Genomic DNA, 70,854 nt, shown 5'->3' on the forward strand with positions numbered 1-70,854 from the left:
GACTAGCCTATCGTTGCCTGTATTATGTTGGTAAAGGAGAATAGTAATGGAGAAAGAATCGAGAATGAGCTGTCCTTGCATTCATATTGTAACAACTGAGGCAACAAGGTTCAAATCAGTAAATTTATTGGGTATATATATACAGTCCATGGGTACAACCAAGGGGGATGCAAGGGGAACACAGAATCAAACGCACCGATGTTAGAATTTTTTTTGTTTGCAGTTTAAACTGTTAAGCTAAGCCTGTACCTACAAAAACATAGGCAAATAAATGCATGATGTCGATTGTCTTTTCAGTGACATTTCCCCTCTTTCTTCGAAGGGTGCATGCAACCTTAATCCCACTCCCTATAGCACACCTGGACATAAATTAGGCCTATCGATCAAAATGAGAAGCTTGGAATGTTCTGGCGATTTTTTTTTTTTCTATGTGCAGATCACCATCTTGCTCCCTTTGATGAACATATAGGCTAGCAATTATCCATTCGAGCAGTGGCAAAAAAATGCTGTCAGCATGCAGTAGCTTGTTAAGTGTGTGGTGGCCTCGTGTGCCTGGGTTTTATTTTTAACTTGAATAATGACTAATTGAAATTACAGTTGAAATTCAAACCCTCATTGTATATTTGATTATTTTTTCCACAAAATGCTTCAATATTTGTATTTTATTTTTCTCTGGGAAGTACTGTCTTAGGTAAAGGTATTCAAATCTGTTTTTTGATCACTGTTTCAACCTTGAAAATCAAATGAACAGAAGGTACACGGACCAAAAACAGTTATAACTGTTAATTCTTTTTGTAATTTCATCTAGCAAACTTGTAAAATTCAGTTGACTCATCTTAAATATTTAATGATCTGTATCACTGCAAGAATCCCAAAGTTCACTGGAAGAATCATCAAGAATCATTTCCTTAAATTACTTCAACTTATAAAAATAGTAAAGCAATTTCTAGTAAGTTTTATGAGTTAAAAGAAGTTCGGTGTGATATTGACCTAAAGTGTGTTGAAACATGATACCCAGTGTGATCTTTTTTCTCATAGCTCATCTCTGCTTGTCCCCTGCACTCAGAAAGCTGGTGCTAGTTAGCCGATGCTACTAACAGTTTTTCGATGAGGGTGCCTCGGGCATCGGCCTAGCCATGCAAATAAATCACTGTTTTTCACCATTTACGAGGCTCAAAGTAGCTCCATACTTCATTGGTAGACTTCCGAGGGCCTTGACATTTAAAACGAGACATTGAGAACTTTGAAAAAGCACTGGTAGTTTATTTACGAGACTATTTATACAGAGAGTACCTTTAGGAAGTTTACAGTTTGCCGCCATCTTGAATTTAGTCACGATAAGTCGAGCGACGAGTACGAATGAAGAGGTATGATAAGGGATCAGATTCCAAAAATAATTCTGTGGAAATTCCAGTAGGCCATATCCCCATATACGATATATATCGATATTTTATATAGAATAAGCAAAGTGTTTCCTTATTACTTAACGGCATGTACTTCACAACTTGCAGCAGTGCAGTTTTCTCCTTTCCTGCTCAGGAAAGCATGTAAATAACGGAATTTTTAACTTTTGTAAAACTTTGTATATATATCGCCCAGCCCTACACTATAGTACCTCCAGGCGACCCTCTATAAGGATAGACTGATGTGATTGGTTCAACCAAACTTGGGAGAACACTGAGGCCCTATGGTTCGTTTCCATTTGCTACCTCTAGGGTACGTCTAGATTTCTAGGCTACCCCTATTGTAAATAGTATAATATGTATAATAACCTACAGCCCCTCGTGACTAATTGCTTAAATACATGATGAAAGAATACTGTAGAAATTAATAGAACAGTAAGCAAACACTTACTAAGTTTTCCATTGACTTTTCCGCGATCCAAGACTCTTTTCCCATCAGGAATTTGTCCATGCTTCCCAAAAGGAACAGCATTGGCACACTCCTGGTAAGAAAAATTCTTTAAAAAGAAGATGGAAAAGACGTAGGCAGTCCTTCTTGGCGTCTTGGTGGATGGCTCCTGTTGGCCCACTCTGGACTTTGGGATGTCCCTGTTGGATCCACTCTTTTTGAGTTCTTTAACACTGTCGATGAAGACGTGTACCGCTTCAACATCTGTAGACAGAAAGACAGAGATAGACAGAAAGACAACTGTTTTAAAGGGACACCAGGCAAGCCTGATGCTTTTCTCTACTTAAACTCCCCCATTTCGGTCTCTTCCGTCCAAGCTTCTTTCTCTGGCTCTGCCATTATACACAGCTTTGCAACAATCTCTTCGATAGCCTGCCTCTGTGCTGTAAACTGAGTCATTTAACCAATGGGATATTCTTCCTACAGGCAGTAGGGGCGGGCGAGAGAGCCTTCAGGAAGATGATTTAACCATAACACAAAATTAACACAAAAACGTTGCCTGGTGTCCCTTTAATGCTTTTAACATTTTAAACTAGTTTAGAGATAGGGATCTATTTATGAATTACAATTCATTATTTATGTATGCACTATTATTGTTTACTTCTTTTATTTATTAGAAATACATCATTTTTACAGGGTTCATACTCTTAAGTCAAGTATAAATTTCCATGACCTATAACAGAGGTCGTTAATGAGATCAGATCAGATGAGATTTCAAAGCTGCGGTAAATGTTTCGTAGGTTAGGATAACAGCATTTACTTCAGTAGCTTCAGGAACCATCATCTCGCTACTCAACCAGTGAAATCTGTGCATTATTAGCCTGACAGGGAAAACGAGCGAGGAGAGGAGATGGGACGAGAACCAATCAGATGGATATGTAAGTTAGCGATAAGTTATTTTCAAATCATGGATTGCTCAAAAAGGAGAAAGCTAGACCCCATTTACACCAGCATGTGTATTTTTATAAACGAGACATTTCCCTACGTTTGAGCCTTTAATTTAGACGCAAACGGAGAATTCACCCCGTGAAACGGTTATCCAAAAAAACTCCGGCCAAAGTAATTTTTTTGGAAAACTTTGTTTATGCGTTTGGTTGTAAACTGTGGTAAACGGAGTTTTGGGCAGCCAACGTCACAGTATGCGACAGAAGTACACCAAATGTGCGACCAATGTTTACATTTACATGTTCTCACATGCAACTTTTCAGGGTTCTGATTGGTTAATGTGAGCTTGAGCTTATCGTTAGACTGCCACTGTGGTTTGGCGTGCTCATGACAGCATGTATGTACACGGGTTCGTGTAAACACATTTAAAAAAAAAAAAAACGGTCTCGTGTAAATGCAGTTTTATTTGCAAACGTAGATTGCAAGATATTCGTTTAGGAAAATACCCTGCTTCGTGTAAACGTAGTCCTAGACAGCGAGAACAGAGCTTTATATAACGATAGGGTAGCCTCGTGAGACCCTCCTGATCTCGCGAGCTTTCAAGGTTTCACTCGCAGATCAGTCTGGCAACTTTTCGTTAAAGAGAATTTGGAGCAGTTCACCAAACGAACGTCCAATCAGTGTTGGCTTTGAGGCGGGTTGAGGTGTGACGCAACGAACAACATGATGAGCATAGCTATCGCGCAAGTTTTATTCAAATTAGAAAGTATTCCTGGGTAAGCTGTGAAGCTATGAGTCTCAGCCATGCAGCTGGGAGGAATGAACGACACAGACATCCTCCACGGCCGATTCCAGTTCATAATGGAGGAATATACTTTCTTCAGAAGTGTAGGGCCTACCGTGAAAACTTGATGGGAATTGTCGTTGATTAGGTTCATGTCACATACAAATGGTAAGTTAAAACATCTTGACGTTAGTTACGTTACCTAACTTAATTGTATGTTAAACGAAGGCATTAGAAGAACACTTTGTTCATCTAATTGGTTGATTTGACCCATCGATAACAACCAAAGGTGGTGATAGACAGATGGTTTATCCAATCAGCTAACCAGTATTTCCGCCCCTTCCCAAAAGAGCAAATCCATCTGGCGGAGTCAGGTTAACGATAGGGGGCAATACCACGCAAAACTGTCACGCCCATAACGCCAACTAAAAACCATGGCATTATGTTGCCGTTATGGGTGTGACAGTTTTGCGCAGAATTGCCCTGGACCGACTCATACATATTCTGAGACAGGCAATTTTTAAAAATTTAAAGCCCCGCTACTAGACAAAGCATATATTTTGAGCAAGCATAGGAGACCACAGAATATTTACGATTTAAGAGGGCAATATGATTGATCCACCACAATCTTAACAGTGAACACATCCATTCACTGCCCAACAACGTGATGTTCCTAAAAGGTTTCCAGGATTTTGGGTCAACATAAAACAAATAATAATATTAAACTTGCTGATTGATGGGTTCAAGGAACCAGCTGTGGAATACCCATCCTTGTCTCAGCTCAAATCTTATTTTAAGTTCACGTTAAGATCTTAAAATAACCAAGGCTACTCAGTTTATATACAGTGGGGAGAATACACATTTGAACCATATCTCAGAGGTGGAAAAAGTACTAAAATATCATACTCAAGTAAAAGTACCAATACTTGGACGAAATATTACTCAAGTACAAGTAAAATTACCCATCTGAAAAATTACTCAAGTAAAAGTAATAAGTAGCTAATTTAAAATGTATTTTAAGTAAAAGTTACTTAGTTACATTTTTTTAAAAAAAAAGAAAAATTGTTGAACGGGCAGGGGGATCTCTCCCATGTAGTGAAAATAGGACAAGGGGTCATAAATCCAAAACTATTTAGTTTTTTAATTAAAAGAAAAATCTATACAAATGTATACACATGTAATGACAACATAACACATGTCACACATGACATTTAAGACCCAGACCATCCCATAAAACCTTTTCAAACAATCAATTGAAAGTGCCATAAATTGTTGGTTCTGGGGACATCCTTCTTTTCTTCTAAACATAAACAACAGTTATTAATAAACAAATCAAGGCCCAATCAAGTATTTGACTCCAGAAATTACCAAAATAAAAATCTCCCATTTAGTGAAAATAGGACAAGGGGGTCATACTGGAAATCCAAACCTATTTTGTTTTTACTTAAAGAAAAATGTATACAAATACAATAACAACATAAAACATGTCACACATGACATTTAAGACCTTAGAAAGGTATAATGTGCAATTTTAGTTCAGACCATCCCATAAAACTTTTTCAAACAATCAATTGAAAGTAAAAGTGCAATAAATTGTTGGTTCTGAGGGCCATCCTTCTTTCTTCAAACATTAACAACAGTTATTAATAAGCACTATACAAATGCAATAACAACATAAAACAGGCCACACATGACATTTAAGACCCTTATAAATGTATAATGTGCCATTTTGTGCAGAACATCCCATAAAATGTTTTCAAACATCAATTGAAAGTGGAATTGCCATGAATTGTTCATTCTGAGGGCCATCCTTCTTTAACATAAACAGTTATAATGCAAATCAAGGCTAAATCACGTGTTTTGACTCCATAAATGACCAAAATAGAACTAAAATCTCAATGTCAGGGACATTTTAGAAAATAAAAGCAGAATAGCTAACACTCTGATGGCAGGCTGGTTTAATGTCTAAAAGATAAAAACGTCAAATAAACTTCTAACTAAAAAATAGAAATGACACTCCCCCCATTGTATATATGTCCACCTTAAAGGAGAAATCCAGTGAGTTTTCACATAGATCTGTTTCTCGGGTCACCAGAACTACCGCCGGGAAAAAAAAAAAACCTGAAAACAATTGGTTTTACCTAGCACGAAGTTGTTACAGCCAGCAGCTAACACAACCAGGCATCTACAGTGCTACACTCTGGGGGCATGTTCATGAGCCTCCCATCATGTTCATACACCCAGAGTGTAAGGGCTGTAGCTGCCAGGCTGCGTCAGCTGCTGGCCATGAAAGCAACTCAAGCTAGGTAAAACTGGTTGTTTTCGCATCAGCAGCAGTACTTCGTGACCTCGAAAACGGAAATCTATGTGAAAACTCGGCCGGATTTCTCCTTTAAGAGGGTTAGTCTACAAACTTCTTGTTAAGTTTGAGCAGCAGTTGATTTTCAAAGTTTGTTGTGCTCATCCTTGCTCGCTTTGCAGTGAACAGTAACCCCGCACAACTGAAAAAGCAGCTCACAGGCCGCTGAGGCAGGAAGGCCCGTGTTGAGTTTCAGAGAGAGTTTTCTTATATTTGAAAATGAGTTCAGCAGATCCATATTGTCTGAGGCACAGGCTAGGTACCCCTCTAACTCCCCTGTACCTTCTGACTTTTTTGGACTTCATTGAGGAGAAGAAATCATCTTCATCTGATGATTGTTGTCCAACTTGCTCCCCCCCCAGCCACTGCCATCTGGTCAAGGTGTTGTCTGACATAGTCCAGACCTTTTGAGTGACAAACAACAATATTCAGGACAATTAAGCTTTGATTAGTCTACCGAGAGTGCATCATAATGCAGAGAGTACCACAAATAGCAAAATAATTACAATTTGAGATGTAAGACAGTATAGCACATATCCCATTGTATTGAATAAAAACAAAGTGGAACCACCTGCAATAAACAATTAAATATCACAGTATGATATTATATCATCATATCATACCTGTTTCAATTATATCAGGCCCTCTGTCCAGGTGGTTTTGAACTTTGGTAAAAGTATTGCTGCAGCAATCAGCCCGGGTCCTCCATCATCTCACCAAAACGCTTTTGGACACCATCCTGAATGGCTCTGATGAGTGGTAGACACAACTTGGAGGATGTCTCTTGCCTTCTGAGTTTTGCTTGCAGTTGAAAGATCACTGGAAGAAGCCACCCTAAGTGTGTGTTGGTCTCCGACTGAAGAATGTTTAAGGCCTTTACCAAAGGTTTTCATCACTGAGCAATACTTTCGGTTAGGAAAGCAATTTCTGCTTGACTCAACCTGTATAACAGATCAAGAACATACAATTGGTTGCATATAAAGCAGGAAAAGTTTGAAATGTGTAGCCAGATATGGAAATCTAATTGAACAATTCCATACAACTGAAAAAATACGGAAATATACAAGGTAGCTTCATGCACCGTTTTCAGCTGTCATTAATTTGTCATTTATTATAAACATTTCATACTGATGAAATGCTAATTAAAACTTACATTTTCAATTTGAATTCTTCACAAACATTCCTGATTGCCTCCTCCCTTTCTCTTGTATGATCCGTGATGATTCTCTCCACGGCCATGAATTGAATTCCACCGTGTTTGATTTTGGCCGAATGAGCTGGAGCTGGCAATTATCTTCCACAACTTCTGCTGCCATGTATGAACGACCCGTCTTGTTCCACATGGCTTGGCATTTCCCAAAGGCTGCACGTGATAGCCTCTTGTATGTATCGTTCTTCTTTTCTGCCATGTCATCATCTGTTGTGGCAACTAAGTTTAACAAGTGGCATGCACACCTTTGGTGTGTGGGAAGCTGGTACTCTAAACCATTGTCTTTCTCCAGGATGCTGCAGGTGTCTAGGTAGTTGACATGGGCCTCCTCAGAAGAATCTTGGTCGGATTCTTCATCCTCAGACTGGCTCTGCTCACCAAACACACTAAATGCTTTAATGAAGTTCGAGCCACTATCTGTGGTGGTTCTTACCACTTTCCCCCTTATTCGATATTGACAGTGTATTTCATCAAGTGCACCTGCAACGACATCAAAGGTGTGGGACCCTTTTTAGTCTCTTGCATGCCAGTGCAGCGGATCTCCCTCTAAGGTTCCCTCATCTATCCAATGAGCTGTTACCCCAATGAAACTTTGCTGGTGCGCTGTCCAACAATCTGTGGTGGTGGCAACATAGCTGACTTCACTAAGTTCCAATATCATATTTTTCCTCATTTGATTAGCAGATCCCTCTATTCTAGTCCGGACTGTGGGTCTGGAAATGACCTTGATGTGGGGATTGAGTGCCACTACTAGCTCTTTAAAAGCAGGTTGTTCAACTAAAGAAAATGCATGAAGACCCATAAAATTAACTTAATAATGAGCTTGTCGATCTTTCCCTGTGTCACACGGCGGTTTGCCTCCCACTGACATTGCATCTGATATTTTCGCTATTTTGCTTGGTATTGGTGCTTGTGGATTTGGGGTTTGATGGCCCCTCTTTGCATGATTAAAAGCCGCCATCTTAGATGGATGTTTCCTCTGTGAAGAAAGAAAAAGGCTTTCAATGTAGTGTTCATTACAACAGACCAAAATTAAAACATTGATAGATAAAAGTTTTCTATTTCTATAGTCATTACATTTTATCTATGACATTTCATAAAGAACACTACTTGCTAACAGAGATTCCTGAACAAATGAAAATAACCGTTAAAACAGTTTAAAGCATTAACTCTCGCCAAAATGCAACCTAGGGTCTTTATGTGAATGTACCCAAGTCAAACATTAGATAAAAGCATCAAGGACGGAAGCGCCACTTTTAAGATTGACCATAGTCGTTTTCAAGTCAAATGGCCTTTTGAATGGTAGTGCTATTTTTAAAACACTAAGAAAGCTCAACACAACATGAAACTTTACTTTCGAAGCATCACCAGGGTCTCTAAACATGAGCGGAATCATTGAGAACATTCTCTGTGTACAGAGTTTACTAAAAGAAAGGTTTACACATCTCACGCAGTTGTTTTTCCTCAGCGCCATCTTGCCAAAACCTTTTTTTTAGATATTCTCTGGTGCCCAAAATGCGTTGCATTATGGCTGCCGAGTGGAAGGATTTGCCTAAAAGAACATTGACTACATTCTGCTCTTAGAAACTGTAAGTGCCAAAAGTGACTAGAATGCTAACCTGACAATTATCAATGTCACAGCAGGCAAAAGTGCCTCATACTACAATTCTCTAAAAAATATTTCGTGGGCCCCAGCCTATTTGTTCAACCGAGGGCTCATGTTCACAGCTCAGACTAGCAACCTACAGACTACCTTCTACACACCCGTATGAGCTAATTAGAAGTATGTGAATTAATTTACCAAATATACTTAACTCAAAATGTAATCAAGTAAAATTTAAATTACCGATTTTAATGCCTTAATTAAATGTATTTTGTTAACCTCTGCCATATCTTAATGCCTTAAAAAAAAAAACTAGTAAAAATCCAACCTTTAAGGACACCAATTTCCTTAGTGAATGAAGAATGTATCGTAAATAAATAAATAAATGTTCTTCCTGAAATTACAGGGGCAATAAGTATTTGACCCCTATGTTAAATTCCCATTTGAACTCAATGAGCATCAAACCAGCTAATAGGCTAACTGAAAAACACGCCATGCCAATCTGTAGGTATGGTGAAAGGTATGTGATGTGGGGCTATTTTAATTCCAAAGGCCGAGGGAACTTTATCAGGATGCATAGTATCCTGGATCCATGAAATAAGTGGCCTTTAAAAATAAACAAATCTGCTTCCCTCTATGAGAATTTAACATAGGGGTCAAATATGGCATACTGCATGGTATTTCCATAACCGCAAGACGCGCTTCACGATGACTGCAATGAGTTGTTAACAGACAAGACGCAATCTATCTGAATCTATCAGCAATCTAGCATTAATCTATCTGAAATAGCACATATTTGAAGTAGGCCTATTATTCATGGCTACATAGCTTAAACTGTAGGCTATGTTTAAACTGTATTTCGAGTTTAATGTTGGCATCTCGACTTTAAAGTCGACACGTCGAGATAAATGCCAGACAACTGATGTCCTAATGCCTGGCCCAGTACTGATAAAGGTATTTATGGTCATAATAAGTTAGTTTAAATGTTGACTGGTAGTTATTCATGGATGCAGGTGCCGACTTGCCTATTTCTCGATCCCTCCACCACAGCAACACTAGCTACTTCATAGTAGGCCTGGCAAACTCGATTCCTTTTAAGGATCCAGGTTATTCTGAGTCACTCACTAAACTGATCCGGGTTGTATGAGTCACTTGAGTCAGTATTGCTAAATCGCAAGGAAATTCAGTCCTACTTCAAGCAGTGCAGTGAGGTGCTTCATTTTTAAGTGCCTTCTCATGTTGGATGTGACTATGCAAAAAAGTCTATCTCTCCTCTTCCCTTAAGTGAAGCATTGAACAGTTCAGTGGCCCTGGGGACAAATGACTTCCTCAGTCTGTCTGTTGTGCAAGGTAGTAAGCGAAGTCTCCAGCTGATCAGGCTCTTCTGCTTAACAATAGTGCTGTGGAGTGGGTGACACTCATTGTCCAAGATGTTGATCAGTTTGTTCAGGGTCCTTTTGTCAGATATTGAAGTGATGCACTCCAGTTCAGCTCCCACTACAGAGCCAGCTGTCCTTACCAGCCTGTCAATTCGCCCCGCATCCTTCTTCTTTGTGCTTCCTCCCCAGCATACCACTGCATAGAAGAGGACGCTGGCAACAACAGACTGGTAGAACATCCTAAAGAGCTTGCTGCACACATTGAAGGACTGCAGCCTCCTCAGGAAGTACAGCCTGCTCTGCCCTTTCTTGTAGAATGCATCAGTGTTGGCTGACCAGTCCAGTTTATTGTCCAGGTGGAGACCCAGATATTTGTAGGTGCTTACCACCTCCACATTGACCCCAATGGGGACTGGTAGCAGAGTGGGCTTTGACCTGCGGAAATCCACCACCATCTCCTTGGTCTTTGAAGATGATTGAGTTTGCACCATTGCACAAAGTCCTCCACCAGGAAACTTCTGCATGTGGCATGACTCGGTGTTGTAGCAGAAGTCAGATGTGTACAGGGTGAACAGGACTGGAGAGAGCAGTTCCCTGTGGCGCTCCGGTGCTGCTGATCAGTGTCAGAGAGACAGTTCTTCAGTCTGACGAACTGTGGTCGCTCGGTCAGGTAATCTGTAATCCAGGTTACCAGGTCAGCGTCCACACCCATCTGCAAGAGCTTGTCTCCCAGTCTGAGGGGTTGGATGGTGTTAAAAGCACTTGAGAAATCAAAGAACATGATTCTCACAGCACTTTTCCCCTTGTCTAGGTGAGAATGTGTCCTGCGTAGAAGATAAGTGATGGCATCGTCCACGTCCACTTTCTCCTGGTATGCAAACTGTAATGGGTTTAGTGCATGGTGTACCTGGGGTCTGAGCATACATAAGACCAGTCACTCCATTGTCTTCATCACATGTGATGTTAGAGCGACAGGCCTGTAGTCATTAAGCTCACTTGGGTGTGGCTTCTTAGGTTGGGGGTGAGACATGATGTCTTCCACAGTGTTGGAACTTGTCCGAGACGGAGACTCAAGTTGAAGATGTGCTTCAGTGGCTCCCCCAGTTTCCTAGGACGAAGTTTCCTCAGTTAATCTCTTACCTGATCTGCCGTGATAATGGGGGGGTTGCATCTGGGGTTTGTGTGTCTGATGGCTGTTGACTGAAGTCGTTGTCACCTCTGTTCGTGGTCGCCATGTGGGGGAGGGGTGCAATATGATAGTGAGGGTGTGATAGCCTGTGATGGTGTGGGGGCTGGGGGATGACCTCCTCCTTGATGTTCTAACCCTGTATAAAACTCCAGCCGAAAAATCATCTGTGTATCTTGATGGAGGACATCAGCTGTCATGTATGAATGGTTGAAAATCAGCTTAACACTAAAGGTAAGTATATACATAAGCTATATGTAATTGATAGTGATATGGATAGCCATGATAATGTCATCTGATGGTACATAGGTAGTCTCACGGAACCTGTGTGAGGAAATGATCCAGTAATTTTCAGTAAAGTTTTGTGGTAATTTTCAGTAAAGTTTTTCATTGGATACTAATTTCAAAATCTCATGTGTTACAGGGTAAGAGGTGACCAGGGTGTTGAAAATGTCTGAATTGCACAGATGACATTCGCTGTGAGAGGCACAGGACATGGAAGCTTTTATAAGTGGAAAAAGTGTGCACAACCACAATTTTTTTAAACAAAAAAAAATCTAAAAACTGACAGGTGTGCACAATGTTATTTTTTAAAACGGAGAGGGTGAAATGTCCGTTTATGGAAATAGCCAGTCACGTGTAAATGTGGCCTCAATCTATATACTGATAATCCTATCTTCTATTGGTTTTTAGGGAATCCAAATTGACGATATTGATGGGGCTCTCTCATGATAACTCTGCCAACTCAGGTGTTACCGTGCCAGAAATGGAATGTCCATTGAAGACCGAGGACATTGAAACTCTACACCTTGCCATTGATCCCATTTCTCATTCAAATAGTTTTGGAAGAGACATTTATTTGACCAGACTCACATATGCTTTGCATCTACTTCACAGTCATTGACAGTCATGTCTGTGCCAATCAGAGGACTAAAAAGCTTTTAATAATTCATGATGATTCATGATTGCACCAGTGTTTCCCACAGATTAGAAGGCAATTTGTGGTGGTCGCCCTGTGTCTGACGGGGGGTGGGGGGTGACAATGGTGTTTCTAAATAATTCCTTCATTAATAATTGGTCACACAGAACTTTATTTTTAGATTAATATTTAATATAATATTCACACCTTCACAAAATCCACACGCCCAACACAAAATCCACACCTTTAACACCATATACAAAATTCATAACCCATTCAAATTTCTTTTACCTCTACTATACTCTATACTAAATTTTGTATTTAAGCCTACTTGCTGCAAAGTCTGCAACTTTTGTCAGAGCCAGGGCTCCGAAACGGTTCAAGGAACGAAAACCGAAAACGAACGGAATTTTACGAGGAGCGGAAACGGAAACGAAAACAAAATGGTCTTCAACTGTTCCGGAACAGAAACGTTATTCTGAAATCCACAAAACCGGTTAATAACGTTTTTTTTCGTTCTCTATATAACAGCCTAATAATTTGATTTCTGTAGTTTGAAAAAAAAAAAACGAATAAATGGACCTTTGGTCCAAATGTGTATATTTTGTCTTGCTGTTGTAATGTAACCTATCCGTCTGCCACCGGATCTTAGGCCAGCTTCAGAGCGTAGGCTACTGAAACTCATTTGAAATTGTTTGTAGCCTATGCGTAATAGCCTATTTTGCCTGTCCACGCCTTGTCGTTTTAAAGTCGGATTTGAAATGTAAAGTTTAATTATAGCCTATTCTATGTAGAAGAGTTAAACGGGAAATTTGAGATAGGCCTTGTCAGCAACAGACAGGTTCGTTTATAAACAGGGTTGGAATTATAGCGCAAGCCTTTGAAGATCTCCATATGGATAAAACTTAGGCTACAACCAGGTAAGGAGTTTAGCACGTATCCAGAAATATTTTTGATAAGAAATTATTTATAGGCATAGGTTAGGCCTACAGTAAGTCTGTAGGCTATGGGATGGATAGCCCATCTGAATGTTTTTGGATGCCACCTGTGATTTATTATTTTTGGGCATAGCTACGGTATAGGCTAAATCAAGGGGAAATAATGAGTACGTCTATTCTAAGGTAAAGTCCACAAAAATAGACTTGATAGGCCCTCCAAACACTGCCGGAACTTTAAGAACGAACGATATTTTGCGTTCCGAACCGGTTCAGGACCGATATGTTGGTGGCAGAACGCATGCAAGAACTAAAACGTTAAACATAGGCCTACCTGAACCGTTCGGAACGGAACGTTTGAAAAATAATTTTGTTTTCAAGCCCTGGTCAGAGCACCTGATTTTGCGCGGCTTGCTAAAAGATTCTTATGCCCTATCATAAGGGAAGGCCTCAGGACACGGTCCATTGATGGAGATCCTCAGGCAGGCTGCCAGGTGTTCTCCTTGAAGTTTGTTCCTGAGGTCTGTTTTCACTAGCCTGGATGCCAGCCAAACTTAGCCCCGCCCACATTTTGGGTTGGGAAGTTTGGTTATGATGGTGGACAGGTGAGCAACAGTGCCTCGTCTACACGTCATCTGAGCAGCTTAGGTTGATCTTGTTTGTAACAAAAACGCAGTGGCTAGAAGCTAGACAGATGGCTTCTAAGACCCCATATGGAAAAATGCATATTATTTCCATGAGGTTATACATGTTTGTAGCATCTGTGTGAACGGAATTATTTTTTTAAAACTAAGGAGGGGAAATATCAGTTTTTCCTAATAGCCCCTGCTAGGTAGGCTATTTCGTTGTCTTAGATTTCGCTATCGGGTGTTGTATAAGATATAGACAGCACCAGAAAACAATGCATTTGTGGAGGAGGATGGTTCTTGTGTTCTTCCTACAGCTCACGGTAAGCTATTTCTTTGCTCTGATTGGTAAGGTCTATCCAATTGAGTGCAGTCGGCTGCGGATGTAGTGGCTATGCCTCCATTCGAGGCGGTCATGCCCCCCATCCCCAACAACCTGCAGGAGGTGGCCATGGAGGGGGAATGGGCAGAGATGTGGGGTGGCGAGGACTTCCTCTCTAAGCACATTCATGGCTTTCTGGTGTTCACCACGGAGGACAACTTGAACAAACTTTCCCAGTGTCGCCAGGTTAGAACCCATCCCCCGTGAGACTTTTTGTCAGTCCAATGAAATAGCCTAATCATTTACCAAAATATTTTGATTTATATTATGTTTTGGATGGAATCTTTAAAACGTGCCCTAGGCCGTATTACCAATTTGTTACAATCCATGGCCTTTACAAAGGGAGGACCATCCCCTTCGTTATGAATATCGGTTAAGCACACTTATCACTTGGATAGAAGAAATACTCTTTTCTGATTGGCTGGCGGGTTGGCTTTTAATTCTGAACAATGGGACACCTATGAAGTAGATCTGGAAAAAAAGTTTAATCGCTGTTCCATATCAATGCATGAATGGTAACTATAGTAACAACGATAGTAGGACGAGGGTTGAGCCTGGAGGCAGGCTTCGCAACAATGGAATCAACTGTAAACAAGCTAACTGTCCATGCTACTAGTGAGCTTCTTTTAAAACGGAACCGCGTGTTTCCTTTGCTTTACAGTGGCAACCGGGTGCCTTCGAGGTGTGTCCAGTAATACAGAAGTAATGGGACTCGGGCAGAGGCTGATAGTGGAAATAATTCCGTGGAAATGCATGGATTCCAGTTGCAGCTACTGGAAGCAACTCAAATCCATGCATTTCCACGGAATTATTTTTGGAATCTGATCCCTTGTCATACCTGTTAATTCGTACTCGTCGCTCGACTTATCGTGACTAAATTCAAGATGGCGGCGAACGGTAAACTTCCTCAAGGTACTGTCTGTAAAAATTGTCTTGTAAATAAACTACCAGTGCTTTTTCAAAGTTCTCAATGTCTCGTTTTAAATGTCAAGGCCCTCGGAAGTCTACCAATGAAGTATGGAACTACTTTGAGCCTCGTAAATGGTGTAAAACAGTGATTTATTTGCATGGCTAGGCCGATGCCCAAGGCACCCCCATCGAAAAACTGTTGGTAGCATCGGCTAACTAGCGCCAGCTTTCTGAGTGCAGGGGACAAGCCGAGATGAGCTATGAGACATACGTTCACACTCGGTATCATGTTTCAACACACTTTAGGTCAATATCACACCGGAATTCTCCTTTAATACAGACTTTTGTACATTTGCAGGCAATAAGTTCATAGCAGGCTTTAGATGCTTCAGCAAGTGAGGTCCAGTATGGTTCAAAACTGCCATCCTCTCTTTTGACCCACCTCCATTTAGATGGACAAGGCAAATGAGGAAAAGGCAGTAATACTTGGCCCCAAATATGATAAAGCACATATGTTAGGCAGCTGTGGCTTGCAGAGGATTTTACCTCTCTGAGTAATGACAAGTTGCTTCTCTCCATAGCCAAATGACTTAACCAAGATGTTTGAAAGGTATTGAAAAAGATCTGTTTTAGTTTGATCCACCCTTAGAAAGCTCTGCCAGTTTGCTGGCAGAGCTGCTTCAGCACATACACGCCTGCGGATCCATTTACCACACTTTGCTGTTGCAGTGCCTTTGACGGAGTCGGCAAAGTACCTGTCCCATACAAAGTCAACACGAGTTGATTTTGATGACACAAGAAAATATAAGGAAGGAACACTTGATGACTTCGCAGAGAGTCTGGCCTAGATCCATTGGGAAACGTTTATTTCCTGGTTGGTGGACGCTTGTCTTAAGTTTGAAATCATTGGAGTTCAATCACTAACGTTTAGTAATGACGTATGTTAACCATGGGGGACACAACGATAACGATAGGCTTGCAACTTAAATGTAAGCGCCCTCAGGAACACCCTCAGGCTGCAAAACATTAGCGTTACAGCTGGAATAATGATTATAAACTTATGCTAAAGCTAACACGATGTTTAAAGCCATAAACAACCGTAAATTGGGACCAATTTACCAAAGGTAACTTTAGCCTTTATAGGGCTATATAAAGTTGTACAAATGAATAGGTCGTTATTAGGATATTGTATGTGGATGTTGAACTATATAGGCTACTTTTTAGGTGACCAATGCACAAACGAAACCAGGAAACGGGCAAATATTATCAATGCTATGAATGTTTCAGTCGTGCACAGTGGTCTGTAGATGTGTGCATAGCATTCATTCATTCCGGCAGGCGCCCCTGTGGACATGCATGCGCCCTTAAAACAGCATCTGAATAACTCGCCACTGACTTTAGACTACGTTTTTCCTGGTCTGTGGTGGAATTGTTTTCTGAATATGCAAAATAGCACCAGGGAACGTTTGTGGCGGAGCACGCCTCCTCTTCTTGCTGAACCGCTAGTTAATTTCCTAATTTAAAGACGTGCGTCTGTAATCATCTGTGGAGGGAAAATTCCGCTGTGCGTCCAATGCAAAATAGGAATTATACAAGCGCCAGTGTACAAAGTCAATTGCGCTACGTGCAAGATGGAGCCCTAAGTGTGATTTTCTAATAAATGGTGGTAAATATTTCATGAGTAAACGTACCACCGGTGTAAGAAGTACTGATGCTCTTTTGCGAGACTGGATATGAAGTCCAAGATGTAAATCTGACGTAGTTTAACTCTTGGGATAAACAAGGAACCAGTGTGAATGTCTGCATACCGGCAGAAGAATCCAACACACCTACTCACCAAAACACACAAAATAGTCTCAATAAGGACACAACAGCAGTATTAAGTCTGGCTAAGTTATTGTACAATTGTTTTATTGAACTTTTTGTAGTCCCACGTAGTGTATTTTCCCTGTACCCAGAAGTTCACCACAGCACACTTGAGATCAAACACTTTTCTTGGGAGATTCCTCTGACAGGACTCTGAAATATGCCTGTATGGTCTAACCCCCATTTAAACCAGTAAATAAGGACAATTACGGACATAAAACCCCCAAAGTTCGCCCCCGCATCCCAGCATGCCCTGCGTGGGAGTTCGCAACCAGCATAGTCCAGCGCGCTGACGTTACATAGCTCCCACAACAAGACATTGCCGTCCTCGGCAATCATCACGCGTTAGCCTCATGCGTCGGCGGGAGTAGTCTGCCACTCAGTCAAGTCAGACAGTTCCGCCAACACACCGGGGAACCACAGCTGCTAGTGGTCCAATGCGGGCGTGCTAGCAACCACGTGGCTGTCGCCGCTCATCCCCAGCTCCCTCTCAGCAGCCGCCCTCAGACTGCACGTATCACCATTCATATCATCATTTTCGCCATAAAACCCCCAAAGTTCGCCCCCGCATCCCAGCATGCCCTGCGTGGGAGTTCGCAACCAGCATAGTCCAGTGCACCGACGTTACATTACAATGAGCCACTCACTTTGTCGTTGAGCCATGCTCCAGGTTCAAGAGTCTCAAGGTCCACTTTGTGTACAGTAATTCCACCAACAGTGATGCTTTCACTTACTGATATTTCCAGGGATTCAGTGGGCACAAGGAAATGAAGTGATGGCAAGGGATTGGCAGGGGATTCGTCAGAACGAGGTTCTTTAGCTAGAATTACACAAGACGCAGGATGTAAACAGGAAGTACAAAGACATAAATGACTAGGATGCAGAGTAAAACCAGAAAGAAATATAAAGACAATCACAAGACCCTACACCCATGTCTACTTTTCACTCAATGGTGGGCTTGTAACCAAAAGGTTGCTGGTTCGAACCCCGACCAGTAGAAATAGCTGAAGTGCCCTTGAACAAGGCACCTAACCCCTCCCTGCTCCCCGAGCGCCGCTGTAGCAAGACAGCTCACTGCTCTGGGTTAGTGTGTGCTTCACCTCACTGTGCTCTGTGTCTCCACTAATGGGATAAAAGCAGACCAAATTCCTTGTATATGCCAGTATACTTGGCCTAGAAACCTGATTTACATTTTACATGATTTACAATGCATGCAGTTTTGGTTGTATAGATTTTCAGGTTTAGTTTTTAACCTTAATGAACGATATTTAGAAGCGTAAAAGTACGCTAATCAAATGAGAGACAACCTTGCAGCATCTTTCCATTCCTTTGAGAAAATGAACGGAGTGGTCATATGATCCACACTATTAACTATTGACAGGGCTGTAGTACTCGAGTCTGGACTCGAGACCGTTTTTCTATGGTCTCAGACTCGCTAGTATTTGGACTTGGTCTTGTCTCGACCAAAAGCCAAATATGGCTTTTGGTCTCGACCGAGTCCAGGTGTCTTTAGGGCCATCAAAATTAACGTGTTAATCGCCGCGATTCATTTTTAAATACATAATGCGTTACAAAATATTAACACAATAGTGTTTACCTTTGTGGGGGGCTGATGTCACGTAACGGAAGCCGCAAAACCTAAAACCGCAAGCCTGAGAGTTTATTTTACTGTCTGTGGAGTTAGCTGAAGATGAAGAGGAACCAACATTTAGCCAATAAATAGTAGCTTTACTGCAAACTGCTCTTCACTCTTGTTAGATAACGTTTACAATGTCAAAATGCACCAACAGCAACAGTTACATAAAGATGATACTTTTCGGGTCCTCTCCATTAAGATCCAACTTGAACGCATGCTACTCCATTTAATTGAGAGCGCGTCTGAGCGCACACGAGAGGGAGAGGAAACGATTGGCAGGCTCCAGCTGGCTTGTCGTTGTTGATGATAATTGATATATCCTTTTTAATATAAGAAACTTAGAAAAGGAAGGCAACAAAGACGAGGTTAGAGGAGATTGCGGATTTATCCGATTTCCACTACTGACCAGTTATAAACTGAGAGCCAGGGCACTTTGACATGTAGGCTGCACTCACTGTGATTTGAAAAATGGACAAAAATATGAAGAGTTGTCTTTGCCTTTGTGTAATGGAACTGGTGAGTCTTGAAGACTTCAATAATTTGTTTACATGAAGCACATATTATGCCGATTGAAACACATTCCACTCAGCTAGGACCCATATCATCATTGCATGTAACATGCTGTTGTTGCTGTTGCTTTGACACTGTAAAGGTTGGGAAGAATAAAAAGCAGTGAAGTAACGCTACCTTATTATACGGCTCTTCACAATGCAAGTAGAATGCTCCATTGACTTGAATGGGATTTCCGAAAGTTCTAGCGGTCATTATTTCTTGGGAAAGGACCTGAAAACAAGAATGACCGCTGTCAATGGCAACGGAGTTTGCGCTTGGAACTTCATTCAAAAGTGAAAGCAGACGGTTGATCAGCTGTGTTCTAAAGAATGTTTGATTCAAGTTCAGCGTGTGTTCTTAACTATTTGTTTCTCAGCAAAAGCCACGACGAAACGGTAACAAATAAGTGTAAAGAGACATATCATGGAGTTTATTTTTTCGTTTTGGCAAGTAGCCGTATAATAAGCGTGAAGCTTATCATTCATTATGGGAAAATAAGTCCCTTCAGGGCGAAACAAGACCCCTCTGCTGGCGCGTCGGGGTCCGGTTCGCCCTTTCGGGACTTATTTTCCCCATAATGACCGGCGTTCTATACATTATCCCTTACTTACGCACAGTGCGTGATGCACGTGGTGGTAGCGGCGGCACTGTTCTGAGCTCTAAGCACAATACTGTCGGCACATCTCTTCACTGTTGCACCAATGCCATCAGTCAGGGGCACCCTTGCCATGTGATGTAGGAAAGAAGTTCCAGGTTGCATTTTTGAATCACATCTGGGGAGGGATAGCACAGAGGAGAAAGTTTTTAGTTTTTATACTGTTTGCTTGGACCGTCGGACCAAAAGTGTACAGTGTCAATGTTTGGGAAATCTATGTATATCTGTCAGGATTTGATCCATATAGGTCCAAATGGCTGCAGAATCATGGCACTTGGACTCTGAGACTGCAGAATCCTACTTTTTCATGCTTGGTGTAGAACATGCCTGTATGAAGTGTGATCTGTGGGAGGTTTTGCCCATAGTGACAGGATTGTACTTCTGTGCTGTATTTACACTTCCAGGCCTCAGAAGTCAACATGCTATCAATACAGTTATAGACTCTGTAGGATAAGAATGTGGAGAATCGACACGTTGGGGTGAAGATTCTGTATTTGGATGCAGCAACCAACAACCATCCAAGTACAGCTGTGGCATTTTTTCTGCAGGCTACCTGGCTACATGGTGTTCCATTGAAAGCATGCCCATGTTCCCACAGCCCTATGTCCCCTAACCCACCCACCCACACCTCAGGCCTAACCCTAGCCCTAATTAGGATTCCGCTGGTAACCAAATGTGGAAAAAATCCAAAAGGTATTTCCACAGTTCTTGCACCAATACATTGTTACAGTTATCATGTTTCCTTCATAATCTGTTTAGAAAAATTTTAATTTTCCCTGGAATTAGCATAAATAAAAATGGACAGCCTGCAATGTATTTTTTTACCGCACAAACCAGATTTATGTGGGTTATCGTGATTTGCTTCATTCTGGGGAGGCCAATATTCCAGAAATGCATCTTCTCCTTCCATGATTTCTACCTCCAGCCCAGCTTTAAGCTGTGTGTCTGCTTTGTACTCCTTTGTACCTTCAGCACACCCCTTGAGGCCTCATGTATGGGGCAAGCGTCTTTCAGGACCTCTAACCATGATCAACCAAACAAAATGAAGTGGAAGTCTTGGAATTCTTAGACCTGGTTGACCATGGGTAGAGGTCCCATAAGTCATGTGACTTGGCTTTGTTGCTGTACAGCATTTAAAGCTGAAAGTAGAGGTGCCATTTCTGGAACAACATCATTATGGTTGATCATGGGTAGCTATTCCAATGGCCATGTGCCCCAACCATGAAGTCAAAGACAGTGTGCTTAAAACTGGTAAGGTATTTAAGTCTGGGTCCTTGACTTCCACAATATCTACTTCCATTTCCAGAATATCTACTTGGCGCTTACCAAAACATCTGCGCCTCGGCCCACAGAAGTTCTGGAGACTGATAGTTGATATTCTGGAAGGGGAATGCCAGCTTCTATGTTTTCAACTTGTAATCCTATCTTAACTCATTGAGTGCCAAAAACGTAATATTATGTTTTTCCTTCCCATGCGTTGAGTGCCAAAAACGTAATATTACGTTTGTAGCTTTTTTTTAAATTACGAAACTAGACACTCTAACACACCTTATATGTGATTTTGGGAACTCTGTGATGAATGGAAATGAAATATATGACGATCGAAAACTCATGAAAACGCACAATCTGGACATTTTATCATAACTCGGTTGCCGCTTTGGGTCGAATCAGTGACGCATGCACGTCAGGCACGTGGGTCTATCACTAGGTGGCAGTCTCGCCAGGTCTCGCTGATCACTTCCCGGAAAGTTTACACAAGTAAGTAACAGGCAACACTTCATATTTCATGAAAGACGTTATATCTCCATTTCTAGAAAAAAACAGCGATTTTGATGAAAACTAGTCACTGTTTAGCTTGGGATTTCTCAGGAACAGAGGCGTGTAGAAATACACGGTTTGCACCCACCGAGAGCTTAAAGTCTCACCTTTTAAACGAGCCATTGTATGTGTTCATAGCTATAACAGAATATGCTGTGGCTGTACAAAAATCATCAACAATGGTGTAGATTGCTGGCACTCTAGAACAAAGCTCCCGAAAACAGCTTTGAGTTAAGCTCTATATTTATGTTGGCTTTATTATAGAGAGTATGTGGTTTTTAGAGAGGGACTACATATGATGTATTGACAAAAAGATGGCCAAGAAACTTAGACTGTTTTTAGTGTCAGGCTGACACATACTGATGACTTGCGCTAGCCTAGCACCTGCGAACTCTGCAACTAGAAGGACTTATGAAACGTGTTGAAAACGGTCTCCAATGATAAATATCACACTTGCTAACTTGGAAAAATCCTGAACCACCCCTTTAATGTCCCCCTGTGATGCCCCTGTGTGGAGGATCCACTTTTCTACATGGCCTCTGATTTGTTTGTAATTTTGTTGTTGTTTTTTTGTACTTTGGGCAGGTCCCACCATTGATGAACTGAATGTATCAAGTAGGTGTTCTAGAAAGACAAATACATGTGAAATATTGCTAACTAAAACTCAATGAAATACTAAGCTTAGGTAGGTATCTTAACTCACCTAAATTGGAGCCTGCTTTAGGGAATAAAATAGGCACAGTGGTGTGTCCTAGGACGTTTCAAGTCGTCCAGGTCCTTTCTCATCTGCTTTACTTCAGCCTTTGTCTCTGAGCTCCCGCCTCAGGTCCTCAACAGTGTTTTCAGGGATGCCCTCTGGTGTCAATGCTCTTGAGGTGGAGGGCTCCTCATGCAGCCTTGTACTACGGAGTTGTCGTTCAATTGCTTTTTTTCCGCACTCTTCATCATTTGTTTCAGGGTGTCACCCTACAAATGTTAGAGAAGAAAGGAAGAGTTTTATGAACAAATTAAATCAATAGGAGAAAATACGGAAATAACCTAGACCCATTTTCAAGTGCACGGATTAGTTACAAACCTGGGCAAATTGACTGAAAGTAACAAACCTCCTCATAGTGTGGATGTTTTCTCCTAGTAAAATACAGTTCTAAGGACTTCTATTATTAGTTAAATTATCCAGGTTTGTCATGAAACCATGTACTTCACAATACCTGCACTTTATGAATCTGAATGAGATGTTTATCCAGTCGTGAACATTCATCCGTGGTGCATTTAACCACTGGGCAGCGCAGCTTGCCGGTGTACCGCCCTGACTTGTGCCCTATAATTAATTTCCTTTTTTCCTTATTCTCAATCCTGTGAGTGTAACACACATGTCGTGACACATCGACCACTTTGTCAGGGCACAGAGGACACTGTCTCTTCATCTGAGTTTTGAATACATACCAGGTAAATCAGAAAAAAACACTGAACTCAAAGAAGAAACTGCAGAACCACCACATTAATAATATCTTCTTATTGGCAATAGTGAGTAAATGACAGAAATTCTACATACATTTCCAGAAAACAAACCACTTCTCATTAAAATGTACTTCCGCCTGTTTAGGTAGGAGACCCAGATTATCCATGTTGATTTCAAAATAAGATCCACTTACCTTTGCCATGGTTATCTTCCAAAAGAGCAACTGATTGTAGTAACATAGTATGTACCTTTTAGGATGGTCCACCTAATTAGAACTGGCCAATAATGGTTACAAAATTACTACATCCATATTTTACACTCAACCTTCCAAACTGATGACTAATGACAGATTCTACATACACTTCCAGAAAACAAACCACTTCCCATTAAAATGTACTTCCTCTCGTTCAGATAGGAGACCCAGATTATCCACATTGATATCAAAATCAGATCCACTCACCTTTGCCATGGTTATCTTCCAAAAGAGCAACTAGTTGTAGTAACTTGGTATTTATAGGTACTTTTTAGGACGACCCACCTAATTAGAACTAGCCAATAATGGATACAAAATTAGTACATTCATATTTTACACTCACCCTTCTAAACTGATGACTAATGACAGAAATTCTACATACACTTCCAGAAAACTAACCACTTCTCATTAAAATGTACTTTCTCCTGTTCAGGTAGGAGACCCAGATTATCTACGTTTAGTTAAAATAAATGTTAAAATAAAACAACCCCTACCAAGACTATCAATCTAAAGGGTTGACGAGCTGTGTGCGCCTGGAAAGACAATACAAGATGCTTTCTGAATAGCACAGCGAAGACGGCTCTGGTCATCCCATACCCTCCCCCCACTTCCTGTAGCCTTCCATTATGACTTGTTGCCGTTTTGGGACATTAAGCTTTTTCACGTTAAGCCCCCCTCCCCCACCCCCTTCTTTCACAAGCAGTGGGGGAGCGTGGGGCACAAAATAACACTTTTTGGTAGACAAAGGAGGGTTCTCCGCGCTTGTGTCGTTTGGCGACAATCCGGTGCAATCAGGACAGGCCAGACAGAGAGAAGGAGAGACGCCGGTGCAGCTCAGATGTCTTCTTCATTTTCTTTATTCTTTAGTAAAAGGTGCAGAACATTATTAAACTTTGATTAACGTTTCGATGTGTCGATGTTTTTGGCTAACGAACATCGAAACGTTAGTCAAAGTTTAATAATGTTCTGCACCTTTTCAGGTGTAGTGCCTTAACAGAAATACATTTAAATAACATTTGAACATCTCTTGTAAGATTTACTTGTCCCACTCAGTAAATTAAATACACAAATTAATTGTGTAATTTTCTCTGTCTTTATTGAGTTACCTCCAAAATTAATATTACAGTGTAAACATTACTATTTTTCAAGGAATATACACTGCTCAAAATAAATAAGGGAACACTTTTTCATAGGTGTATAGCATCAAGGTTATCAAACTTGTAAGCTATTGGTCTGGCCAGTTACATAACAGAGGGGGTTGTGAATCAGTTTCACCTGCTTTTGTGTCAAAGTTAACAACAGGTGCACTAGAGGGGCAACAATGAGACAACCCCCAAAACAGGAATGGTTTTACAGGTGGTGGCAACTGATCATTTTTCCATCTTTATCCTTCTTGAGTGATTTTTTATAAGTTTCACAGTTGGGTAGGGTCAGTGTCACTACTGGTAGCATAAACCAGTACCTGGAGCCTACAAAGGTTGCACAGGTAGTCCAACTCCTCCAGAATGGCACACCAATACGTTCCATTGCCAGGACTTCTGTGTCTCCCAGCGCAGTCTCAAAAGGAGATTCCTGGGGACAGGCAGTTGCTTTAAGAGAGCTGGGCAGTGTGGTAGAAGATCCTTTACCCAGCAGCAGGACCAGTATCTGCTCCTTTGTGCAAGGAGGAACAGTAGGAGCCCTGCCAGAGCCCTACAAAATGACCTCCAGCAGGCCGCTGGTGTGAATGTCTCTGACCACACTGTCAGAAACAGACTTCATGAGGGTGGCCTGAGGGCCCGATGGCCTCTAGAGGGACCTGTGCTCACTGCCCAGCACTGTGGAGCTCAATTGCCATTTGCCATAGAATACAAAATTGGCAGGTCCGACATTGGTGCCCTGTGCTTTTCACAGATCAGAGCAGGTTCACCCTGAGCACATGTGACAGACGTGAAAGGGTCTGGAGACGTCGTGGAGAACGTTATGCTGCCTGCAACATCATTCAGCATGACCGATTTGGTGGTGAGTCAGTGATGGTCTGGGGAGGCATATCCTTGGAGGGACGCACAGACCTCTATGGGCAAAACAACGGCACCCTCACTGCTCTTAGGTATCGGGATGAATCTTCAGACACATTGTCTGACCCTGTACTGGTGCAGAGGCCCCTGGGTTTCCTCTGGTGCACAACAATGGCCGGCCACATGTGGCTAGAGTGGGCAGGCAGTTCCTGGAGGATGAAGGAATTGATACCATTCACTGTCCCCCACACTCCCCTGACTTAAATCCAGTAGAACACCTCTTGGACATTGTGTTTTGGTCCATCCAACACCGGCAGGTTGCACCACAGACTGTCAAGGAGCTCAATGATGGCCGTGTCCACATCTGGGAGCAGACCCCCAGGACACCATCCGCCGTCTCATTGTCAAGCATGTGGGGTCCATATGAACTACTGAGTACCATTTTGAGTTGCTGCAATGAAATTTAGGCAAAATGGACTAGCTTGTCGCATCATTTTTTCACTTTTTTCATTGATTTTTGTGGGGGTCTTTGAATTCGGCCCTCTGTAGGTTGATCATTTTCATTACCAAAAAAAATAATGTGCCATCCTTTACCCAGTACACATTACCCAATCCATATCAGAATAGATATCCAGCATGAGTTTTGTCCCATTGAGATCTGAATAGCTTTCAGTAATTCAGTCTCACGTTTTATCAAAACAAGTAACTATTCTTCTGTGGCCAGAAGCATCCCACCTTTGCAGGACTCTTTTGGGATCCACTTCCATGTTTCTGAGGACATTTATGAGAGCAAGACCAGACAGCCTCTGTCAGTGCAGATTAGCTAGCCACTGGATATATCAGCATTTCATATAGTTTTGAATCTCATTGGTAGCCCTATTGCATCTCATATTGTAGGCTCATCTTCTGCTGGCTTAATTTCAAACGATAATTTAGTTTGTTGCCGCCTTTTCATTTTCGGTCATTAGAATGAAAATCACAGGCAGAAATGAACATGGCGTCAACTTTATTTTGAGCAATGGATTTGTGGGTATTGAAGTTTATGTGAGATGTGCGAGACACTGCGTTGTGTTCTTTAATTGGTTTAGGAAGCACTCCGCTATAGCCGACTACTTTCGTTTTGAGATGGCAGTGGTATCTGCAAGTATGTGTCACGTGACAGTCCGTAGATGCAATTATAATTGTCTCGTCTGCTATTTTCACATCAAAATGAAACGAAACTTTAAGAAAGAAATACCGAGGACATGACCTCAGTGTCCTCAATGGTAGCTATGGCCATGCCCAGACGCTCACCTCGTAAGCCCCACTCCAATACGATCCGATATGCCACCAATCTACAAAGGCTGGGGGTGGAAATAAGAAAGCAAGAGCAGTCAAGGGTCAGCGATATTTAGCAATTTGGCCAATTCACACAACTTCATTTGAGGCACTGAAGAAAATAAGTAGTGGTCTACTTACTTGGCAGATAATTGGCCGTTGGGTCCCTCTGGAACAGGTCTTTTCTTCCAGTTGGTTTTAGGCATGTGAAAAAATGAGTATATTTATTAGTACCAGAAAGTCATCCATTGCTGTAAGACCAGCGTGCCTTGGACTTCTCCAGTCCTTGGCAAACTCCACCTCCGACTCCCGACAACACAAACACTCCTCTGTAGCCACGGGCTGACATTGTCCACAGCTACACCACCAGTCCCCTGCACATCTGTTTGGTGTGTCTAGGACCTCCACAATCTCCGCAGCCTCTTCTGCAGCTCTTCAATTTTCCTCCATGACTTGTAGCTCCTCGTCCATGTATTCAGGCTTGATTAGGTACGGGCGACATTCGAAATTGAGCCACTCGGCGTTCGATGCTAACTTCAAACTCTGCCATGTTGTGGTTCTCTTCTGCTGTTTTTCGCTTCTTGCTCCTTCTTCTTCACTACTTTACCGGTAGTCACTTCCGGCAATAGATGTGCTCTGTGCGGGATCTCGCGCGATCACCTGGTGTTGCTGAAATTGTTTTTTGGTATATCCAACGTTTTTAATTATTTTTTCCAAATATTTACAACTTAGTGTTAACTAATAATTGTTGCAAACTGGTACTACTAACAAAATATTAATTCATTCCTGGAACTTGGCGTCGTTCGACAGAAACCAACATATATATCAGACATACTTAAATTTTACATCCACCTCAGACCACAGAAAAGCCAGGTATTATGCATACCTTCTACTCGCACCAAACAGGGTGAAGCTGCCTTCAGCTACAGTACCATGCAGTCCAGACTGCTCCAACCATTGCCAATTTTAAAACCCAACTGAAGACCACCCTCTTCTCTATGGCTTTTTCCTGTTTTTAATTTATTTGTATTGTTTTTACTTATTCTACCACTGTGATATATTTTATACTTGTGATATGTTTCATATCTGTTGCTAGCTATATAAAGCACATTGTGTCTACCTGGAGTATGAAATGCACTATATAAATAAATTGCCTTACCTTGCCTATGAGGCCTTTCCATGGTACAAATGTGGACCCACATTTTGTGGCGGCTTTGTTGGAAAGACCGTGCCTGCGTGCGAGCGTCAGTATGAACATGTCACCTTGAGTTGGATGCAGCAGCGGAGTGAGAGGGAGAGAACAGTTATGTGTAAAATGTGCGTCATTGCTACAAACTGAATCATTCTGTGTAATTCCTATTTGTTTAGATTCCTTTGAACTTTGTGTGTCAGATATGTTTTGAGTATCGTCATGTAATTTGCTTAGATACATGTTTAGAGCTTGTTAATAGAATAGTCTTTTCAGGGATACCTTCACTTTGTAACCCCTTATAGTTTGTGATTAATGTAAACCTGTTGCCTGTATATCTGCCCTATGTTAGCATTTGGATGTGATATTATGTTTTTTTTTTTATTAGACATGTTTCCTACGACTTATAGAATGTAGAGGATGTGGTGTGTTTGTAATTCGATTAATGGCCACATTCGTGGAAAATTCCAGAGCCCTTGTGCTCAGTCTAATGTTAATTCAGCCAGCCACTAGGTAGCTCTGTTGTATTGCATGTCACTGGTAAATACTTTTATGCCTTTAGAAATAGTCAGCATAGTACAGAAATCTCAGTTTTCTAAATTGATGCAAATGTTTATGTAAATTGATAATGAGACGTTCATAGAGATGTTATTTCTTGTATTGCCATTTCAGACCACATACAAATCCAAAAACATACAGTGCATGCGGAAAGTATTCACAGAGCTTCACTTTTTCCACATTTTGTTATGTTTCAGACTAAGTTGATGTTGAGCAGCCTGTCTATGTCAGATCTCCACAACTGGCTGTTAGGCTCTTTTGTTTGGCACAAAGAGGAAAGATAAGAGTCCAGTCCCCAGTGGTGCTCCTGTGCTGCTTATCAACTGCTCAGACATGTATGCACATACACACACACACGCAGACACACACACTCGAGGCCGTAGACAAACTGAGTCTAGGAAGGTGGCTAACTGAGGACTGAGATGTACCAATATCCTCCAGGACTGATATTGTCAATGGCAAGGAGCTGTACACAAAAAGGATCTAACTGTGGGGTCAAAGGTCGTTCAGGCTTCAGGAGAATTGATCCAGAATGGACAGTGCGTCCACTTACAAATCAAATCCACAACAACAGCTGAGGAGCTCAAGTCCACTAGAACGCCCTCAAACTGAGCACTGAGGGCTAACATGCCTAGCCTGGAGGACCAGACCCAATCTGAAAGATTAAGGGTTTGGCCACAAACAACGTAATGGTCCAATTTCGAGGGGTGGCAACAAGCATGCAATTGGAAAATCTCACTGCACACAATTGGATAACACTATACGATCAATGTTAACTGACTGATCTGGACTTCAATGCAATTGGATAACACTACGTCTGTCATCTGTTTAGATCGCCTCAGGCCCGCCTATATCAGATACACAGATATGATTGGTTCCCCGTGATGCAAGGGGCGAAAAGTTTCGTGCATCATTACTCGTTGCCAGGGTCTCTTGCTGAGCAAATGCTTCCACGAGAACTCTGGATTCCCAGGGTATGACATGCCACATCCAGCAACTGAATCCCAGCACTGAATAATCAACCAGAAGAATGGGTGCCATCTAGTGGCGGTCACCAAGAACTGCAGAAGGTTTGAAAAGCTGCAGTAGATAGAGAATGAAAAAAGGTTACTTTTTTCACATATTATAATACATTTTTTCACACTTATAATACAATATGATTTTTTTCCCCTGTGCCTATTCATTTTTTTGTTAACCAGGTGCTTTTATCTAAGTCATATTGGAAACGGTGCAGTTATACATTATAAAATGACCTTGGGGTTACCTGCCCTATGCCTCCCCCATACTGTATTTCATTTCACTATATATATATATATATATATATATATATATATATATATATATAAAATACTGCAATTATTGGATATCAGGCTAACAATCCTTGTTGTACCAAAAGAAATGGGACAAGAGACTTCATTTGAGACTGGCCAATCAGATTCCCCTGAAAAGAACCAAGCCCCACCCTCTGCCTGCCCCACTTCTCTGAATGAGGAAGTTCCCTGAGAGACACGGAGCAACTGCAGGTCGTTTTCACAGGAGTGATACAGCTTTTTGTTTGGACAGAAGTCATTGCAGAGTGAGATGTAAACTCTTATGGTTAACATACGTGTTGGAGGTGGATAACCTACGCCAGGAAATTGTACACACAGGTCATTTAGACTAAACCACACTTTATTCCACCCTGTAAAAGTGAAAGTAAAAACTAACCAGACGAGTTAAGATTTTCACGGGAGAAAATGGCTTCAAAGTTTGAAGAGGAGCTTTGCTGTCCTGTGTGCTGTGACATCTTCAAGGATCCCGTCTTTTTGTCCTGCGCTCACAGTGTGTGTAAAGCCTGTCTGCAGCAGTTCTGGGAGAGCAAAGGATCCAGAGAATGTCCCTACTGCAGGAGAAAGTGCTCAAAAGCACACTATCCTTCTAACATGGCGTTGAGGAACCTGTGTGAGGTTTACTTACAGGAGAGAAGTCAAACTTCAGTAGGGACTGAGGTGCTCTGCAGTCTGCACAGTGAGAAACTCAAGCTCTTCTGTCTGGACGATAACCAGCCTGTGTGTGTGGTGTGTCGAGACTCAAGAAAACACACCAACCACAAGTTCCAACCTTTAGATGAGGCAGCATCTGACCTTAAGGTGAGTTATATTCTTGACACTTTGCAATTATGTGTATTAAAGAGAAAAACAATTGCAAACAAACACCTACAAAGTCAAAGTGCAAAGTCCTCCCACTGTCTATCTATACTAGAGTAATTGTAATGTTCATCACTCACCACCAGGTGGAGTCTTTACACTGTACTCTGCTGCATTGTTACACAATGAAGGTACTGATGGTCATGAAACACACACGCACACTCCAGGGGCGGAGCTTGAGGGGGTGCGGGAGGTGCGGCACGCCCCCGGCCCGGGACCCGCAGGGTAAGGTGGGACAAGGCCGGAGGAGCTAAGATCATGCAAACGGTTTCTTTTCAAATCATTTTCATCAGACTGGGACGTATTAGGCTTATAGGTTGCCCCAGTCAGGACGAGTTATGACTCAGGTTGCTGAAAAGTTTTGAAATTTACTTTGATGATTTAGTAGGTGTAAAATAAGGAATAAAATGTTCTGCTGTTCGGCTTTATTTTAACTCTCATATTGAACTTTACGACGTGCAAATTTACAAAATTGGATCAACGATATTGTCTCCTACAATGAGAGAACACTTACACTTAGGGCCTACATGATTTTGGTTTCGATTTTCTAATTGGAGTAAGTCTTTGTGACAACACGTCATGATACATTTGATAATGTTTGATCGTTGTTTTGGGTTGAAGCATCTTTTACGTAGCCTAATGAATGCGCTCTAGAAAGTGAAAGTAGCCTAACCTAGGCCTATGCACTCTGTGTCTGAGCTGTCTGTGCACGTCCACAATTGGTTACGTTCCTCAAATGGAGAACACATCAATCTCATGGTATTTTTTGCCCTAAAATGCATGAAACATGCAAGTTCAAAATCCCGCCGGTACGTTCCATCTCCGTTTCATATTTGCCTATAGGCTACTAGCCTACAATAAATGAATTGAAGGAACTCAACTGACAACAGGTATATCTACTGATTCGGTCATTGAGACTACAGAATACAGACTACAGAATACAGTACAACAAACTTTCTGTCTTTCTGAAGTTTATTTTTGTATTCCGGGGTACAGTAGCCTAATTGCCTAATGTCTTGACAATAGTTTTTCTTAACGGCTTGCTGTTTAAACTGACTGCGGCGCTCTGAACTTTCCGGCCAGGTTTATGACGTAAACCGCTACATCTCGGCTCTGGCATTGCCTAAACTCATCGTGTGGGAAATCAGATTATCTGTCAATATTGGGCTTTGAAAGTAAGGGATATTTGCTCAGTAATAGTAGGCCTAGGCTACATTTTGTAACATTTATAGAGAAACCGAGGGGAAGTTAAATTAGAAATCGTTGGAAATTGAAAACACATACAAAAAAAGATTCGGGGCTTTTAAAAAGAGATTCGGGGCTTGAGCCCCCGAAGCCACCCCCTCGCTCCACCAATGCAACCACCCAGCAGTAACTTCTGCATTCAGTGAGATTTGCACCGCCCTAATTTTATTTTTGATCTTCCCGTTACCGTTGCAACCTCTGAGCGCTCATTCTCCAAGTTAAAGACCATTAAAAACCACTTGAGGAGCACAGTGGGACAGGAGAGACTGAGTGGACTTGCCATGTTGTCCATAGAGAATGAGAGAGCAAAGAAACTGGACATAGGCCTACACAGAGCATCGTGGACGAGTTCGCGGAGCGCAAGGCACGTCGTATGCCCTTCAAATAGTGCTGCGTATTATTGTTGTTTTATTATTAGGGGTCATGTAGCCTAATGTTTTTGTTGTTCTCTTGGTTACACTTCATGTACGTTCGATGGACTTCAAAATTACATAGTTGCTCTCCGTGGCGCTGACGCTTGTAAGACCCGCTGTTGCTGGCATGTGTAGCCTATGTTGTAAAATTATGTTATGATGAGTTTAATAAAGGGCCCGGTCATGTGCCCCGCCCCGGCCTGGCTCTGACTTGTTCCGCCACTGGCACACTCACACACACTCTCACAATCACACACACTCCCGCTCTCTCTCTCTCTCACACACACACTGTTTTTTTGTTAACTTCAGGAGCAGCTGAGGATTAAACTAGAATCCTTACAGAAGAAGCTGAAGGTCTTTGAAGAAGCAAAACACTCCTGTGATGAAACAGAGAAACACGTGAAGGTGACGTCCTCCTGAATGTGTATAGCAGCAGCATGAGAGTGTTGTTGACCATCACTGACTGGTGTTGAACTGTAGTGGACTAGAGTGAAATGAATGGAGGGGGTAACACTGACTGGTGTTGAACTGTAATGGAATGGAGTGATATGAATGGAGAAGGTAACAGTTGGCAGGACACTCCAGGACAAACACAATGGCACCGCTCTCAGCCAATCAGCTCGTTACTAAAGGAGCACAGAGAGGAGGGGCATATTTGATTGGCTGTGCAAATTAAATATACATTTCCTTTAATTAGAATGACAGACTGCACCTTTATGATGGTTTATTATGTGTGTTATTCCAGACTCAGGCCCAGCACACAGAGAAGCAGATCAAGGAGGAGTTTGAGAAGCTTCACCAGTTTCTACGAGATGAAGAGGCAGCCAGGATGGCTGCACTGAGAGAGGAAGAGGAGCAGAAGAGTCAGATGATGAAGGAGAAGATTGAGAAGATGAGCAGAGAGATCTCATCTCTTTCAGACACAATCAGAGCCATAGAGGAGAAGATAAATGCTGATGACATCACATTCTTGCAGGTAAGAAGAGTTTTGCCTTTGATGATAAATATCTGATATTCATGTATGATTACTGATCATAGCTAATTGTGCCTTTGGGTAATTACTTGGCACTGGTGTTCATGTATGAATCTACAGTATGGACCTAATCTGTTTGTTACTCTACAGAGCTACAAGAGCACAGTGGAAAGGTGAGTGATCTGCCTCCTGTCTCTCTCTTCTCTGTGGTTCTGAACCCAAACCCACAGCAGCACTGACTCCTGAATGTTATTCCAGAGCCCAGTGCACACTGCAGGATCCAGAGAGGGTTTCAGGAGCTCTGATCAATGTGGCCAAGCACCTGGACAACCTGAAGGTCAATGTGGCCAAGCACCTGGGTAACCTGAAGAAAATAATCGGTCAGTACTATAATACAGTACATACACACACACACACACACAGTATAAGTACTCTTTTGATCCCTTGAGGGAAATTTGGTCTCTGCATTTATCCCAATCCGTGAATTAGTGAAACACACTCAGCATCCGGCGCAGTGAGCTGCCTGCTCAGCGATGCTCGGGGAGCAGTGAGGGGTTAGGTGCCTTGCTCAAGGGCACTTCAACCCCCCAACACACACACACACACACACACACACACAAAAATACACACACACAAACATACACACACTAGGGTTAACCATTTTACAGTTTTAATAGCCTACCTCTAAACATTAAATAACAGTTTTAATAGCCTACCTCTAATTCAGATGTCTGGTGGAAGCCTGAAAATATTGTAAACAAAGTATAGTTGGCTAGCTTATCATAGTCTACTGATTGAACTGTTCAGTTTCCCCATGTGTGTTTAAGTTTCAAGGTAATACTTGTTCTTCTCGGTACAGGCCCTTTTGGCATTACCTGCAAACTAGTCACCTTTCGGCGAAAATCGCCGTTTTTGAATCAAAATATGTCATTCACGTAAATCGTGTAGATCGAAAGTTTTTTTTTTTCGGGGGGGTCAACTTTCCATAGTCTGGAGTGTGAGATTTCATGCGAGATTTATAGGCAAGTGATTGGCCTCTGTGCTATTTTTGAAGACCTACCTATCAGTTGTTTCTGAGGGCGGGCTTTATCTCTCTCACTTTCTGTTACGCATAGCCTGCCTGCTATGGCCTGCAGCAGCGATATGACCAAGGAAAAAAAGAAAATGTTAGCTAACAAACACGGGCCACATGCTACACTCTCTCTGACTATAAACTCAAAGTAAAACATCATATTATTAGGATACTTTTCTCTTGCCCTCGGTGGGTTAAATGAAAGACTTGCTGAGGTGAGGTTAAGTGTTTATTGACAAGTGTTGCAAAGTCTTTCGGAAATATGTCACCTTTTTTAGCCCTTTTGAGTTTGCAGGTATGTTTTGGGAAACATTGCTATTGAGATGATCAGTCAACTTCATGCAAGAGTTTTAAACAAATATGTGCAGCATGCTAATGATGCTAAGCGGATTTAAAGGAACACGCCACCCAATGTCAGTAGTAATATATGTTCTTACCTTAACTTTCACGAGTTGAGTCATACCTCTCCCGTGTCGGTACGTGCACTCAAATGTAGATACATACATATACCACATTCATTAAAGGATAATTCCGGTATTTAGCACTTTGAGTTAGCCCGGTTGAAACCAGACCCTTCTCAGTCGTAACTGAGAGTAGGTCGGGGAAGGTTCGTTCACAGCCCATTTCCAAAAGGCGTTCCCAAATGGACGCCGATTAAAATGCCTCGGACGCAATAGGAGAGGCCAAAAATCAATCAGAGCAACGAAAGAGACAGAGTGACGGAAACACACAATTTGCAACACTGTCTGGTTGTAGGGAGAAGCAGGAAGAAGTAACCACTTTTTAATTAAACGTAGGCTAATTTACAAAGACATCGTGCCACACTGAAAGCTAATATTTTGTCACTAGCAATTTACATCTGCCCTCTGTCAAACACAATTGCATTTTCAGCTCTGAACAAAACTGTTCGCGTTCAAACAAGCATTTTGTTTAATTCGTCCTTTCTGGCTGACCGGGACATATAAAGCAGGAATGGGGCCGAGAGAAACGTTCAAAGCAATTATGCCGGAATTGTTTCAAGGCAAACACTGAAGTGTAGCATTCGAGCCTATGTGTTTTCTGTCGGCTACGTGTCCAGCTACTGTAGGCCTATAAATGAACAGAATATCAAACCGTTTTCAGTAGCCTACCAGTGTTGCAGATATCACATAGGTATCCCTTCCATGTTTGTACAATGTTGCATATTGTAACATAAGGAAGCAGTTAAGAAACTTCCTGTCTTAAACCAACGTTATAGCAGCTTCAAACAAGCAGCAGCAGCCATCGTTGATGGTTTTTTTTTTTTTTTTTTTTTAAACCCCGGCTTCTTCAACAGGGTGCGCTATCGTCATCGTGTAAAGCCCGCCTCAAGGGTTCTGATTGGTGCCTAGAGCTAGGAAAATTGGAAATGGGCTAGAATGGGTTCTTGGCCAGACGGACTTTCAGAGCGAATCTCGAATTTCCCAGGCTAACTTTGAGTCCCTTTTCTGGTTTGTTTTGGATGAACTAGGGTGGTGGACACAGACATTTTGACGATGGGTCCTGTCCTGTCTCAGACTCAAAAAGTCCGAGACAGGAGCCATCGTCAAAATTTCTTCATCCAAAACAAACCTGAAAAGGGACTCAAAGTGCTAAATACCGGAATTATCCTTTAAAACATATATTATATTTTTATTCTATTCTATATCTGGTTTAGATTTCATTTCATTGTGACATTCTGAGTCTTCTGCACATGTTCATGTGTGTTCCTTTATCTGCAGCTCCTGTGACTCTGGATCCCAACACTGCACACCCAGATCTCATCCTGTCGGAGGATCTGACCAGTGTGAGAGTAGTTAAAAATAACCCACAGAGATTTGACAAGTATGCCAGTGTCCTGGGCTCTGAGGGCTTTAACTCAGGGACTCACTGCTGGGATGTGGAGGTTGGGGAGAGCCCATTGTGGTGTATGGGTGTGATGACAGAGTCTGCCCGGAGGAAGGGAGACTTTGGCTCCAGGAGTGGACTGTGGTGTATGGCATGTAATGATGACGCATATATAGCATGTGCTCCACCTCATCCCCCAACTCCCCTCACAGTGAAGCAGAAACTCCAGAGGATCAGAGTGCAGCTGGACTGGGACAGAGGAAAGGTGTCATTCTCTGACCCTGATAATAACACACACCTACACACTCTCAAACACACTTTCACTGAGAGAGTGTTTCCATACTTCTTCACTAACTCCTCTCTAAGGATTTTATCAGTGAGTCCCCAGTAACAGCAGAGCAGCACTGATGGAGCTGATGGTGTCTCTGACTGGACTCTCATAAGGCCAGTAGGTGTAGTTGTGAAGGTGTGCTGAATGTAACACACTTAAACCAGAAGATCATTACGTAATACACTGAGTATACTAATGATGACCGTGGGTCAGATTTGAACCTTGAATGTGGTACGGATGCATTTGACAGAACAGAGTAATGCTCTACCCTGATTGGATGCTGAAAGTAGAAGAGGGTGGGGCAGAGCAAGATTGGAGCTGTACTTTGGCTCATGTAACTTTAATGTAAATTTAAAGTAATTAAATTGATTGATTACTGAAGGTGAGAGAATGCATTCTATGTAAGCCACTTATTTCAAAACGTGTGGCAACAGACACAGATTGTGTACTCTGGTGATATAGTGTGATATTGACACAAACAATAAAATGTCTGCATGACTGATAACCACTTTGAATTTCACCTTTTTTGAACAATGCAGTTTGATGACAGTTTACAGATGACTTAACAACAAAAGTGGATCAGAAGTATCTGTCTCTCTATTGCTGTGTCAAACACACCGATTCATACACACTCCAGTGCAATCACTATCTTTAGGGTCAGTGAACACCTCTCTCTCTCTATCTTTCTCTCCCTCTCCCTGTCTTTATACAGACTGAAAGGATAACATAGGAACAAAGGCCTCTCTCTTAAAAATTCTACTGATCAAAGTACAGTCCAGGGAGTGTGTGTGTGTGTGTGTGTGTGTGTGTGTGTGTGTCACTTGCTCACAGTGAGCAAATACTTGGCAGGAACCAACAGCAGCCACTCAGGCAGTGCTTCAGGAAGTGGTGTCTCACTTTGATGACCTCATCTAAATTCAGAGGGTGCTGGAGGAAAGGGAGATGGAACAGAAGAGAGGAGGAGAGAATAAGGGAGTGAATGGATGGATGAGGAAAGAGAAAAAAGAAAATGAGAGTTTGGGAGGGAGGAGGAATGCAGGAAAGAGTGCTTGTAGGAAAAGAGGAACGAGGGAGAGAGGACACAGGGACAATAAAAAAGGAGTAGAACTGGTGGATGTGAGGACACAGGGACGATATAAAGGAGTAGAGCTGGTGGATGTGAGGACACAGGGACGATATAAAGGAGTAGAACTGGTGGATGTGAGGACACAGGGACGATATAAAGGAGCAGAGCTGGTGGATGTGAGGACACAGGGACGATATAAAGGAGTAGAGCTGGTGGATGAGAGGACACAGGGATGATATAAAAGGAGCAGATGAATCACACATGGAATAATCCAGATATATCGAAACGCCCCCTATTACCACCAGTCCCGTGTTTCCGTCCTCATCCGTGTATGTGTCACTTAATATCCATTTCTATACAAACCAAGACACCGGACTCCTAAAGAAACGCAAGCTAAAACGTATCTAAATTAGCTATGTACCAAAAATGACATTTTACCGTGACTCGAAGAGCTGTAAACAGTGTTGTATGGCTGCGTGTACAAATCCGCTTGGAGCTCCAGTGGAATTTTGATTTGCGACGAGAATTCTCGGTCTAACCGCTCATGTGCCGTGTCAAAGGGTGGAAGTAGACGACACAACAGTAGGGTGGCCATCCGTCTGGATTTCGTCCGGACAGTCCAGTTTTTGAGCTTTCTGTCCGGACAGAGAGTGTGTGTCCTCCTTTTTGGACATTTGTCCGGATTTTTGTCATGAGTGGCCATCTGTCCGCATTTCAAGGCGTCATTTCAAGGCCTCTGTAAGCTACTCATCTCTAGCCTGGCGGGCCATCCTATATCATTGAAATGTATAGTCTGGAATCGAACCATTCACCTCGCTTAATCCAAGGGGCGGGCAGAGAATTGTCTTTCAAACTGCCTAGGCATGCAATAGGCCAGCGCTACGACCAATCAGAACAAAGAGCAGGATGACATGGCCAGAGCAAAACGGCAAATACATCCAAAAGGAATGACTTAAGTGCATTGTGTTGCTCAACTTTCAAAGAAAAGCACAAGTCCAACTCCTCCAAAGTTGATTCAAACAACCGCTCCTTGTTCGCCATAGCCACCTTCCTTGTTGTTCACCGTCGCAGGACTGTCGTCATCCTGTTCAGCCCGCCTTAAGACTCTCTAACAAAATAGAGCGCTGTGATGATGTCCACGCGTCAGCCAATAGAAATCCCTATGGTTTGCTACTAGACGTACAGGCTGAGCAAATTAATTTGCCACCGCTAGGGTGCGTCTAGATCTGATTCATCTGACTCATCTCTGTTACGTGACATCATTTCTGACCCTCCACCACCACCATAGCATGGGACATCACAAAACTCCACCGATTTCCTTTTCGCGAAGCAGTCAATGCGACAACTCCCCTCGTGACTAAATGAATGAACACCGTTGCTGAGCCTTAAATTGCATATGGCGAAACGAAAGACAGCTTTCAACGTTCAGTGGGATTCTGAACACCACTTTTCTACCAAAAGCAGGACAGATGCATACCATGCATTTTGTAAACTGTGAAACAGATATTTGCTGGAGTTGCTGGAGCAAAAACGATGCCACAGAGGATTTCGGCGGATCTGGCTTTCTCTTTGTGCCTGCCTGTGAGAGCGTATGGCACTCTTACCCCTGGAGCTGACATCAATATCTGTTTCACAGTTTACAAAATGCATGGTACAGTATGCATCTATCCTGCTTTTGGTAGCACAGTGGTGTTCAGAATACCACACAGAGTTGAAAGACGTCTTTCGTTTCACCATAGGCCAACACTGCTACCGGACAAGACACATAGGGGTAGGGCTTGCAGTTTGGTCGGTAGGCCAACGCTGCTACCGGACAAGACACATAGGGGTAGGGCTTGCAGTTTGGTCAGTAGGCCAACGCTGCTACCAGGACAAAACAAGGGAGGGCTTGCAGTTTGGTCGGTAGGCCAACGCTGCTACCGGACAAAATACACAGGGAGGGATGACAGCCTGGCCAGTGGGACAGACCGCAAAACACTAGCAGAGTGGTCAGTAGGCCAACCTCTGTAACTGATGCAAGTTCCAGGAAAAAAAGCCAAATATTCTAACATCTTATTGCTGGACACCCTGAGCAAAATGACGCTCGACCCCAAGTTACAGGGGGGAGCAAACAGGGGACCAAGAGGGCCTCCCTACAAACCCCGCTAATGGACATCACCCGGCCACACAGCTTCCCCTTCCGCTTCACACCGTGCACACAGTGGATTACCAGCCTGTTAGCTGTGGCCCTTAACGGGACTACCGGTGACCCATGACCCAAAGGCTCAAACTGTAGGGAGGCACTCTTGGTTACCTTGGAGACACTGGACCTAGTGCCCATCATAACCAACCACCTCATCCCCAAGTCACCAGGGAGAGAAGGTAAAACATGAAGACTGGCCTTCACTATTTGGGGTCCCTTGACGGAAGATCACCTCAACACACAGAAACACATCTGGCTCCAGCGGATGTGTGGGGTGGTACATCCCTTACCTGTGGCCCTTGATGGGGACTGAGCATGATCAGAATCCTAAAAAACTACACATGGACGCCAGACCCATGATAGCATTACCCACCAATCGTAGCGTGGAAAACGCCGCTCAGCACCGATGTAGCCGACTGGCAGTCGCACTACGGCTAAATAGCACTCCCTGAAATACATAAAATGTCTACTTTAAAATGTGCCTTACATTAATCATTTAACTGACACATAGAGTGGCAACATACCTGAGTAACAGCGTTGAGTCACAGGCCCTAAGCTCTGATTGCTGATTAGCAGGGCACACACTCAGCTGGTGAAAGGGGCTGCTGTAGCACAGGGGAGTCTACAACACAAAATAATTCCTATAAGCCCAAGTAACGAAGTCAAATGGGTGGTAGGAGAAACGGAGCTGGTCATAGCCTACCTGTGGCGCTAAGGTGGAACGGATAACCAAGGCCAACGTCGGATCACTGGACAGGTAAACAAGACATGCATTGCGTGCCAGTGACGTCACTTGCCAAAAGAAAAGTCCCAGTTTATAAAGGGGCTTGGCCATCGCGGTTGGCTCGCAGTTAACTGCCCAGAGCCACTCAGAGCAGAGCGAGTTAAGCACCAGGTGAGCCAGGCAGCTGCATCCTGTTACGATCTTGGTGACACTGTCAGAAAAAAACATTTCTACTTCTATTTTTGAAGTAGGCTACAGGTGACGAAAGCACAGGTTGACGGAACAATCTTTTTTGACTTGTTTTCCGACTGATTGGGTTTTTTGCAACACAGCTTAATTTAGCTTGAAAGTTGCTGCTATGGACCAGGTTAGTTCTGTGGCATAAATTCCCATTTACCAAGCTGGGATTCACGTTAACCTCACTAATGGAACAGAACTCTCACTAAAATCAGCAAGACTTATCGAAATAAGCGAGGTTTGGCCTTTAGTGAGGTTGATGGAATACCCCTCTGGTCAGTATTTGAATGACTAGCACCAAAATAAATAGGAAAAGAGACCTCATTTGAGACTAGCCAATCAGATTCCCCTATAAGAACCCTCTCCGTCCCACTTCTCTAAATGAGGAAGTTCCCTGAGCATCACGGAGCACCTGCAGGTAATTTTCACTCGCAAGAGTGATACAGCTTTTTGTTTGGTCAGAAGTCATTTCAGAGTTAGATGTAAACTTGTATTGTTAACAGACGTGTTGGAAGTGGATAATCTACACCAGGAAATAGTAAACCCAAGGGTTTATTAAGAGTAAACTACTTTTTTTCTTCATCTTGTAAAAACTAACCAGACGAGTTAAGATTTTCACGGGAGAAAATGGCTTCCAAGCTTGAAGAGGAGCTTTGCTGTCCTGTGTGCTATGACATCTTCAAGAATCCCATCTTTTTGTCCTGCGCTCACAGTGTGTGTAAAGCCTGTTTGCAGCAGTTCTGGGAGAGCAAAGGATCCAAAGAATGTCCCTACTGCAGGAGAAAGTGCTCTAAAGCACAATATCCTTCTAACATGGCGTTGAGGAACTTGTGTGAGGTTTACTTACAGGAGAGAAGTCAAACTTCAGTAGGGACTGAGGTGCTCTGCAGTCTGCACAGTGAGAAATTCAAGCTTGTTTGTGTTGAGGATAAACAACCTGTATGTTTGGTGTGTCGAGACTCAAGAAAACACACCAACCACAAGTTCCAACCTTTAGATGAGGCAGCATCTGACCTTAAGGTGAGTCATATCATTGACACTTTGCAGTAATTTGTATTAAAGAGAAGAACAGGTGCAAAGAATACTCACCACTAGGTGGAGTCTTTACTCTCTGTTGCATTGCTACACAATGGATGTACTGATTGGTCAACACACACACACACACTCACACAGTTTCTTGTTAACTTCAGGAGCTGCTGAGGATTAAACTAGAGTCCTTACAAAAGAAGCTGAAGATCTTTAAAGAAGCAAAACTCTCCTGTGATGAAACAGTGAAACACATGAAGGTGACGTTCTCCTGAATCTGTAACAGCATGATATCACTCAACTCTGATTGCGACTTTCGTATTTGTCGATCCAGGTTATCCAAAGAAAGCCTGGTTATGTTCAGCGAGGTTCATACTATACCCCACTGAGGAAGAGAGCCTCATCAAACAACAACATGTGACTATACATGTGACATATATAGCACTTTTCTCGACACTCAAAGCGCTTCACAGGGAAGGGGGGACCTCACTAACCACCACCAACACACTGAACTCTAAAATGTAATCTCTAATCTGTATATAATGTCATTTTAATTAAGTGTGCTTGCTGCACACAAGCTTGCTGCTTGCAGCCAGTGTTGGGGAGTAACGGAATACATGTAGGCCTACTGGCGTTACTTATTCAGAATACAAATTATGACTGTACCTGTATTCCGTTACAGGTAAAATTTAAATAGTTGGTATTTAGAATACAGTTACATTGTTGAAATCAATGGATTAAATGACGATACTTCTCTGTTTCATAAGTTAATTCACTATGTATGTAATAGGGAGGAGATGTATGTTGCTATGTATGGGATCAGGGCTCTCAAGTTTTGAAGTTTGCAAGGAGTGAGACTTTGTTTCTCAGGAGGAGGGGGCGTGGCATTGGCACAGTGCCACGCCCCCTCTCCCTGATCGAAAGTACATGAAAGTCCTACGTCTGCTTGAACTGCTCGTGGCGTCACGCCCCCTCCCCCCGATCAACAGAGACCCACCCTCCCTATGTCCCATAGACCCAGCTTCATGAGAGAGCACAAATTCCATTATTTCAAACACACTGTTTTATTTATTCTAGAACCCTATAGTAAATAATAACATAAATTATAATAATAATTTCACCCAAATGGGCCCTTTGAACAGCAGTGGCTCATTCTGCTCTATTAACAAACAGAAAACAACCAAATGAGAAAAAGCACATTTAGCCCCAAAATGGTTTCTTGAACAGTGGTGGTTCTGTCCGTGTGTGTGTGTGTGTGTGTTTATGAGTGGTGATGTGTGTTGTAAGTGTTTGTGGCAGATTTTGATGCCTTGATGACTGATACTGGGGGCTTCCATTTAAAGCACTGTGGTTCAATGTCAGCCATTTTCACAGTCATGAGGCCATCCTTAAAAATATTCTTGTTTGCAGTAACAGCCCAAAAAAGAAAAAAAATGGGTCGGTAGGTAGGTCAATATTTTTTTTTCCAAGATTCAAAGTAAAAAAAAAGTAAAATTTTGGTCATGGTGATTTACGTAGGTATGAATTTAAACAAATGTGCACATTGTGACGTAACTGACTGGGTTCTCAACCCGTGCCTTCAGCCTCATCACTGCAAACCTCAATCTGATGCAGGTTATGTAGACCAGCCTTTCTCAAACTTCTTTGACCTGAGGTCCAGTCATGGCAGACTTTGGGGTCATAGGGCTCATCTACACGTACCCAACCCCACTCCCTCCAAATCAAATTGTCATTATCATTATCACAATCATTATTATGCCTATATTGTTATACATGCACTTTCACTTAAATGTTTTGTGACATGCACATCAGAGGACTGCTTTACTAATGTAAGATATAATTAGTTTCATTGCTTTTGCATGGTTGCATGATGCTTGCATAAGAAAATAAATACTTCTCAAAACAGCAAGAATTATATGGGTGCTATAATGAAGTTTAATTTGAATGCCTGAATGTAAGGATTCAGGAAACACAATACCAGTTTTTTTGGCGAGCAGATAGGCGTAAATCACTGATCTGTTGATCTTTAACAGATAGAAAGAAGGCTAGCTTTTGGCCACGTTATATTCAAATTTGACTATACAATACTCAGTGCTATAGGCTACAGTGTATTATAGTCTCTGCTCTGTTTCTATGGAAGTTCCAAAAATCAACGTTGTTCTATTAAGTGCCGTTAAACAATTAAATAGCATTCAACAGGTCGAAGCGGAGCTTTTGATACCAACTTTATCGATTAGTTTCAGTTATTCTCGCGCAGACGCCTGCATTGAATGAAGGCTCATAGCCTATACCACCACTTTATTGTATGGCTTAATGACATCGATAGCAGAAACGTTTGTTTTCTTTTTTTGTCGGTCCGCGGTATCTTGATCAACTGCGCAGCAAATTATCAGACGAAGCACCGGGCCTAATTTCACTCCACGACTCCGCGGACATGCAGTCTCCACGTTGCGGACCCACATCAAAACAAAACTATTTCCTGATTGATTGAGAAATCCTATTTTCTGATTGGCCGATAGGTTAGTAACTGAACAGCAGCTCTCTGAACTGAATGAGCGCACAGACAGCAACGTTGTGTGACACGTTTGTAAAATATAGCCCTTAGAAATTTCTGTGCGGGCAAGTTAATAATTTTTCGGAGTGAGAAATGCCATGTGTGGTGTGTGAGCGTGTGAAGTCATTGAAATGCGTGTGATTTGAGAGGTCTGTATGGGACTTATGTTGCTTAGCGTAATGCCATGGTCATTTGATATGAGATGCTTGCACTAGTAACTTCGACACTCATAACTTTAGGACTCCTATTTTTTTTTTTTAACTAAGAGTAATTCACGAAGCATTTTAGTCCTAAAAGTAGCACCTAAGTCTGTGACAGCTTAAAATAAGTCAAGGACTCCTAACTCAATAAGACCTATTGACAAACCGCTTTTTGTGGCATTTCACGTCGCGATGTTTTGAAATGCGTCTACAGGAGCTTCCAATCGCGAGGGAACAATTTTGCATTGTATGCATAACTAAAGGATGCAGTAACGCCACCAACAACAACCAAAACTAGCCTACTCATTGTCAACATGTACACTAAATTTAACGTTTCATTGTGAATCAAATTAAAATGTTCTCCTCTTTGCAAACGTAGGTATAGGCATATGGTGACAGATTAATTAAATAATGCTGCTGCGTGAATCACGGTAAGCGCGAATGAAGTGGCCACTTCTTAATGGGACCCACTGTATAGAAGTAGGCTAAGTAAAATGTTTCAAATAAGATAAGGTTAATAAGAATATGCCCGCTTGACAACGGCAGAGAGAGAATTGGCCTTTGGCCATATACCATCCATTTAGAACGACTGGCCTTCATAGCAACCAAAGATCTTAGCTGTGATGCTGTATGCATGCAATGTGATGCAAATTAAGTATAAAAAAGGTGATGAAATGTATATAGAGACAGGTCAAGAAATATAGTGCAGTGTAGACAGTAGTATACAGTTGATTTACAGAAGATGGTTTAGAATAATATGAAGTATTCCTTTATTCTGAGATACATCTGAGATACAATAGGCTCTCAAAACAATCCCAAACAGACATAAGGTCTTTATAGAGCAAATCCATATAGATTATTTGTCAAATAAACCAGTAAAACAGAATTAGGGGATGGAATATATAACATTCACACTCATAGCTTATATTTTTAAAATAAATCAGTGAAAAAGTATCCTGACAAACAAGCAGCATTTAATGCCTTGGTCATATTTCATAATTTCAATTCTTCTGTAGGTTACCTGATAGCCCAGTTTGAGAGGCGCAAGACGCGTGACATTATTTATTTTTGCAGCCAATCACTGCTGTCGTTTTATTTTATTGATTTGATCTAAGTCATGGAATCTAAATTCGAAGGCAGGCCACAGGTAAAAATCCAACGAACCGCATTCACCCTGCAAGCCAATAGTTGAATAGCCCTCTCCTAGAGTTTTTCAGATATTGCCACTGCTCCAAAACTGAAAGGCACTGTTAGAATGTTTGGATCAAGCCAGGTTCAGCATAGCGTATGCCACTGTCTGCTCACGTTGGTGACAGCACCAGGGCAAGCACACTTAGCAGTTCCTGCCGGAAATGCAGTCTAGTTATATTTAATATTAAATATATCACACAACTTATTGTTCAGGCCATGGTCATCTCTAAGCTGGATTATTGTAATTAAAGGGGGCAGCCATGGCTTCGGACTTGTAACCGGAGGGTTGCCGGTTCGATTCCCGACCAGTAGGCACGGCTGAAGTGCCCTTGAGCAAGGCACCTAACCTCTCACTGCTCCCCGAAAGTGCTGTTGTTGCAGGCAGTTTCACTGCGCCGGGATTAGTGTGTGCTTCACCTCACTGTGTGTTCACTGTGTGCTGAGTGTTTTTACTAATTCACGGATTGGGATAAATGCAGAGACCAAATTTCCCTCACGGGATCAAAAAGGTATATATACTTATATTCATACTTATATGACCGCCGCGCAGCGAAGTGGCGGTCATATACAGTAGGTTTAGTCAGATTTTTTTTTTTTTTTTTTTTTTTTTTCCCTTGTCCAAATTTCCGCCAAGGATTCCTGGGACACTGAAAGACGGGTAGATCTAAACATGGTGGGCATGTAACCCCACATGGATAGCATGGAACCATCGTTTTCGTTTTGATCTGTAGCCCCTGCTGGACTGCACCCCCAAAAGGAGGGTAGGGCAGACACAGTTTTCTGTGAATATCTCGAGAACCGTAAGGTTTAGGAGGACCATTTTTTTTTTTGTATGTTGATCTCAAGGGGCAATGTCAACCCATTCCATAACCACTCATTTCATGTATAGCACCACCTAGTTAAACACAAAAAAATAAAAATGAGGTGTTGTAAGGTATTTGTGACCTAACATAGTCAAAACTGCACGAAATTGGAAGTGTAGGATCATTATGACACCCTCTGAATGCACGCCAAGTTTCATGGAATTCCGTTCATGGGGGGGACACATAATAAATTAATTTATGTTACTATACACCAACTGGCCTGTAGGTGGCCGGAGACAGTTTTCTGTGAATATCTCGAGAACCGTGGGGCCTAGGAGGTCCAATTTTTTTTGTATGTTGGTCTTAAGGGGCATGTCAACCCATCCCATTACCACTTATTTCATGTATAGCCACCTAGTTAAAAAAAAATTAAAAGCAAAAAAATTAGGTGTTTTCATCACAATATCTCTGGCTGACATGGTCAAAACTGCATGAAATTGGAAAGTGTAGGATCATTATGACACCCTCCGAATGCATGCCAAGTTTTGTGAACTTTCGTTCATGGGGGCTTTACAATAAAATAATGTATGTGTACATTTAGTGACCTCAGACACCAACAAGGTTTCCCAGGACACTGAAAGACCGGGTAGATCTAAACTTGGTGGGCATGTAACCCCACATGGATAGCATGGAACCATCAAGCTTTTTTGATCTGTAGCCCCCCCGCTGTACTGGACCCCCCGAAAGGAGGGTAGGGCAGACACAGTTTTCTGTGAATATCTTAACCGAAGGGCCTAGGATGACCAATTTTTTCCGTTATGTTTGCCTCCAGGGGTCATGTTAACCCCATTCCATGTGCACACATGTGCATAAACAGATACACACGCACACACATACATTCACAGTAATCATAATGCATGACACATACTCACACAGTAGACATATGTACGCATGCATGCACATGCACAAACACACAAGCACGACACACACACACACACACATAAACATAAACGCGGTACACGCACACATGCACACAATTCAAGAATTTCTCAGAATTATGAACAGGCAAGATGGGGGTGGGGTTGTATAAAATCAATTTTACATGTGAAATCTATGAACTAATCATGTTTTGGTACTTGTTGTCTAGCAGATACCAGTGAGAATTGAGTGTGGATAATGCAATTTAGTGAGACAGTTAGAATCATATAGGCCTTTCAGCGTGATTTATTTTTGTGGAAAAATGTGCTGGACTGGGCGGCGGTCATATTTTTGTACCGCTCTCGCGGGACATCTATTATTATGACCGCCCGCACCCGCCTGGTAATATAGGTTTAGTCAGATTTTTTTTTTTTTTTTTTTTTTAGCGATGTCCAAATTTCCGTCAATGATTCCGGGACACTGAAAGACCGGGGTACACGAAACTTGGTGGACATGTAACCCCACATGGATAGCATGGAACCATTGTTTTCGTTTTGATCTGTAGCCCCCAGCTGAATTGGACCCCAAAGGAGGGTAGGCAGACACAGTTTTCTGTGAATATCGAAAACCGTAGGGTTTTTAGGAGGACCATTTTTTTTTTGTATGTTGATCTCAAGGGGCCATGTCAACCCATTCCATAAACACTTTCATTTCATGTATAAGCCACCTAGTTAAACACAAAAAGTAAAAAATGAGGTGGTGTAATTGAAGGTATCTGTGACCTAACATAGTCAAAACTGCACTAAATTGGAAGTTTAGGATCATTATGACACCCTCTGTATGCACGCCAAGTTTTGTGGAATTCCGTTCATGGGGGGCCACACAATAAATTAATTTATGTTACTATACACCAACTGGCCTGTAGGTGGTCGGAGACAGTTTTCTGTGAATATCTCTTGAGAACCATAGGGCCTAGGAGGTCCACCTTTTTTTTTGTATGTTGGTCTTAAGGGGGCATGTCAATCCATCCCATTACCACTTATTTCATGTATAGCGCCACCTAGTTAAAAATTAAAAGCAAAAAATTAGGGTGTTTTCATCTCAATATCTCTGGCTGACAAGGTCAAAACTGCACGAAAATAAAAGTGTAGGATCATTATGACACCCTCTGAATGCATGCCAAGTTTTGTGTACTTTCGCTCATGGGGGCCTTACAATAAAAAAAAAATAATTTATGTGTACATTTAGTGACGACACCAACAAGGGTTCCCCGACACTGAAAGACCGGGGTACACAAAACTTGGTGGGCATGTACCACCACATGGATAGTATGGAACCGTCATTTTGTTTTCATCTGCAGCCCCCTGCTGGACTGGACCCCCGAAAGGAGGGTAGGGCAGACACAGTTCTCTGTGAATCTTTTATGGTATGTTGGTCTCAAGGGCCCACATCAACCTGGCTCATAATCACTCATTTGTGATTTGCCCCCGTAAAAATGAAAATCAGTAGGATTAAAAAAGAAAGCCAAAATAAATATTCATCATCATGGCTGCATTTTCAGTATTGGCGAAGTAGTCGTTTGTCCACTAGATGGCGATCGTTGCAGTGAGGCTAAATTTTGTTGGAAGTTAAAAGTGGGTTGGAAAAACAATGGACACTTCATACAAGGACTGTAATTTAATGTTTAACATCTAATAAGGATAGGACGATGTTCACATGAAGTGTAATTCCCATTTCTTCTTGAAGTCGAAATAAATCTGAGGATGTTTATCGGACATGCTTGGTTTTACTGCAGGTACGTTAATCTTGTAATGTCAATAAGGACCTAGGTAATGTTACCAAGAATGCTGGTTGAGTGATGGCATTTTGATTTTTGCATTTGTAGAAAAACTATAAATGCGGTTATACCAAGCAAATGTATAGCAGCACTGTTTGTATCTTTCGACTGTCATTTATTGCACGCGGCTACAAAATCATTCTGTGCAATGGAAGATTTACCAACGTTACACCCGGTCTGATACAGTTTTGCCTATACATGCATTGAGACTGAGACGCCTGTTTATTTTGTTTTAAGTGCGCAGGGTGTGAGGGGAATCGTGTGCTTTGATTACAGCTTGGTAGTTGTAGTCTGTGAAATTAAAAGCACGTGTGTGTGAAGTATCCAAACAATGACACCTTCATTTTCATTATGGCTGCTTTAGCAACACACCGCTACTGTGTAGTGGGTCCCATTTAGAAGTGGCTTCATTCGCGCATTTCCTTGACTCATGGAGCTGCGTGAATGTTATTACAACTTTTCGCCAACGATATGACAGTCCGCTTGATACTGTAAGGCGTAGCCGTTGGTTTCCAAAGGAGATTTTATTTGTGTAAGCCAGCATAGCCTATTGACAATTTATGTTGTAAATAGGCCTACCTTATAATCCTACCTGTAGCTTAGGGAAGCTAACAGCTTTCATTAGGATCTAGTTTGTTAGTTACCGTTTTTGTCAATACTTCCTGATGCATTTTTGCATTTAGAATAGCCAGAGTGTATATCTCAATCGAAAATTAAATAATATCGGTGCCTATGGACTAGGCTGGGTGAACCCAGCCTGATCTGCCCGGGCTATTTTATTTTTGATTTCTTAAAAGATTGAGCTTGGTCTGATGAAAGCCAGACTAGCCATGGACCTCAGTTAAACAATGCAAGGGAACATGAATCAGCCTATATTTGCACTAACAATAACGGACAAAAGCTCTTCAACTTTGGCCCGTTAAAATGTGTATGAACAGTCTAGCGACGCATTTCATCAAGGCCCATTTGGACATGTCAGTTATTTGCACCACTGGTTAGATGTAAAACAGCATTTCGTTTCAGACTAGGCTACTGTTACTTAATTTGTGCATTAACAATAACGTTTCAGACTAGGCCTACTAGGCGGTCATATTTTGTACCGCTATGCGGTACATCTAGTTATTATATTATTGATTGAATGGACATTATTGTTTATTATTGCTATTCTCTTTAATGTAGTCTGACCAACATTTTAAATTGTACACTATTGTGCCAAATCCCATAACCATAATATTAATTAACTAAGTGCTGCTTTATAAAAAAGAACATAAGAAGTCCTTAATTCTCACAGCAACAGACATTGTCAAAAAAATGTGGGTAAAGAAATTTTCCATTGTGTTTGTCCATTGTGGGTAAAGAAATTGTCCATTGTAAATTAATTGTTTAAGTTAAATGCTAGATGTGCTGCTAGTTATTTGAATGAAATGAAATTGAAGCCAATCTATTATCTCTAATCAACACATACTGTATATCAGCAGTCACTCATGTTGTGCCAGGACTAAGACCAGCAGCAGGGAGGTGAATAAGGTCCCTCTATTCTCTATCCTGTGTGTGCACTCAAATACACTCTCAGCCAATCAGCATATTACTAAAGGAGCACAGAGGGGAGGAGCATATTTGATTGGCTGTGCAAATAAAATATAAATTTCCTTTAATTAGAATGACAGACTGCACCTTTATGATGGTTTATTATGTGTGTTATTCCAGACTCAGGCCCAGCACACAGAGAAGCAGATCAAGGAGGAGTTTGAGAAGCTTCACCAGTTTCTACGAGATGAAGAGGCAGCCAGGATAGCTGCACTGAGGGAGGAAGAGGAGCAGAAGAGTCAGATGATGAAGGAGAAGATTGAGAAGATGAGCAGAGAGATCTCATCTCTTTCAGACACAATCAGAGCCATAGAAGAGGAGATGAGAGCTGATGATGTCACATTCCTCCAGGTAAGAACAAATCTAGTTGATAATGTTCTTTCATATATTTATGCATGATTACGGACCATACGGGCTAATTGTGCCTTTAGGATATTGCTTGGCATTGGTATTCAGATATCGTATGAGTCTACAGTATGGACATAATCTATTTGTTATTTTACAGAACTACAAGAGCACAGTGGAAAGGTGAGTGATCTGCCTCATCTCTCTCTTCTCTTTGTGTTCTGAACCCAAACGCACAGCAGCACTGACTTCTAAATGTTATTCCAGAGCCCAGTGCACACTGCAGGATCCAGAGAGGGTTTCAGGAGATCTGATCAATGTGGTGAAACACCTGGACAACCTGAAGGTCAAAGTCTGGAAGCAAATGATTGGTCAGTAACACATTTATTCTATTCTGATTCTATTCTATTATTTTATATCTGGTTTAGATTTCATTTCAGTGTGGCATTCTGAGTCTTCTGCGCATGTTCATGTGTGTGTTCTTATATCTGCAGCTCCTGTGACTCTGGATCCCAACACTGCACACCCAGATCTCATCCTGTCTGAAGATTTGACCAGTGTGAGTTATGTTAAAAATAACCAACAGAGGTTTGATAAGTATCTCAGTGTCCTGGGCTCTGAGGGCTTTACCTCAGGGACTCACTGCTGGGATGTGGAAGTTAGAGAGAACACATGGTGGGGTGTAGGTGTGATGGCAGAGTCTTTCCAGAGGAAGGGAGACCTATACTCCAGGAGTGGACGGTGGTGTATGTTTTATAAAGATGGTAAATATGGAGCATGTGCTCCTCCACATCCCTTCACTCTCGTCACAGTGAAGAAGAAACTCCAGAGGATCAGAGTGCAGCTGGACTGGGACAGAGGAGAGCTGTCATTCTCTGACCCTGATAATAACACACACCTACACACTCTAACACACGCTTTTACTGAGAGAGTGTTTCCATTCTTTAATACTGCCTGTAGTCTCTCTCCTTTGAGGGTCTTACCAGTGACTATCCACTAACAGCATAGCAGTGCTGATGGTGTCTCTGACTGGACTCTCATAAGTAGGTGTGATTGTAAAGGTGTGTCGTTAATACACTGATGATACATACTAATGATGACCGTGGATCAGATTTGAATGCTAAATGTGGTACGGATGCATTTGCTCCTCCCCCCAGACTGTGTCACTTTAGTACAGAGTAATGCTCTACTCTGATTGGATGCTGAAAGTAAAAGGGGATGGGGCAGAGCAAGCTTGGAGCCATACTTTGGCTCATGTAACTTCAACTTTAATGTAAATTTAAAGTAATTAAATTGATTGAGTACTGAAAGTGAGAGAATGCATTCTATGTAAGCCACTTATTTCAAAATGTGTGCCAACAGACACTGATTGTGTAGTCTGGTGATCTGGTGTGATATTGACACAAGCAATAAAAGACTGACTGATAACCACTTTGAATTTCACAAATTTGTTTTTGAACAATGCAGTTTGACAATTTACAGATGACTATTAACAAGCAGATCAGACGTATCTGTCAACAAACACACTGATTCATACACACTCCTGTGCAATAATCACAGGGGCACAGTGAAAATCTCTCTCTCTCTCTCTCTCTCTCTCTCTCTCTCTCTCTCTCTCTCTCTCTCTCTCTCTCTCTCTCTCTCTCTCTCTCTCTCTCTCTCTCTCTCTAACTCTCTAACATTCTACTGTGATCAAAGTCGAGTGTGGAAGGAAGTGTGTGTGTGTGTGTATGTGTGTCACTTGCTCACAGTGAGCAAATACTCTGCAGGAACCAACAGCAGCCTCTCCTGTGTACTATCTCATTAGGCTTGTTTGAGATCGACTGAGTCTGACTTTGTCTGGCTTTCTACGTAAACGTGATCTTCAGAGGCTAGCCGGGAGGAGCTACAACAGAGGGCAGCTCATCCCGGACAGACAGGCTACAGTCTGCCTGACGTGACTCAAGGGAGACATCATGAATTTTTGTTTGCAATAAACACAGCAGAACTTTCATTCTTACTCATTAAAATGAGCATGATGACTGACGAAATAGATTCTTATGATGTAGTTTAAATAAACCACTCTTGTCATACAGTTAACAGGCCTGCTTTGTAGCACATAAATTCAATATCAAGTGTTTTCTCTATATGTATGTCTATCTATTTAACCAACAGCAGAAAATAACAGAATATCCAAACGTTTTCAGTAGGCTAGCCTACCATTGTTGCAGAAATCACATATAAGAAGGTATCCCTTCGATTTCTGTTTATTTTAGCATATTCTAACATAAGTAAGCAGCATGAGACTCCCGTCAAAATCGTCATGAGGAGATTCCTCCCAAATGGCCCTATCTCGTCTTTGAACTGACGTCATGAGGGCGTGTTTTAGCTCGTGCAGCTCGTGGAAGGCAACTGCAAGATCTGTCTGCAGGCTAGGACTCCCGCGATATTTTAAGGTCATGTGACATGGTGTCACGGTGGTAAGTCCCTCCCCGGCTGACAGAAGTCGGACAGAATTTCTAACCAGTAAGCATTGCGTCCATCCTGCCGTTGTGTCTTCATCGTTGAGCTGACCGTCCCATGGGAAGATACCATCGATGAGGCATTTGAACGGAAGAGACTGCGATATGCCAACTTAGCAGCTGAAGCAGAGGGGCGGGGCTGGAACGTGAAGGTGTGGCCAGTGGAGAAGGTGTGGCCAGTGGAGAAGGTGTGACCAGTGGAGGTCGGCTGTAGAGGCTTTGTAGCCAGGTCCACCACAAGGCTCCAGAAGGAAGTAGGGATCAGAGGGCAGGCCCAATGGAAGGCAATTAAAGAACTTGCCACTGCAGCAGAACGGAGCAGTCACTGGCTGTGGCTGAAACGTAAGGATGCAATATGGGCTGCAAAGTGACCGCGTGGTGACACCGTGCGCCATACACCCGGGGCTGATCATCCTGTGGTGGGCCAACCTCTGCAGAGGGTGTCTTGTTATAAGTGGCCGAAACACCCAATGATGTTTGGGGCAAACAACTGATGATGTGGCGTGCTGGTGGCACCACGTGATCACTGCCAAATCTCACCCCACCCAAGAGGATATCTCCAGCGACGGTCAATTGATGTGCTGAATATTAGGGATATTTAACAACTAGTCCTATTAAGAAGTCTTCCTCCTTAATCACGTCAGTGGTGCCTGCAGGTGTATCGCCATGAATTTTTTTTGTTTATATGAGCATATACAATTGCTTATTAATCATGCTATGGTCTGCCTTGTACGGTTATGATTCTATGCCGTATAATCCAGTTCTCAAAGGAGAACATGGATTGTTACTTTCGGAACCGTCACAGTAAAACAGAAGTGTTAATTTAACTCCATTTCAGATAACATTTGGTCCAACTCGAAATTAGTGTAAAATTTACTCTATGGCCAGTGTCACAGTTGGGTGGGTTGGTTAATCAAGCACCATACAGCCTGTGTTCATAATCTAGGTGCTTGATTTTCTACACCTGTAGAAATTAAACCCATGAATAGTTTTTATCAAAGATTATAAATGGCGGAGCAAGATAGTTTGTGGGATTTTGACCCCTCCCCTCAATTGGCGGAAGTTTGTTCCCAGAATGCAACAGCCCCAGTCAAAATATTCTTAAAGATATCACATATAAAGGCTATACTGTTGTTGTCATGTTATCATGTAATTGTTGGTGTCACAAACCATCAAGTGACCATCCACAACACCTTAATCATGTGCATAGGGCTTAACCCTTTGCAGATGGCACTCTCTAATTTCGGTACCCTGATGATGTGTAGTCTGCAATGGGTTAAAATATTGTTAGTGCTGGAGGCAGGAACACATGTGCACAACCCTAATTGTGCAGTGATGTCGTTGTGAATATAAACTTATATTTACAACTATTAGTCCAGTTGCTATGGCTTTAATATCGCTTCCATTATCCTTTACTGATTGAAGTTCAGAAACTTCAGAGGCCTATTAAATAGTCAATCAGGAAGAAACATTTGTGGAAAATAGCTTCATCGAGTGGAGATAATCAAGAACTGCAGGAGGTTTGAAAGACACTAGATTCTTTGTTCAGTATATTTCAACAGTATTGGTATAAAGTCATGTGGTTCATGTTTTTGTCTCTTTGCCTATATATTTATCCATTTAGCAGGTGCTTTTATCTAAGTCATCTTATAAATGGTGCAGTTATACATTATATAGCAAACTTGCTATTGTCCTTCTCGTTTTTTGGCAAGTTGTGCTGCAATTGTCAGTTTGTCACTTTATCCATAAACTTGTCTACAGCAGATTCGGACCACACTGGAATGAGACTGAGGACTCTGTATTGTACTGTGGCATGGAAGTGGTGATTTGTTTGAAAAAATGTATGTTTCTATTGTAATACTAATGTTTTGATTAAAGTTTTCATGGTAAAATCTATTTTGAACACATGTGTGTTTAAATCTAATCATCTAGTGCCTTCATGCCACATCAGATATTCAGAAATTTCAAGTATAAGTAAGTATATATACTTTTTTGATCCCGTGAGGGAAATTTGGTCTCTGCATTTATCCCAATCCGTGAATTAGTGAAACACACTCAGCACACAGTGAAGTGAAGCACACACTAATCCCGGCGCAATGAGCAGCCTGCAACAACAGCGGCGCTCAGGGAGCAGTGAGGGGTTAGGTGCCTTGTTCAAGGGCACTTCAGCCGCTCCTACTGGTCGGGGTTCGAACCGGCAACCCTCTGGCCACAAGTCCGAAGCGCTAACCAGTAGGCCACAGCTGGCGGCGGTCTCGGTGGCCTCCCTTGCAACAACAAAAGAGGTGAATATCACTCTCATTACAGATAGGTAAGGTAATTTATCATTAAATTAACACTACAGATAGAAACACTCACCAGAGACATTTTCCCTCTTGCTCAACCATAGTAAGCCGTTTTAATAACTTATTTATGCGTTTCCTGTATTTAACATCAGAGCTGATCTCATGAACACACTTTCAGAGGTCGGGACTTGTAAAGCCGAGTCCTCCGAGTTTATGGCAGGCATGAAGGCAGCATAAGTACAGAGGCACAGCTAAGTACACCCATATGAACTGGAATGACAAGCACCAGAAGTGATAAGAGAAGTGATTTCATTTGTCAAATTTATAGGGGCTGGCCAATCAGCTGAGTTACCTGAGAGACTGGGAATGCCTGCAGGTTATTTTCTCTGAAAAGGTGTGACACAGGTTTTAGTTAGGTCAGAAGTCATTACAGTGTTGGAAGGGGATACTTTACTGAAGGTGCACACCACACACAATGGTAATTTAGACTAATTCACTTTTTTTGCCTTGTTAAAGTGAAAAACTAACCAGAAGATTTTCACAGAAGAAAATGGCTTCAAAGCTTGAAGAGGAGTTTTGCTGTCCTGTGTGCTGTGACATCTTCAAGGATCCAGTCTTTTTGACCTGCGGTCACAGTGTGTGTATAGCCTGTCTGCAGCAGTTCTGGGAGAAAAACGGGTCTGAGGTGCTCTGCTGTCTGCACAGTGAGAAACTCAAGCTCTTTTGTGTGGATAATAAACAGCCTGTGTGTGTGGTGTGTCGAGACTCAAAGAAACACACCAACCACAAGTTCCAACCTGTAGATGAGGCAGCAGCTGATTTGAAGGTGAGTCACATTATTGACTCTTTGCAATAATTTGTATTAAAAAGAAGTATAAGTGTAAAAAACACATACCAAGTCAAAGTGCAAAGTCCTCCTCCTGTCTGGAGTAATTGTAATGTTCATCACTTACTACTAGGTGGAGTGTTTACTCTGTACTCTATTGCATTGTTGTAACACAATGGATGTACTGGTAGTCATGAAACACACACACACACACACACTGGTTTTTGTTTACTTCAGGAGCAGCTGAGGATTAAACTAGAGTCCTTACAGAAGAAGCTGAAGGTCTTTGAAGAAGCAAAACTCTCCTGTGATGAAACAGCGAAACACGTGAAGGTGATGTCCTCCTGAATGTGTATAGCAGCAGCATGAGAGTGTTGTTGACCATCACTGACAGTTGTTGAACTGTAGTGGACAGAGTGATATGAATGGAGGGGGTAACACTGACTGGTGTTTAACTGTAGTAGACTGGAGTGATATGAAATGAGGTGGTAACACTGACTGGTGTTGAACTTTAGTGTGATATGAAATGAGAGGCCAGAGATTAAACTGGGCTGTGTAGACACTGAACTCTTTATTTTCTATAAAATGTATTATATTTAATATTCATGTTCTATAACACTACTACTTTGTAAATAAGGACACAGTATAAGAAGTCCTTCATTCTGACAGCATCATTAACTAACTGGGTGATGAATAAACATGCATACTGTACTTATTATGGCTTTGATTTTCCTAGGTTACAATCATATTATTAGTAATTTTAAATGATTTGGGTAAAACAATTGTCCATTGTGTTTCAATTAAAGTAATTGTATGCACTAGACACATCTCAGGAAGAGAACCATGTTGGCTGAAGGTGGAAATGGTGGAATTGAATGGAATCTACTTAAACACATACTATATCAGCAGTCAGTCAGGACTGAGTCCAGCAGCAGGGAGGTGGATCAGATTTCATATGGTGTACACTCAAATAGAACTCTTTTCTATGTGTGCACTCAAATACATGTACACTCCAGGACAAACACAATGACACCGCTCTCAGCCAATCAGCTGATCAGTTACTTTAGAAGCACAGAGGGGAGGGGCATATTTGATTGGCTGTGCAAATTAAATACGAATTTCCTTTAATAAGAATGACAGACTGCACCTTGTGTGTGTTGTTCCAGACTCAGACCCAGCACACAGAGAAGCAGATCAAGGAGGAGTTTGAGAAGCTTCACCAGTTTCTACAAGATGAAGAGGCAGCCAGGATGGCTGCACTGAGGGAGGAAGAGGAGCAGAAGAGTCAGATGATGAAGGAGAAGATTAAAAAGATGAGCAGAGCGATCTCATCTCTTTCAAAGAAAATCAGAGCCATAGAGGAGAAGATGGGAGCTGATGACATCACATTCCTGCAGGTAAAAATATTTTGATGATAATTTATCTTTCATATAATCATGTTTGATTACTGATCATAGCTAATCATGCCTTTGGCTAATTACTTGGCATTGGTATTCAGATATCGAATCTACAGTATGGACCTAATCTCTTTGTTACTCTACAGAACTACAAGAGCACAGTGAAAAGGTGAGTGATCTGTCTCCATTTTCTCTCTTCTCTGTGGTTTCTGAACTTTATTGTCAAACATGTTCCAGACACACGGTTCTGCAGCAGCACTGACTCCTGAATGTTATTCCAGAGCCCAGTGCACACTGCAGGATCCAGAAAGGGTGTCAGGAGCTCTGATCAATGTGGCCAAGCACCTGGACAACCTGAAGGTCAAAGTCTGGAAGAGAATGATTGGTCAGTAACACTTTTATTCTATTCTGATTCTATTCTATTACTATTTTATATCTGGTTTAGATTTCATTTCAGTGTGAAATTCTGAGTCTTCTGCACATGTTCATGTGTGTGTTCTTTTATCTGCAGCTCCTGTGACTCTGGATCCCAACACTGCACACCCACATCTCATTCTGTCGGAGGATCTGACCAGTGTGAGAGTAGTTAAAAATAACCCACAGAGGTTTGATAAGTATGCCAGTGTCCTGGGCTCTGAGGGCTTTAACTCAGGGACTCACTGCTGGGATGTGGAGGTTGGGGAGAGCCCATTGTGGTGTATGGGTGTGATGACAGAGTCTGCCCGGAGGAAGGGAGACTTTACCTCCAGGAGTGGACTGTGGTGTGTGGCATGTAATGATGACGCATATATAGCATGTGCTACACCTCAGCTCTGCACTCGTCTCACAGTGAAGCAGAAACTCCAGAGGATCAGAGTGCAGCTGGACTGGGACAGAGGAAAGGTGTCATTCTCTGACCCTGATAATAACACACACCTACACACTCTCAAACACACTTTCACTGAGAGAGTGTTTCCATACTTCTTCACTAACTCCTCTCTAAGGATTTTATCAGTGAGTCCCCAGTAACAGCAGAGCAGCACTGATGGAGCTGATGGTGTCTCTGACTGGACTCTCATAAGGCCAGTAGGTGTAGTTGTGAAGGTGTGCTGAATGTAACACACTTAAACCAGGAGATCATTACGTAATACACTGAGTATACTAATGATGACCGTGGGTCAGATTTGAACCTTGAATGTGGTACGGATGCATTTGACAGAACAGAGTAATGCTCTACCCTGATTGGATGCTGAAAGTAGAAGAGGGTGGGGCAGAGCAAGATTGGAGCTGTACTTTGGCTCATGTAACTTTAATGTAAATTTAAAGTAATTAAATTGATTGATTACTGAAGGTGAGAGAATGCATTCTATGTAAGCCACTTATTTCAAAACGTGTGGCAACAGACAAATATTGTGTAGTCTGGTGATATGGTGTGATATTGACACAAACAATAAAATGTTTTTGAATTTCACCTTTTTTGAACAATGCGGTTTGATGACAATTTACAGATGACTATTTACAATAAAAGTTGATCAGAAGTATGTCACTGTATTTCTGTGTCAAACACACTGATTCATACACACTCCTGTGCAATCACTAACTTTTTCTCTCTCTATCTTCTCTCTTTCTCTCCCTCTCTCTATTCAGACAGAAAGGTTAACACAAGAACAAAGGCCTCTCTTAAATATTCTCCTCTGATCAAAGTAGAGTCCAGGGAGTGTGTGTGTGTGTGTGTGTGTCACTTGCTCACAGTGAGCAAATACTCTGCAGGAACCAACTGCCCCTCTCGTATGCACTATCCAATTGTATAGGCAGTGCTTCAGGAAGTGGTGTCTCACCTTGATGACATCATCTCAACTCAGAGGGTGCCTCATCCGTTTGTGTTTTGTGTTTGTTTTACACAGAAGAGAAGGATGCTGGAGGAAAGGGAGATGGAACAGAAGAGAGGAGGAGAGAATAAGGGAGTGAATGGATGGATGAGATGAAAAAAGAATAGAATGAGAGTTTGGGAGGGAGGAGGAATGCAGGAAAGAGTGCTTGGAGGAAAAAAGAGGGACGAGGGAGAGAGGACACAGGGACGATAAAAAAGGAGTAGAACTGGTGGATGAGAGGACACAGGGACGATATAAAGGAGTAGAGCTGGTGGATGAGAGGACACAGGGTCGATATACTGTAAAGAAGTAGAGCTGGTGTATGAGAGGACACAGAGACGATATAAAGGAGTAGAGCTGGCAGGTGGATGAGGGGAGGGAGTGATACACCAGAGGAGGAGAGGATGGAGGGATAATAGCTCAGGGGACTGACAGAAGGAAGGAAGGAAGGACTTGAAGTCCTGCAAGTTACTGGATCAAGTCCAGGTGAGTGCAGGGTGTGCGGTCAACACAATGCAGATAACATCTGCAATAGGACATCTTGCAATGTGAAAATGTGCTTTAAAGTTTGATGTGAAAGACTTTATTTAGCACGTTCCTACATCAATATTCACTGTCATAATATCAATATGTTTTCACCCACTGTGGTAGACCTTGAAGCTGCCCGACTGACTGAATTGGCACAAATGTCAAACTCTGCATATGTACTGGAAGTCTGAGGTGTATGGCGCGGAAAGGTGGAAAGGTGAGAGTCGAGTCCCCAGTGGTGCTCCTGTGCTGCTTATCCACTGCTCAGACATGTATGCACACACACATACACACACACACACTTCAGTGCATCTAGGGAGGTGGTTAACTGAAGACTGAGATGTATCAGTCTCTCCAGGACTTCAAAAGTCAATGCCAAGGAGCTGTACAATAAGGATCTAATTGTAGGGTCAAAGGTTGTTCAGGCTTCAGGAGAAGGGATCCAGAATGGACAGTGTGTCCACTTACAAATCAAATCCACAAGAACAGCTGAGCAGCTCAAGTCCACTAGAACAGCTCACAGACTAAACACTGAGCGCTCAACTTAACTAACGTGCCACAACCAGCAGTTGAATCCCAGCACTGAACTAGATGTACCGCAGAGCGGTAGAAAATATGACCGCCGCCCAGTCCAGCACATGTTTTCCACAAAAATAAATCACGCTGAAAGGCCTATATGATTCTGAACTGTCTCACTAAATTGCATTATCCACACTCAATCCTCACTGATATCTGCTAGACAACAAGTACCAAAACATGATTAGTTCATAGATTTCACATGTATACAAAATTGCCAATTTATACAACCCCATGTCTACCCCATTCTTGCCTGTTCATATTGCATATGGAATGTTGGACGGAAAAAATTGGTCATATGTGGTTCCATGCTATCCATGTGGGGTTACATGCCCACCAAGTTTTGTGTATCCTGCTTTTTAGTGTAATATAATGTATATGTTTTTGTCCCTGTGCCTATTCATTTATTTGTTAAAGTCATCTTGCAAACTGTGCAGTTCTACATTATGGGGAAGACCTTGTCCCTATGTGTCCTTCTCATGTTGTGCTGTATTTCATTGTGCAATTGTCACTTTATTATGACCGTAGCGCAGCAAGCATAGTCAGATTTTTTTTTTTTTTTTCAAGATGTCCAAATTTGAATGACATGTGTGGGCATGTAACCCCACATGGATAGCATGAACCATCATTTTTCGTTTTTGATCTGTTTATGCAGTTTTCTGTGAATATGTAGGGTTTAGGAGGACCATATGGAATGTCAACCCATTCCATAACCACTCATTTCATGTATAGTGCCACCTAGTTGGTAAAAAATTAGTAATCGCAGGTATCTGTGAAACATAGTCAAAACTGCATGAAATTGGGAGGAAAAATTGGCATCATCGTGGAAGCTCATGGGGGGCCACACAATAAATTAATTTATACACCAACTGGCCTGTAGGTGGCGGAGACAGTTTTCTGTGAATATCTCGAGATGGTTCCAGGAGGTCCATTTTTTTTATGTATGTTGGTCTTGGGGCATTATCCCATGCCTTATTTCATGTATAGTGCCACCTAGTTAAAAAATTAAAAAGCAAAAATTAGGTGTTTTCATCACAATATCTCTGGCTGACATGGTCAAAATTGAAAGTGTAGGATCATTATGACCCTCAAATGCATGCCAAGTTTTGTGAACTTTCGTTCATGGGGGGCCTTACAATAAAATAACTTATGTGTACATTTAGTGACTTTACACCAACAAGGATTCCCGGGACACTGAAAGACCGGGGTACACGAAACTTGGTGGACATGTAATCATACGTATGACACATACTCACACAGTAGACATATGTACGCTGGCATGTACATGCACACACACAGGCACACACACAAGCACATGCACGCACACACACACACACACCCACTCACACACACATAAACATAAACATGTACACGCACACATACACACAAGAATTTCTCAGAATTATGAACAGGCAAGATGGGGGTGGGGTTGTATAAAATTAATTTTACATGTGAAATCTATGAACTAATCATGTTTTGGTACTTGTTGTCTAGCAGATACCAGTGAGAATTGAGTGTGGATAATGCAATTTAGTGAGACAGTTAGAATCATATAGGCCTTTCAGCGTGATTTATTTTTGTGGAAAAAATGTGCTGGACTGGGCGGCTGTCATATTTTGTACCGCTCTGCGGTACATCTAGTTAATCTAGAAACAAAAAAAAACTGTCTGCAATTTTTAACCATAAACTTGTCTATAGTACAGTCCACATAAGAGATATAGACACAATGCTCTTATTCTGTAACGTTAATGTTTACATTGAAGATTTCAGGTTTAAATCTGTGAGGAACAAGACTGTGTTTAAATCTGTTCATAACCACAATCTGTGTAGATAAAGTCAGTTACACCCACACCCTGGTCAGTATTTGAATGACTGGAGCCAACAAAAATGGGAGACTTCATTTGAGACTGGCCAATCAGATTCCCCTGAAAAGAACCAAGCCCCACCCTCTGCCTGCCCCACTTCTCTGAATGAGGAAGTTCCCTGAGAGACACGGAGCAACTGCAGGTCGTTTTCACAGGAGTGATACAGTTTTTTGTTTGGACAGAAGTCATTGCAGAGTGAGATGTAAACTCTTATGGTTAACATACGTGTTGGAGGTGGAAAATCTAGGCCAGGAAATGGTACACACGGGTCATTTAGACTAAACCACCTTTTCTTTCTTCACCCTCTGAAAGTGAAAGTAAACACTAACCAAACAAATTAAGATTTTCACGGGAGAAAATGGCTTTCAAGCTTGAAGAGGAGCTTTGCTGTCCTGTGTGCTGTGACATCTTCAAGGATCCCGTCTTTTTGTCCTGCACTCACAGTGTGTGTAAAGCCTGTTTGCAGCAGTTCTGGGAGAGCAAAGGATCCAAAGAATGTCCCTACTGCAGGAGAAAGTGCTCAAAAGCACACTATCCTTCTAACATGGCCTTAAGGAACCTGTGTGAGGTTTACTTACAGGAGAGAAGTCAGAGAGCTTCAGCAGGGTCTGAGGTGCTCTGCAGTCTGCACAGTGAGAAACTCAAGCTCTTCTGTCTGGACGATAAACAGCCTGTGTGTGTGGTGTGTCGAGACTCAAGAAAACACACCAACCACAAGTTCCAACCTTTAGATGAGGCAGCATCTGACCTTAAGGTGAGTCATATTCTTGACACTTTGCAATTATGCGTAAGATAAAAACAATTGCAAACAAACACCTACAAAGTCAAAGTGCAAAGTCCTCCCACTGTCTAGAGTATTTGTAATGTCACTCACCACCAGGTGGAGTCTTTACACTTTACAGCAGGGATTCCCAAACTGCGAGCTGCCACTAGGGGGTACGCAAGATGAAAAGGGCAATGTCGGAAAGGTGTTAATGTATTAATATTAATTGGATTATAATGATATGGAAACGTGAAATTAAAGGAAATCATTTGTAAACTCTATAGTAGGCTATGTTTTCATTAAAAATAAGCTACCCACAATGCACATGATTTCCTGCAGGCAGCCAGAATATCTGACGTGTTACTTTCGTGGAAATATAGGCTAGGTAGAAGGCTACGCAAACATGGAAAACTGGCTAAAAACAGGGACACTGTCCAAAATGCCTAATTAAAGCGATCGAAGAGGAGAAGTGAGAGAAACAGAGCAGGAGACAGACAACGATGGGATGGGGGGGCAGAAAGATGAAGGTGGAAGTAGAGAGCAGGGGGATAAAAGAAAGGGAAGAGACAGAAAAGACTGTGTGAAGAAAACGAAAGTATGATGAGGCATATAGGCCTAGGCTTCACGTGGATTGGGAGACTGACTGCCCAAATCCACAGTGCGTGGTTTGCAGTGAGGTGCTATCTAACCATTCTAATGTTGTTCTCCACACTGTTTTTTTTAGAGTGCAAGCTTATAGACCAGTTGCCCATTTTGATTTTGTTATCATGTAGGGCGGCTAATTAAACATGATGCCTGGAATGCGTCAATAGAATGTGTTGCGTTTTTATGTGTCGGATGGTGGGGGTACGCGAGCCGATCAGGATGTAGAAGGTGGTCCGCGGGAAAAAACTGATGGTCATGAAACGCGCACACGCACACACACCTGCTCTCTCTCTCTCTCTCTCTCTCTCTCTCTCTCTCACACACACACAGTTTTTTGTTTACTTCAGGTGCAGCTGAGGATTAAACTAGAGTCCTTACAGAAGAAGCTGAAGGTCTTTGAAGAAGCAAAACTCTCCTGTGATGAAACAGCGAAACACGTGAAGGTGACGTCCTCCTGAATGTGTATAGCAGCAGCATGAGAGTGTTGTTGACCATCACTGACTGGTGTTGAACTGTAGTGGACTAAAGTGATATAAATGGAGGAGGTAACAGATGGCAGACTACAGAGTCCTGTTAATAGCACATGAAAATGGACTGTGTAGAGCAGAGGACATTCAGAGCCTCATCAAATACAATAGACATTGTCAACTATCTGGGCCATGAATGAACATGCATACTATCCTTTTTATGTCTTTGATTGTTCCTAGGTTACAATCATATTATTAGTAATTTTTAAATTCATGATTTGAATTCATCCGTTGTGTTTCAATGAAAACTAATTGTATGAGTTAAACACTTTATGTGCTGATAAAGTTATTTGAATTAAATAGAATTGAAACCAATCTACTTAAACACATACTGTATGTAAGTAGTCACTCATGTTGTGCCAGGACCAAGACCAGCAGCAGGGAGGTGGATAAGGTCCCTCTATTCTCTATCCTGTGTGTGCACTCAAATACACTCCAGGACAAACACAATGGCACCGCTCTCAGCCAATCAGCTCGTTACTAAAGGAGCACAGAGGGGAGGAGCATATTTGATTGGCTGTGCAAATGAAGTATCAATTTCCTTTAATAAGAATGACAGACTGCACCTTTATGATGGTTTATTATGTGTGTTATTCCAGACTCAGACCCAGCACACAGAGAAGCAGATCAAGGAGGAGTTTGAGAAGCTTCACCTGTTTCTACGAGATGAAGAGGCAGCCAGGACAGCTGCACTGAGGGAAGAGGAGCAGAAGAGTCAGATGATGAAGGAGAAGATTGAAAAGATGAGCAGAGAGATCTCATCTCTTTCAGACACAATCAGAGCCATAGAGGAGAAGATGGGAGCTGATGATGTCACATTCCTGCAGGTAAGAACAAATCTAACTTTGATGGAAGATGTTCTTTTATATATTCACACATTATTACTGATCAGAGCTAATTGTGCCTTCTAAAACTGATAGTTCCGGTCCTTGATTGTGATTGGCTGAATCATGTTTGATGCCGTTGTAAAATGCAGCATAAACATACACCTTGACCACATTCTGTCTATATTACTGCGCTACCATAACTTGATACAAAAGTTAAAGTAGCTGCGTCTCGACGTTGCTTGGCAACCATTCAGATAGAGAAAATATATTTCTTGGCGGAAGAATAATTATCTATGAATAAATCGTTACATTTCTCGTTGCTTTGCCTTTACTTTATGAAACTTTGCCAGGTATTTATATCAACAGTTTTAGAAAAGCAATAAGCCACTCAAGTGCCTAACAACGCCCCTTAGCTGTTGTAGAATCAGTGTAACCTACGGCCTCTAATTACTTGGCATTGGTGTTCATGTATGAATCTACAGTATGGACCTAATCTGTTTGTTACTCTACAGAACTACAAGAGCACAGTGGAAAGGTGAGTGATCTGCCTCCTCTTTCTCTTCTCTTTGTGTTCTGAACCCAAACCCACAGCAGCACTGACTCCTGAATGTTATTCCAGAGCCCAGTGCACACTGCAGGATCCAGAGAGGGTTTCAGGAGATCTGATCAATGTCGCAAAGCACCTGGACAACCTGAAGGTCAAAGTCTGGAAGAGAATGATTTGTCAGTAACACATTTATTCACACATATATAACACATATATTTATTCTGAGTCTTCTGCACATGTTCATGTGTGTGTTCTTTTATCTGCAGCTCCTGTGACTCTGGATCCCAACACTGCACACCCACATCTCATCCTTTCTGAGGATCTGACCAGTGTGAGATATGTTGAAAATAACCCACAGAGATTTGATTACTATGCCAGTGTCCTGGGTTCTGAGGGCTTTAACTCAGGGACTCATTGCTGGGATGTGGAGGTTGGAGAGAGCACAACGTGGGCTGTGGGTGTGATGACAGAGTCTCACCAGAGGAAGGGAGCATATGGTGCTGTGAGTGGACGGTGGTTTGTTCGGCATAATGATGGTGAATATAGAGCATGTGCTACACCACAGCCCCCCACTCTCCTCACAGTGCAGCAGAAACTCCAGAGGATCAGAGTGCAGCTGGACTGGGACAGAGGAAAGGTGTCATTCTCTGACCCTGATAATAACACACACCTACACACTCTCACACACACTTTCACTGAGAGAGTGTTTCCATACTTTAGTGGCGGTAGTCTCTCTTCTTTGAGGATCTTACCAGTGAGTCCCCAGTAACAGCAGAGCAGCACTGATGGAGCTGATGGTGTCTCTGACTGGACTCTCATAAGGCCAGTAGGTGTAGTTGTGAAGGTGTGCTGAATGTAACACACTTAAACCAGGAGATGTATTGATTCATTAATACACTGAGTATACTAATGATGATGTGGGTCATTAACACATGATGATTTACTAATGATACTAATGATGAATGATGAGAACAGCCCTTACAAAAATTAAATGTTTGCGGAAGATTTGCAGCAACCTTGTGGGTGATTTGTGGGAAACAAATAAGTTCACTAGAAAATATTGCCAGAAGTTTGCCAATGTTGGCCGCTAGAGGCAAATTTCCAGCAAAGTTCCGGCAACAATTAGAAGTTTGCCACTAGTGGCAAATGTGTTCACCAGTGATTTGCCACTACACTTAGCCAATAATGGCAAACTTCCAGTGAACTTCTGATGATAAACAGAATGATGCATAATGACATTGCGGCAAATTTGCCGCAACTTTGCCAAAAGTTAACTGCAACTGTTTGCCAGAAACCTAATTTGCATGTAAAAATATGACCTTGCCGCAAATTTGCGGAAACTGTTCGCCAGAAACCTGAAATTTCTGTAAGGGAGAGTAATGCTCTACCCTGATTGGATGCTGAAAGTAGGAGGGTGGGGTAGAGCAAGATTGGAGCTGTACTTTTGCTCATGTAACTTTAACATTAACATAAATTTAAAGTAATTAAATTGATTGATTACTGAAAGTGACAGAATGCATGGTTACACTTTACTTGACAGTGTCGACATAAGAGTGACATGACACTAAGGTTGCCAACCGTCCCGAATTGTGCGGGACATCCTGTATTTTGGGTGATTTTGATTTGTCCGGGGCAGCTCTATTCCCGATTTTCAATCACAGCTCATCGACCTTGTTAACTTGTCGCACCTGGAACCAAGTGTCCAGTGCCGCCGCTACCACGCGCATCTCGCACTGTGCGTACGGCACCAAGGGACAGATGGGGCACCACAATTTAGCCAGAGAAGCTTTACTGCAAACTGCTTTTCACTCTTCTTAGAGAACAATTACAATGTCAAAATGCAGCAAAACACCATCTTACATAAGGATGATACTTTTTGGGTCCTCTCAGTCTCCATTATGCAGCAGATCTAACTGGAACGTTATGCTACTCGTTTTAATTGGGAATGAGAGGGTGAGAGGGTGGAAGTTTCCAGCTGGCTTGTCATTGTTGGTAATTGATTTCACCTTTTTAATATAAGAAACATTTAAAAGGAAATCATGAGAACAATAAAAAACAACTTGAGGAGATTGCGGAATTATCCGGTTCACACTATGCAACTGACCATTTATAAAATGTGAGGGCACTTTGACATAGGCTGCACGCACTGTGATATGAAGTGTATATGTAATGGAATTGGTGAGCACAAACAATGTTAGTGTGTGTGAAATAGCCATAGGCTATATTTGAATGGAGCTGGCAAAATATTATGAATACCGTGTATAAAAGTTCTTAAAGTGTATAAAAAATGTATACAATAAAATGTATAAAATAAAAACAAAATTACTTTGTCATTATTACCACTTGAATTTCATATATATATATTTGACGTGAAGTGTCCCTCATTTGGGGTTGAGGAAGTTGGCAACCCTACATGACACTGTCATGAACATGTCATAAACAAGTCATTAATATGGAATCAAAACAACGGCATAAATATTGTGTGAAAAAAGGTGAAATTCAGAGTGGTTATCAGTCAGTCATGTAAACATTTTATTGTTTGTGTCAATATCACACCAGGGGCCCACTGCACAAAACTAGAATAAGGGATTAATCCGGGATATCTTGGTTATCCTGACTCAATTTATCTGTGATCCGGTTGCACGAAAGCAGGATAGGGGGCAGCAGGATATGTTATGGTATAAATCACCATGGCGATTTATTCTGTGGAGCTAGCCTGCTCCAGACCAGGCTAAGTTCGAGGATCTATTTAATCTCATATTTAACTCAGTCAGCAGTCGGAAACCAATGTGATTCCACTACACATTGTTATCACATATAACTAGACCCACTGTCATTATTTAAACGTTTGTGATCATTAATTAACTTTTACATATCGCCATAATCTGTCACAATTTCGGGGAGCGTGGTTGTCGCGACACTAGTTGCAATATTCTCCTAAACAGAGGTGTTGCTGTTTGTTGTGTTGCTGTTTGTCAGGGGCGATTCTAGACCTACAGCTTTGCTGGGGCACAGGCCCCCAACTCCCAATACATAAAAAAATAAAAATGTGCGCGCAATATGAAATAAATGGCTAGCCTATGGGTACAAGCTTCAAAATCATTATTGTCACTGTCATACTGTAGGCTATATTAAACCACTGTTAAAGATACAAGTTTTACGTCTAGCCCCCATTATGTCCTCATCCGTTTCTTGCCTGTCTCTCTCCTCCTCCCCCTGCCTGGTACTGGACTGCCCAGCCTGTGCTCTTTCTCCCCTCTCTGCTCCCTCTCTTCGACCTTCTTCTCCTCCAGCACTCTCTCCCTCAATTGTTGTAGCAGCCACTATCCAGCAACATCCAAACACATAGGCATAAGTAGGCCTACTGTATACTCACTGCATGAATTTAATAGGCTTTCCTACTAACACAAGGGAAGCTTATTTTTAGTCAAAATTTAGATAAACTTCCCTCCCAGGCAAGGGTCCTATAGTCATCTTGGCAATACTTCAGTTCTTTGTAGCTTAATTAAATAGCATACTAAAGCCTTCATACTGACTTTTGGTGATAATTTGCAAATGTAGCCTATACTAATCTATAAACCTATAGGCTACTCTGATTCTGTGTAGATTATTATAGGCTACATCTGCAAATGCAGCAAACGTATTTAAGTTTGCCATTAAACCATTGATCAAATCACAGCACTGGCTATTACCAGCATAAATGTTAATGTTACCGTTAATGTGGCCAATTATCATACCTCCCTCGTCCTCCTCATCTCACTGTTCCTCTGCCTCTGTTCAGGAAGAATTGTCTGATGTCCATCTCTGAATAGTTTATCAGAAGGCTATGTTTAGTTTTACAGTAGGACAGCTTCACAAACAGTATAGGCTACTTTTACAGGACTAGTCTACAGTATACGTATAAATCATTATTAATTGTCCGCATGTGTGCATGCAGCCTACGCATGGTGTGTGCGTCTGTGTGTGTGTGAGGGAGAGAGCACAAGCTGGTAAACTGTTGCTAAATTTAGGCTACAATGACGCTAAGCATTGAAAAACAGATGCTAATAATGTGGGCAACATTCTCTAACAGCGATCAACTTGTCAGTTTTTCTGTCAAACAAGTTGTGAATTTATTGTAACATTAAAACATGGGACGACTTACTCTCTGCTCAAAGTGATGTGACGAGCTCCAGCGGTTGTGTGTGTGTAGGCCTACAAGGAAACTCTTGGAAGAATAATGTGAACGATTTTCATTGGTTGTTGCGTTCAATCTTAGGCAACCCAGCTACAGAGGTACTATTTCCTGATTGGCTATTATGGCCCCTTTCTTTTTTCCTTGTTTTTTTTTATTGGCTGGTAAGTGACAGGTTCGAGTCAAGACTAAAGCAGGCACAGAGATGCGCTCATGAATGCCGTTTCCAGCGAGAGCAGCACAAGAATTTTACTGGGGCACTGGAGACTTTTACTAAGGCACATGCCCCAGTGAATAAGGTCTAGTGACGCCCCTGCTGTTTGTTGATCTGTGATCGGTGGCAGGGTCTATTTGAGGGAGGTGAGCGCGCACTTATCCAGGATAGGTTTTACCTGGCTTGATGAATCCGTGTCTGCTCAT

The 70,854-nt window shown here is 42.0% G+C and overlaps 4 protein-coding genes across 5 annotated transcripts; all 4 read left to right on the top strand.

Moving 5' to 3' along the window:
* Positions 1–29,893: 29,893 nt before the first annotated feature.
* On the top strand, positions 29,894–36,958 carry LOC125292048 (zinc-binding protein A33-like). The gene is made up of 6 exons (XM_048239136.1): positions 29,894–30,517; positions 32,542–32,637; positions 32,978–33,208; positions 33,356–33,378; positions 33,464–33,585; positions 36,017–36,958. Exons 1-6 carry the CDS (start codon positions 30,125–30,127, stop codon positions 36,511–36,513), a joined length of 1,362 nt encoding a protein of 453 aa, XP_048095093.1. The 5' UTR covers positions 29,894–30,124; the 3' UTR covers positions 36,514–36,958.
* Positions 36,959–41,008: 4,050 nt separating this feature from the next.
* On the top strand, positions 41,009–52,484 carry LOC125292047 (E3 ubiquitin-protein ligase TRIM35-like). Its single transcript, XM_048239135.1, has 7 exons — positions 41,009–41,080; positions 41,264–41,682; positions 41,853–41,948; positions 50,899–51,129; positions 51,284–51,306; positions 51,391–51,494; positions 51,618–52,484. The coding sequence occupies exons 1-7, from the start codon at positions 41,044–41,046 to the stop codon at positions 52,121–52,123; spliced, it is 1,416 nt and encodes a 471-aa protein (XP_048095092.1). The 5' UTR covers positions 41,009–41,043; the 3' UTR covers positions 52,124–52,484.
* Positions 52,485–56,459: 3,975 nt separating this feature from the next.
* LOC125292050 (E3 ubiquitin-protein ligase TRIM39-like) lies at positions 56,460–59,544 on the top strand. The gene is made up of 6 exons (XM_048239139.1): positions 56,460–56,735; positions 56,973–57,068; positions 57,902–58,132; positions 58,279–58,301; positions 58,414–58,517; positions 58,644–59,544. The coding sequence occupies exons 1-6, from the start codon at positions 56,460–56,462 to the stop codon at positions 59,138–59,140; spliced, it is 1,227 nt and encodes a 408-aa protein (XP_048095096.1). The 3' UTR covers positions 59,141–59,544.
* Positions 59,545–63,106: 3,562 nt separating this feature from the next.
* On the top strand, positions 63,107–68,530 carry LOC125292049 (E3 ubiquitin-protein ligase TRIM35-like). Of its 2 annotated transcripts, XM_048239137.1 has the most exons (6): positions 63,107–63,705; positions 64,707–64,802; positions 65,486–65,713; positions 66,226–66,248; positions 66,333–66,436; positions 66,527–68,530. In XM_048239137.1, the coding sequence occupies exons 1-6, from the start codon at positions 63,310–63,312 to the stop codon at positions 67,027–67,029; spliced, it is 1,350 nt and encodes a 449-aa protein (XP_048095094.1). In that variant the 5' UTR covers positions 63,107–63,309; the 3' UTR covers positions 67,030–68,530. The 2 variants fall into 2 exon arrangements, with proteins under 2 accessions (XP_048095094.1, XP_048095095.1); XM_048239138.1 differs by lacking the exon at positions 64,707–64,802.
* The last annotated feature ends 2,324 nt before the right edge of the window (positions 68,531–70,854 follow it).

Source organism: Alosa alosa, chromosome 3, assembly GCF_017589495.1.
Source record: "Alosa alosa isolate M-15738 ecotype Scorff River chromosome 3, AALO_Geno_1.1, whole genome shotgun sequence".
NCBI classification, from domain to species: Eukaryota; Metazoa; Chordata; class Actinopteri; order Clupeiformes; family Clupeidae; genus Alosa; species Alosa alosa.

Excerpts from the sequence above, each read along its gene's own strand:
- LOC125292048 (XM_048239136.1), top strand. The coding sequence starts at position 30,125 with ATGGCTTCAAAGTTTGAAGAGGAGCTTTGCTGTCCTGTGTGCTGTGAC. Across the intron at positions 30,518-32,541 it reads AGGCAGCATCTGACCTTAAG|GAGCAGCTGAGGATTAAACT; the intron begins GTGAGTTATATT and ends TGTTAACTTCAG. Across the intron at positions 33,209-33,355 it reads ATGACATCACATTCTTGCAG|AGCTACAAGAGCACAGTGGA; the intron begins GTAAGAAGAGTT and ends GTTACTCTACAG.
- LOC125292047 (XM_048239135.1), top strand. The coding sequence starts at position 41,044 with ATGAGGAAGTTCCCTGAGCATCACGGAGCACCTGCAG. Across the intron at positions 41,683-41,852 it reads AGGCAGCATCTGACCTTAAG|GAGCTGCTGAGGATTAAACT; the intron begins GTGAGTCATATC and ends TGTTAACTTCAG. Across the intron at positions 51,495-51,617 it reads AGTCTGGAAGCAAATGATTG|CTCCTGTGACTCTGGATCCC; the intron begins GTCAGTAACACA and ends TTATATCTGCAG.
- LOC125292050 (XM_048239139.1), top strand. The coding sequence starts at position 56,460 with ATGGCTTCAAAGCTTGAAGAGGAGTTTTGCTGTCCTGTGTGCTGTGAC. Across the intron at positions 57,069-57,901 it reads AAACAGCGAAACACGTGAAG|ACTCAGACCCAGCACACAGA; the intron begins GTGATGTCCTCC and ends GTGTTGTTCCAG. Across the intron at positions 58,133-58,278 it reads ATGACATCACATTCCTGCAG|AACTACAAGAGCACAGTGAA; the intron begins GTAAAAATATTT and ends GTTACTCTACAG.
- LOC125292049 (XM_048239137.1), top strand. The coding sequence starts at position 63,310 with ATGGCTTTCAAGCTTGAAGAGGAGCTTTGCTGTCCTGTGTGCTGTGAC. Across the intron at positions 64,803-65,485 it reads AAACAGCGAAACACGTGAAG|ACTCAGACCCAGCACACAGA; the intron begins GTGACGTCCTCC and ends GTGTTATTCCAG. Across the intron at positions 65,714-66,225 it reads ATGATGTCACATTCCTGCAG|AACTACAAGAGCACAGTGGA; the intron begins GTAAGAACAAAT and ends GTTACTCTACAG.